General features: G+C 30.1%; 2 protein-coding genes and 1 pseudogene across 3 annotated transcripts; 2 read left to right on the top strand and 1 right to left on the bottom strand.

Moving 5' to 3' along the window:
- Nucleotides 1-31,567: 31,567 nt before the first annotated feature.
- LOC124922791 (9-cis-epoxycarotenoid dioxygenase NCED2, chloroplastic-like) lies at nucleotides 31,568-33,283 on the top strand. Its single transcript, XM_047463499.1, has one exon. The coding sequence runs from the start codon at nucleotides 31,568-31,570 to the stop codon at nucleotides 33,281-33,283; it is 1,716 nt and encodes a 571-aa protein (XP_047319455.1).
- Nucleotides 33,284-37,879: 4,596 nt separating this feature from the next.
- Nucleotides 37,880-39,576, top strand: LOC124922683 (annotated as a pseudogene).
- A 7,445-nt stretch (nucleotides 39,577-47,021) lies between these two features.
- Nucleotides 47,022-52,548, bottom strand: LOC124920659 (GBF-interacting protein 1-like). 2 transcript variants are annotated; one of them, XM_047461202.1, is made up of 11 exons: nucleotides 52,164-52,548; nucleotides 51,524-51,567; nucleotides 51,268-51,373; nucleotides 50,994-51,123; nucleotides 50,427-50,821; nucleotides 50,162-50,326; nucleotides 49,744-50,077; nucleotides 49,358-49,661; nucleotides 48,730-48,858; nucleotides 47,899-48,366; nucleotides 47,022-47,648 (listed from the first exon to the last, which is right to left on the bottom strand). In XM_047461202.1, the coding sequence occupies exons 1-11, from the start codon at nucleotides 52,324-52,326 to the stop codon at nucleotides 47,340-47,342; spliced, it is 2,547 nt and encodes an 848-aa protein (XP_047317158.1). In that variant the 5' UTR covers nucleotides 52,327-52,548; the 3' UTR covers nucleotides 47,022-47,339. The 2 variants fall into 2 exon arrangements, with proteins under 2 accessions (XP_047317158.1, XP_047317166.1); XM_047461210.1 differs by having other exon boundaries at nucleotides 49,358-49,658.
- Between the last annotated feature and the right edge of the window lie 10,378 nt (nucleotides 52,549-62,926).

Genomic DNA, 62,926 nt, shown 5'->3' with positions numbered 1-62,926 from the left:
TAATATTATAATACACTTGAGTTTCTAACATACTCTTTTAGAACTGGTAAGTTTCGAAAGCTTGAGCGATTTGATAGCAAAGATATCGGAAAAAGCTTGTTGAGAAGGTTCGGTCAAAGAGGTTCAGTTCAAGTTGAAAGATGCTTAAGCAGATGACTTCTGTCTTCTTAAGTAGGCACATATATCAACGAATATATTTGTGACTTCAACGACTATGTCTGCTTCAAGAAACCATTGTTCTTCTCTTTGATTGGTTGAAGTCCAGAATAGTACAGTATAGAAGACATTTTTTGATCTTGTTTGTACTTTGATAATAATAATCTAATAGATCATTAATTGGTTTAATGAATTCCGAGGAGCAATCAACATACATTTTTATCTTATAATAATTTGGGAGTCTGAATTAGGTTGGCAAACATCTACTCCCAAGAAGTCTTCATCAGACTTGCACTAAAATGGCAGCTAAATAGTCTGGAGATATAAAAGCTGCTTTATGCAATTGTCGGATATGCTTATTACAATGTTGTGAAACATACTACCATCTATGCTTCATTAAAAAACCGATTTGGATACTACTGGATACACATGAGATCCTACCGAAGTAGAGATACTACTGGTTACGCATGAGATACTACCGATCTTAAGATACTACTGGCTACGCATTGGATAAAGCCGATCTTAAAATACTACCGATCTTAAGATACTACCGGCTACACATTGACATAAAACCAAAGTGAAGATATTACCGGTTCTGAGATACTACCGGTTACGTCTTGACATGAAACCGAAGTGAAGATATTACAGATTCTGAGATACTACCAGTTACGTCTTGACATAAAACCGAAGTGGAGATATTACCGGTTCTGAGATACTACCGGTTACTTCTTGACATAGAACCGAAGTAAAGATATTACCGATTTTGAGATACGACCAGTTACGTCTTGATATAAAACCAAAGTAAAGATATTATCGGTTCTGAAATACTACCAGTTACGTCTTGACATCAAACCGAAGTGAAGATATTATTGGTTACGCATAGATAAAGCTGATTTGAGATAAAACCGTTCAGCTTAATTTCCGGTTTTCTTTAACCTACACAGAATTAACTTGATTAAGTTCTTTATTAATAGTTAATTAATACTAATAATTAATTACCTATTTATCTAACAATCTATGATTTGAAAAGGGATCAGTTTTAATGTGCTCTTGTTTTAGTGGAATATTTAGGGTGTGGATTTGATTGCTTGAATGGAGAAAATGGAAAGAAGATGTAGAAATTGAATCGGTTGATTTCCATATTTCTGGATTGATTGAAAAGGCAGCAACAACAATATCAACTCGATCGATTGATCTTCAGGTCTGTATTTTTTATTTTCAATAGATTCATTCATTCATCACTGTAAAATTATATTAATTGAGCAGTTCAAGAAAACTCTTATTTATTTGTTCAAACTAAGTTGAAAGATTCTCCAGCTACACATCTTAATCTTTTCATATGGGTAGTCGGATTTCTTTTTTAACGAATAGAAAAACTTAACCTAACCCTAAATAGATTAAAGTATTTAATTTAATGAATATATGGATGGTTGTCCTACGAATTATCTATTTGATAGAGACGTTTACATGTTAATGATGCTGAGTTTCAATCATTTGTCGTCTGTAACCTGAGTTCCTAATAACATATTAATAACGAAGAACTCTTCTAGTTCCAGAATTTGATGATGTGTGATTCTTGTGCCTTATTTTGTTTATTTAAAATTAATATATGAATTTAATTATAATTATTCTTACTTATTTAATGTAACTATTTCAGGAGAGATTAAAGAATAGAGTAAAACAAAAAAACATAAAAATATCTCAGCAAATGAGAAAACTACAAAAAGTAGAAATGTTCAAGATCCTTTACACATACCAAATGTTCAAGCTCCTTTACTTACACTAAATGTTCAATATGCCTTAACCCTACCAAATATTCAACCACCATCACAACCATCATGTGTAACACATAATCTTACTCAACCACCATCACAATTGATTTTAATTGATGATGTTGATGAAAAAGACGTTGAGAATACTGTTATGGAAATGCAAATTAAAAACCTAAAATTCTTATTGGGATTGAAGGGGCCAAGTGAGTATTATATTAACATGTTTATTTTTTTTAGTTTAAGTAATTATACTAGCATTATTTCATTATATATATATATATATATATATATATATATATATATATATATATATATATATATATATATATATATAGCTTTGATTCAACTATCACAAAGAAAATAATTAAAATTGTGATAGGATATTGGAGGGGAGCTTATGTAAATTGAAACTAAATCCTTCAAGATGTGAAAGACTTGTGGTGGGCTAATTTCGAGGTTAGATTAAATTTAACTTTTGAAAATATGTATAATTTCATAATAATGATCTAATAAAGTTAAATGAATTATCATAGGAAATATTTGAATGGGATCCGAAAATGCTTAACGATATTTATAAGATTTTTTTTAAAAAAAAGCAAGTGCAAAAATTCGAAGTTTTGTCACTAGGGCAAAAAAAGAATTGAGAAAGATACCACACATTACAAATGAAAATTGGATTTTAATGAAAAAACATTTGAAGATCCCAAGTACGTAAAGAGGTGCATAAAAGCTGTAGGTTGTCGAGATTTGTACAAAAAAAATGGAGGAGTTGTGTACTGCGGAGGTTCAATAAATTCAAAAAAAACATCGAATGGTGAGTACTAGTAATTAATTTTTAAATTGAATTTGTTAAACTTTACTTTGATTTATAAAATATAATTAACTACAACAAACACAACCTTTTAATTTGTAAAAGTAAATGTTAACAAGTTCAATTTTATAAATTAATTTACTATTACTCACCAATCTTCGTCGATGTTCTTCTTTATTGAACTATGCAGTACACAACTCCTCCATTTTTCGTGTACAAATCTCTACAACCAGCAGCTCTTAGAACCTCTTTATGTATTGGGGATCATCAAATATTTTTTCATTAAAATTCAATTTCATTTGTAATGTGTGGTGGTTTTCTTAATTTTTTTTGTCCTAGCGATAAAACTTTGAATTTTTGCACTTGCTTTTTTTTAAAGTTTATAAATATCGTCAAGCATTATCAGATCCCATTCAAATATTTTCTATGATAATTCATTTAACTTTAACTTTATTAGATCATTATTATGAAATTATACATATTTACGAAACTTAAATTTAATCTAACTTCGAAATTAGCCCACCACGTGTCTTTCACATTTTAAGGTATTTGATTCCAATTTACATAAGATCCCTTCCAATATTCTAGCACAATTTTGTTTATTTTCTTTGTGATAGTTGAATCAAAGCTACATAAATATAAAATGAAAACATTTTAGTATAATGACTTAAACAAAAAAATAACACATGTTAGTATAATACTCACTTGCCCCCTTCAATCCTAATAAGAATTTTAGGTTTTTTAACTTGCATTTCCGTAACATCTGTATTCTCAACATCTTTTTTTGTAGCACCATCAATTAAAATAAGTTGTGATGGTGGCTGAGCAAGATTAAGTGTTACACACGGTGATTGAATATTTGATAGGGTTAAGGCGTGTTGAACATTTGGTGTGGGTAAAGAAGCTTGAACATTTCTAGTTTTTGTAGCCTTCTCGTTTGTTGAGGTATTTTTATGTTTCTTTTATTGTACTCTCTTCCTTAATCTCCCCTGAAATAGTTACAAAAATAAGTAAGAATAATTAAAATTAAATTTATATATTGATTTCAAATAAACGCACAAGAATCATACATCATTAGATTCTGATTCTAATTTTGGAACTGGAATATCTCTTCATTTTCTTGAACTTATTTTAGGCATCTTTTATTAATTGAGAAAGACCTTTTATTAACTATTAACATGTTATTAGAAACTTAGCTTGTAAATAACAAATGATTGAAACTCAACATCATTAAAATATAAACTTCTCTATCAAATAGATAACAAACTCTAATTTACTGAATTCGTAGGATAATCATACATTTGAATAACATTGTAGGTTAATCAGCTGCGCAGGAGAAGAAAGCGCCCCGAAGAAATCTCCTTGACCTAATTTCTAATTAGTAAACGAAGGGAGAGAAATGAAAAAAAAAAACATCTGAGAAAAGTGTAAATGGTATTAGAGTGAGAAATGGGAGGATAGTAAAATTTCTAGCGGATGATGAAATATTTTAAAGATTTAGGGTTATTTAATTTTATAAATATATTTCAACATATTTTCAAAACTAAATATGGTAGATAACTCGCAATATATTTTGCATCACAAATATATATTACAAATCTACCATTGATTTTGTAACTTAATTAATAAAGATATGTTGCCAAATAAATTGTAATTTAATAAAAAGAATGAATTTTTTTTTTTAACTCTCGAGTGTAAAATTATTCTAAATAATTTGTAACACATTTTATTTATAAAATGTATATTACAATTTTTAACTCAATTTATAACTATGATATTAAACATTTGTTTCCAATTGAGTTGGTAATTGAGTGATATAAAAAAAGAGTAAATTTTGAGCTCTCGGGTGTAAAATCATTCTAAATAATTTACAATACATTTTGTAATTAAAATGCATATTACCAATTTTTAACTCAATTTACAATTATATATTAAACACTTGTTGCTAATTGAGTTGGTAATTGAATGAAATAAAAAAAATAAATTTTGAGCTCTCGAGTGCAAAATCATTCTAAATAATTTTTAACATGTTTTCTAACCATAATATATATTGAACATTTTCAACATAATTTTCAACTCTTATGGTCATGTGTTTCTATAAAGACTCGTTTCTATCGCATTTAGGATATTATTGCCAAAAGTTGTGTGTGGAACATTGAATGGTCTTAGTAATTTCATGCATGAACTAAGTTCCACGTCATTGAATAATTCTAAAATACAAAACTTGGAATCAGAAATTTCAGTCATACTTAAGAAAAAAAAATTTCTCTTCATTTTTTTGATTGGAACATCTGGGGCATCTATCATATGAAGCCAAAATAGGAGGCTCATTTCAATAAAGATGGATGTATCCCTTTGAAATGTATGTACTTCTACATATATTTTAGAAATTTTATTTGTAATAATTAAACTTTTCATTAATATATACATGTCAATGTTGAACTTTTCATAGGTTTTTTGCAAAATATAAAACAAAAGATAAAAAAAATAAAGCTAATGTGCAATGCAAACGGACACAACCTCAAAAAGAAGACTGAATGCCCCATCAACCATTTGAACCTCCGTGTTCTATTTTTAATTACCTCGGACGTTCAAGTGAGCCGGCAACTAAAAGATATTTAAATAGTCAAGAAGAGTTAGTTGCTCACATATATGTTCTTTTAAATTGTTCTGAAGTTGAACCATATTACATATAATTTCAAAATAGTATTGATTAGTTACAAAAAAAAATTGTAATTAATAAATTAATTGTTATCTTATAGGATGTTTTGTAGTTTGAAAGATGGATTGCCCGAAGATGAAATAAATCATCAATTCGCATCATGGTTTCGATTTAAGGTGAGAAAATTAACTAAATTATTATGTCATTCTATATGTATTTTCGTTTTTGAGGATATTTATTTGCCATTTTTTATACTTTAGATTCTTGAGGATCATATTCAAGTTGCTTCTAGATGATTGTTGTATTATCTGTCATACGGCCCAAAAACACCTGCAATAACATATCCAATGTACTTTTTAATGAGTTTTTGTGGCGCTCTAAGATTTTGAATCAAATAAATCAAATGGTGGTGTTTGTGTGAATGTTGATAATGTGGACTAATCTAGACTTCTAGAAGAGATAATTGAAATAGAGTATCCTAGTCCTTGTTTACGCGTTGTTATATTTAAATGTTTATGATTTGATCCATCACGATGTATAAAAGTTGATGTAATTTATAAGATAGTTGACATAAATATGAAACAAAAATATTCTAAATACGTCATATTCATCCTAGCATAACAAGGTATACAAATCTATTATGCTAATTTTCCTAGTAGGATAAATCAAAATAATTATTGGTTAGTTGTGTGTAAAACAAAAGCAAGGGGCAAAATAGAAGAATTGTAGACAAATGAATAGATATATCAATAGGAGGTGTCAATTATCGAACTATATATATATCGAACTCAATATTCCACTTTATGAAATCAACAATTGTGAGATCAGAATATTCAAATTGAATATGATGATTAAGCATCGACATAAAACGACGAGGAATTGGATAACTCCTCTAATTACATGTTTTAATTGCAATTTATGAATAGACGTTTAAATTTATATGTTATTTCAATTTGTAATTGAAAATTATGGTTGACATTTATTGCATTATAAACATGTTTTTTCCATAGTGAAATAATATTTGAATAACATTAAATTGCATTAGGTGAAGAGGATGATAGTTTTAGTTTGGACATTTTTAGGATTTAAGTTTGCAACATATTTTACAATATACTAAACCACCTTCCAACTTATTTTGTAAAATTTGTGTAATATTAGGTTGTTAAAGGAATTGTAAAATAATTTAAAAAACATGTGATGCATGTTGAGCTCAAAACTTTTTATCTTTTATGTTATGAATTTACATATAAGTTTACAATTTAATTTTTATTATTATGTTGGAGAATAAGTTACAAATTTTCTCTTTACATTTAAATTATAAAATGAGTTGCAAATAATTACATTTATAAATATATAATAGTACAATATGTTTTGCTAATATAATTTTGTTGTTAAATCAATTGTAAAATGATTTAAAAAAATTATATTTTATTTTTCCTTACATAGTTAAATATTTTTTTTACAATTTTTAATATTTTTTTAATGATTTTAAAACTAAAAAATAAAATGTGTATTAGTGTAACTTATTTGACCATCTATATTTATTTGTATGTAGTTAATAAATTAAAAATATTATAATAATATTTTAATTGTAAAAATTGTTAAAAAATATAATTAAGTTAATAATTTTTAAAATTTTAGGAACATAATTTGTAATTTGACTGTAAAAATGTATTATATTATCAATAAATTATAACTTTTTTTTTAAAAAAAAGTGATAAAATATTTTTTCAAGAAAAACAGTTACACTTTATTAACATATTTTTCGACCTATATTATATGTTATTTTGTTATTATTATCGCAAAATTTTGAGCCGGTAAAAACGTTAGAATAAAATAAAGTAAAAAATATATTTAAATGTTTAACGATATAGTTTAAACATTGATTCAAAATAGTGTTGTTTTTATAGTTGAAATGTTAAAATTCTTAAAAAACAATTCTCTTATCGAAAAATAATATGAATTTGAGATTTAAACGTTTCTTTCAATACTATTTGTTTTACAATATATTAATTTTTTGTCAGAATAATTTAAATTATAAAATGTGTGGTAAATTTTCACTATCTTGTTTTTTAGTTAACTTTTGAGTTGCAATTCAATTATTTTGCCAACATTTTATTTTATGTTACAAATATTAGTTGCTAAATGTTTTTTTTTTTTTTTTGTAGTAGAGGGAGTAATAGAATTTGTGTTTAATTTTTTATGTTAACTTATCTAATTAAAATTACTACATTAAATTATTTTCTAAACTCAGCTTAGAAATCAAAGTCAATATCTCTAAAAGTAGATTCTGAACCCAATCAATTGAGAAAAAAAAAAGGAGAAACGTTCAAAAGTTTAATTTTACTTTTGGTCAATAGGCTAGTTTATTTGAAATTCTCCTATATCTTAATCGTGAACGTTAATGATATTATATATATAATGTATTAATATTATATATCATGTTGAGATTAATTATTGGTGTAGTGCACCATTTGATTTAGGAGATTATTGTTTTTTGTTTAACTAAAAATATATATTATATATTATATTTTAACAGTTTAACTTAGGCCTTGTTTGATCTTTGAGTTATTGGGGTTTTATCCGGGTTTTATCCCAAATAACCTTGTTTGATGAAATTAGGAAAAAACCAATTTTTTAATTTTTATTGCCAAAAATACCCCTACCTCTCTTCTCCCCTCTATCAATACTTTAAAAATATATTAATTTAATTTATATTTAAATAAAATTTAAAATATAATTTAATAAAATAAATATTAAAAATTATAGATATATTAATATTAATTTTTATTAATACATCATTTAAAATTTAAATGAATACTAATTTTATAATTATAATTTAAATATTATATAAGATAATAATTTTATTTATATTGTGTATTTATTTTTATTTAATATAATAACATAAAATTTTAAATGAAATAAATTTTATAATATAATAACCAAAAATCAAACAAATCTATTATAGTATTTATTTAGAAAGATAATTTAAAGTTAGTTTATACCTAAAAGAAAAATAATAAATTTCTTTATAAATATTTAATTTAAATGAGATATATTTATAAATTAATTAATATTTTTTATTTAAATATATTTAACTTTATTTAGAATTTATTTTTATTTAATATAATTGTTTTAAATGAAATAATTTATTAATTTAAATTATATGAAAATAAATTTTATAATGTAATAAAATAAATATAATATAATATATATATATATTAATATTATTTTTTAATAATATAAAATAAAATATTTAATTAAAGGGTAATTTTGATATTTTAATTTATAAAATGATTGATTTGATTTGGGATGTGATAGTTGGGTTTTAGGATAAAACCTGGATTTTATCCCAATAACCCAAAGATCAAATGAGACCTTAATACCTTTGAGAATTAAAATATGTATGAGATTAATTAAAGTTACAAATGGTACGACTCCCTAACTCAGCCTAGCCTAACTCAGCCTAGCCTAAAGCGAGTAGTCTATTATTAAAAATAACAAAATATTTAATTAAATTTATTATAATGATATTGTACCTTATTAGTTAGAGATAAAAACTTAAAATTTTTATTTGGTTATGAGTTTAAGTTTGTCAAAAATTAATTTATTATTATTTTTTTTGGAAAAATAGTTTATAGCCAAAAGTGAGAAATGGTCAAAATCAAAGCTAGACAATCTATAATTTTGATGATGACAACAACGACCCTAGAATATCTAGTTGGAAACAAACAAACAAACAAAGATTACAGTAACAAATAACAAAAGCATACAAGACCTGCAATTTTAAAATTCTGATTCTCTTTGACTACTCTTACTATATTTTAGAATCTTAATTCGCAATCCTCAAAACTCAATCTGCATTACTCGAATTTCAACGATTATATTTGTTGGGAAAAACCCTGACAGAAACACAAAAGAAGAAAAAACCAAACGAAAGAACACTAACATAATTTGATAACGGAGTTCGGTCAAAATGTTGCCTACGTCTCCGAGCACTAAGGCTATCAATTAATAAGGATGAAGGGATACAAATATTGGGTGCAATAAACCAAAGAGGGGAGAGTTTCTTTTATACACTAAGAAACTTTCCCAACTCCCATCATCTTCCGATGTGGGATTTATGTTAATTGTGAATATAGTTTCTTTTATATACTAAAAAACTTCTTTCACTCCCATTATCTTTCGATGTGGGATTCTAATTGTGCCAAAAACAACAAATCTCCACCTTGACACAATATCCAAATGCTAATCTTCAATATTAAAAAATAAACCTTCAGTGCTTCCAATTGGCGCTCTTCAGCGCCGACTCAAACGCGGAATATGTTTACCAAATCTAAACAATTAGATTTGGTTTTCCCATGTCTTTCATCTCGAACTCTGTACCCAATTGAGCCTTCAATTTGTCAACTTCATATTGGCTCTTTGATGCTATCATCATATCATCAACGTACAAGAGTAGATAGATGTAAGACTCATCTTGCAATTTGCACAAATACACACATGAATTGAATCTGCTTCTTGTGTACTTGTGCTCAATCATAAACTTATCAAGTCGCTTGTACCATTGTCTAGACGATTGCTTCAACATGTACAATGATCTATTCAACTTGCAAACCCAATTTTCTTTATCAGCAACTTTGAATCCATCTTGTTGATAAATGTAGATTTCCTCGTTCAAATGACCGTGTATGTCTACGGTCTTCACATCTGGTTGAGCTAGTTCTAAATTCATATGCGTTACCAAGCCAACAAAATTCTAATGGAAGAGTGTTTAACAATAGAAGAAAGTACCTCATTATAATCACTTCCTTCCTTCTGAGCGTAGTCTTTAGCTACCAATTTTGTCTTGTAGCGAACATCAAACTTTTCAGGAAATCCTTCTTTCTTAGCAGAGATCCATTTACAACCAATAACTTTCTTCTCTTTTCGTAGATGCGTCAACTTGCATGTCTCAATCTTCTGAAGAGATTGCATCTCATCTTCCATAACACCTCTCCTTTTTCCATTTTCAGTACTTCGACTGACATCTGAAAAAGTGGATGGAACATCATCTACGACTAGAAGTGCATAAGCCGCCATGTCAACAAACCGACCTGGTTTTTGAGTAACTCGTCTTGGCCTGTTTACAGCAATTGATTCACGTTGTTATGAAGGTTCTTGGGTTAGAACCTCTTCCACATTTAACTCTTCATCTGTCGTCGACGAGTCACTTCTAGTTGGGCTTATCTTTATCTGCTCAAACTCCACCTGTTGCGGAGTATAATCAATCTTGTCTAGTGTTATCTTATTCAATATTGAATAATCATCAAAAGTAACATCTCTACTGATAATGGTTTTCTTTGCATCCAAACACCAGAGGCGATATTCTTTAACTCCTATAGTAAATCCCATAAAAGAGCCTTCTTTCCTCGTGGATCCAAATTTGATTCAACTCCATGATAATATATTGTAGAACCAAAAATATGCAAAGAATCATAATCAGTTGCAGGTTTTCCAGACCATACCTCTAATGGAGTCTTGTCACCAAGTGTAGATGATGGTAGACGATTTACCAACTATTGAGCGTATGACATAGCTTCTGCACAAAATTTTCTGTCTAACCCAGTATTAGACAACATACATCAAACTTTCTCCGCCAATATCATGTTCATACGTTTCGATACTCCATTCTGTTGTGGTGTTTTTCTAATTGTGAAGTGTCGAACTATGCCACACTCTTGACATAACTTCTGGAATGGATCATTCTTGTATTCTCCACCGTTATCAGTCCGGAGAATTTTGATCTTTCTTCCTGTCTCTTCTTCAACTTGAGTTTTCCATTTAAGAAAAATCCAAACACTTCACCTTTATTCTTCATAGTAAACACCCATACTCTTCTGAAAAAATCATCAATAAAAGTAACAAAATAATGTCTACCTCCAAGAGAAGGAGTCTTGGCAGGTCGCTAGACATCTGAGTGCACATAATCCAAAATACCCTCGGTGTTATGGATAGCAGTGCCAAATTTTACTTGCATTTGTTTTCCCAGAATACAATGTTCACAAAAATCTAACTTACAAATTTTTGTACCTTTCAATAATCCTTGCTTGACAAGAGTTTGCATAGATTTCTCACCAGCATGCCCCAATCGCATATGCCATAGCTTTGTTGCCTCTAACTCCTTACTGCTCCCGGAAGTTGATACACATGATGTCCCATTAACTGTACTACCTTGATAATAATACAAATTATTACTCTTCCTGATAGCTTTCAACATCACTAGCGCTCCAGATATTACCCTAAGAACTCCATTTTCCAATTTCACATGTAGGCCTTTCGACTCCAAGGCCCCCAAAGAAATGAGATTCTTTTTCATATTCGGTATGTACCGAACATCTCTAATAATTTGGGTGGATCCGTCATCATCCCTCAGCTTGATTGAACCTATCCCCCTTTATTTTACATGTATTAGCATCTCCCATGTAAACAACTCCACCATCTAGCTCCTTAAAGTCAAAGAACCACTTTCGAACTGGTGTCATATTATAAGTGCAGGCTGAGTCCAATATCCACGCATCAGGATGTGATGTTGTGTGTGACATCGATAAAGAGTATTCTGAATCTGCATCACCTTTGTTTTCTACAACATTCGCATCTTCAGAATCTTTCTCTTTTTTCTTCAACTTTGGGCAGTTAATTTTCCAATGTCCTTTCTCACGACAAAAAGCACATTCATCTTTGGCAACTCTACTTTCAGATCTTCTTCCTTTCCCTTTTGATTTGCTCTGCTGACGGCCCTTGACTATCAATGCTTCATCCTCTGTACCTACTTTGCTTTTCCTTTTATCCTGTTTTCTCAATTCATGACTATATAAAGCAGAACTTACAGCATCAAGAGAAACATTTCTCTTCCCATGAAGTAACGTTGTTTCTAAGTGTTCAAATTCATCAAGAAGGGACGATAGCAACATCAACGCAAGATCTTCATCCTCAAACCTAACGTCAAGGTTTAACAGATTTGCTACTAATTCATTAAACTTAGTTATATGCTCATTCATAATAGTACATGATTGGTAATCAAACCGGAACAGTCGCTTCTTCATAAGAAGCTTATTCTGACCACTCTTCTTCAGAAATTTATCTTTCAATGCTTGCCACAGTTTCTGTGCAAAAGTTTCATTCTTCACAACATACTTCTGCTCTCTGGACAGGCATGATCAAATTGTTCTGCACGCCAACCGATTCATGATACTACATTCTTTTTCTTCTATACCATATGGTTTTCCGACTTTAATAACAACATCTAGACCCTGCTGAAAAAAACAATCTAGAACCTCACCTTGCCACATGCTGAAATGTCCAGTTCCATCAAAGATTTCCATTGCAAACTTCAAATTCGACATCGGTGTCCTCGTCCAAGATGACGAAGGAGTTGACGCCCCTTTTGAAGACTCCACCATGTCAAGGACGAACCTTCGGCTCTGATACCACTTGTTGGGAAAAACCCTGACAGCAACACAAAAGAAGAAAAAACCAAACGAAAGAACACTAACAGAATTTGATAACGGAGTTCGGCCAAAATATTGCCTACGTCTCCGAGCACTAAGACTATCAATTAATAAGAAATAAGGGATACAAATATTGGGTGCAATAAACCAAATAAGGGAGAGTTTTTTTTATACACTAAGAAACTTCCCTAACTCCCTTCATCTTCCGATGTGGGATTTATGCTAATTGTGAATATAGTTTCTTTTATATACTAAGAAACTTTTTTCACTCCCATTATCTTTCGATGTAAGATTCTAATTGTGTCAAAAACAACAATATTCACGTCGCATCCTCATATTGTTTGACTTTAGGCTTTACTATTGGTGATTGAACTGTTGCAGATGATAATGTTTGTTTGTGAGCTGTGTTTACATCCTTCCCTTGGGTTAGATTGCTTTAGTTGAGCCAACACTTATCTGATAAAAGGAGTTTTGTTTCAGTATTTTAGAAACTTTACAATTTCCTGCGCATTTATTGACTTCAACTTCGCCTGAGTTGCTTCGATCTACTTTCATAGTCTCCTTTTCACTTTCTTCTATTATTTTTCTATCACTTCCATCTTCTAATTTTCCATTGTTTTCAACCCCTAATTCTTCACATTATTCTTTCTCTAATTTTTCTTTCATTTTCATCCTCTAATTCTTCATTTCACCTTCCTTTGATTTTCATCCTCTCAATCCTCTGAATCTTCAACATTTTTATCCTCTGTTTCTTCATCTTTAGTTTTCCTTAGATGCCTTCTAATTTCTGATTCTTTAGTTTCCTTTTTCTGGGCTTTTTCATTCTGCTCCTAAACTTTTAGTATTTCCTTCTACTCCTGAATTCTCAGGATTTTCCGTTGTTCTTCAATTGCTTTTGCACATTTATTACTAACATGTTCAAAGTATTGCAAAACACACATCTGTTTGACATCCATTCATATGAAATATCCATGACTTTGAATTTATCTCTTCTGTCAATCACTATCATTTTTGTTGGTAGAGTACTTTTAGGATGCACTTCAATGCTTATCCTAGCATATGTGATGTGTTCATTTTCTTTCGTGATTTGGTCCATATACAATGGTTTTCCCAGGAGACTAGCAAAATGACTAAGTGTTTCTGCATTGTACATATGAGCCGGGATGTTTCTTAGTTTAAACCAAATTTGAGCAATTTCTTTTGATTTGCTAAGTAGGTTCATTCCTTCATACCATCTTTCTAGCTTCATATAGTTTGACCCAACATAAGTATGTCCCAACTTTAGAATATTCTCCAGATTTGTTTCATACTTGAAATTTAGGAAATAAAGATCATTGATATTTGCAGATACCTTTTCCAGTCCAATGTGCTCTTATTGCTTTAGCAAGGCATCCTTAGTGATCGAGAAAGATACACGATTCTTTCATATGTAGTTACCAACAACTACATATTCCCACTCTTTAATGCACTTCTTTTCAACTTCAAGGGATAATTTAAACTCAAAAGGAGAATTGAGAATCTCAACATTTGGTTTAAAATCCACCAAGTAAATTTTGAACTATTTAAACTCTTGATTTTTAGGCACTTCATTAGCTCTCGCATTATTTCTACATAACAACTAACTATTTTATCATATTCTTCCTTTTTGAGTAAATTATATTCCTAAAGATAGTGAATATTAAGTTGGGTCATAGACTGTTGGGTTTTTTTCTTATAAAGAACAATCTCTTCTTTCTTAGTTTGAAAAAACAATTTCGTAATTTGATTCTTTAGTCCGTAGAGATTAGCCCTTTCATTATATCCAACACTCTATTTTCCATCATTGTTAACTTATGTTTGAACATTTTTTTTTTGTCTTTTTTGTTTTATTTTGAGAATTTTCTCCATTTTCTTTTTTCTCTATTTCAACATTTTCAGAACTCCATTTCTGCTCTATTTTAGATTTCTCAGAACACTGTTTCTGCTCTGTTTCAGCCATCGCTTTCTTACTTGTGTCAATTTCCCCGAAGTCTTTTACTTCTTTCACCTTATTTTTGTTCTTTTTCCCCATTGTTGAAGAGCAGAATACAGTAATAAAACATAGTAAATACAGAAATGGGGTAATTCAAAACCCCTGAAGATTTAGTGACAAAATCGCTTTGAATGACAATTTTCTGAGAACACCCAAGATTAGAGAACTAACCAACGCTCGCGACTAGGAAATAAGAGTCCAAAAGAGCTAACGACCCATTTTTGAGAGATTTAGGGTTAACGATACTTACTTCACGAATTGTTTCATTCGTGTCGATCGATCGTGTCTTTCGTGACGATCGTGCCGTTTGTGGCGATCGTGTCGTTCGTGCCGATCATGTCGTCGATTGTGAGGTGCTAATCGTGCCGATTCTATTTTCAATTGAAGAACGATATTTCTTATTTTTTGGATGATGCAATTGAATTTCTGTTTTGTTATTATTGCTGAGTAAATGATGTATACGTTTTTGGAGAAGAATTTTAAGGATCTCAACATTTGGTTTAAAATCCACCAAGTAAATTTTGAACTATTTAAACTCTTGATTTTTAGGCACTTCATTAGCTCTCGCATTATTTCTACATAACAACTAACTATTTTATCATATTCTTCCTTTTTGAGTAAATTATATTCCTAAAGATAGTGAATATTAAGTTGGGTCATAGACTGTTGGGTTTTTTTCTTGTAAAGAACAATCTCTTCTTTCTTAGTTTGAAAAAACAATTTCGTAATTTGATTCTTTAGTCCGTAGAGATTAGCCCTTTCATTATATCCAACACTCTATTTTCCATCATTGTTAACTTATGTTTGAACATTTTTTTTTGTCTTTTTTGTTTTATTTTGAGAATTTTCTCCATTTTCTTTTTTCTCTATTTCAACATTTTCAGAACTCCATTTCTGCTCTATTTTAGATTTCTCAGAACACTGTTTCTGCTCTGTTTCAGCCATCGCTTTCTTACTTGTGTCAATTTCCCCGAAGTCTTTTACTTCTTTCACCTTATTTTTGTTCTTTTTCCCCATTGTTGAAGAGCAGAATACAGTAATAAAACATAGTAAATACAGAAATGGGGTAATTCAAAACCCCTGAAGATTTAGTGACAAAATCGCTTTGAATGACAATTTTCTGAGAACACCCAAGATTAGAGAACTAACCAACGCTCGCGACTAGGAAATAAGAGTCCAAAAGAGCTAACGACCCATTTTTGAGAGATTTAGGGTTAGCGATACTTACTTCGCGAATTGTTTCATTCGTGTCGATCGATCGTGTCTTTCGTGACGATCGTGCCGTTTGTGGCGATCGTGTCGTTCGTGCCGATCATGTCGTCGATTGTGAGGTGCTAATCGTGCCGATTCTATTTTCAATTGAAGAACGATATTTCTTATTTTTTGGATGATGCAATTGAATTTCTGTTTTGTTATTATTGCTGAGTAAATGATGTATACGTTTTTGGAGAAGAATTTTAAGGATCCATCGCCGGATAATTTCGTCAGAATATCGCCGGAAAATTCTAATACGAAATCTCCAGAACTTTTATCTCTCTAGAACTATATTGGATGATGACAACATTAATGAACGAGTACAACCTTTTAACCAACTAAGTTAATAAGACTTTATTAAAATGTGGGCACAAGGGATTAAACATATAGCCTGTAAAAACACTTAACCATTTAACTAGGCGCATAATTTGCCACCTTACGGGCTTGAACCCAGGATCTCACAAGAAGACTGGGGATATCCACCTCTTATTGCCGCTAGGCTAAAAGAGAGAATAAAAAAATGTGGCCACAAGAGGGTTAAGCACATAGTTCGCAAACACACTTATCCATTTAACCAAGTGCAGAACTTGTCGATTGACGAGTTCGAACCAAGATCTCTCAATGTGGCTAGAAATATCTACCTTTTGTTGCTGCTAGGCTAGAAGAGGGGATGAAATAAGGTAACAAAAAAATAATATCGAACTTTTTTCTACTAGGGTTGGGGACGGCTCTGGGTATATCATAAATGTAATATATTGTTGAGGTATTCTTTGACATTGTGGTGGGTTTTAACTTCCGGGTAAATGGGTAAGGGTTTTCTATTATGAAAACGAGTTAGGGTATAAATACATTTTTTTGATATTTTCTCTTAAGACACAGTAAGGTTGAGAGAGAGTGAACAGATCTAAGGTTTTTCTAGTTTTTTTCTTATTCTTTGGTTGATCTAAAGAGATGTTGCGGGAGCTTTTGATTGTGGAGTATTCCAATCATTCCTAGAATAATCACTTCTTTCATTTGAGAGAAGTGTTTAATTTCTAAGAAAATCTATGGTTTTTTTTGTTGCAAAACCCAACAGTGGTATCAGAGCATCATTAATTGGTTACGTATTTTAATATTAGAGTAGAGTGCTCTACTGGATACCCGACAAAATTCATAGAGGAGATCAACTGGTTTCTTTGATAGGATTTTCGTTAGTTGTTAAGACAGTTTTAATGGGGAAATATAGACTTGATATGGTGAGTGTGAATTGTACAAACTATAGGCAATGGAAAATGATAATTAGTGATCTATTAGTTTTAGATGATTTTAATGAAGCAAAAAATGAGAGTGTTAGACTTGAGTGTACAAAAGAGGCTGATTGGAAAAAGGCAAATAGAAAGGCGTGTAACTTTATTCGTTCGTGAGTTGATGTAAATGTTGTGCACCATGTTGAGAACGAGACTATGACGTATGGTGTGTGGAGAAAACTTGAAGCTCTCTATGCTGGGAGATCACTAGGAAATAAAGCAGCACGGGTACAAATGTTGATGAACCTTAAGTACATTGATAATATCAATTGTTGAACACTTGAATGAATTTCAAAATAATTTGAATCAGCTGGGTAGTATGAAGTTAAACTTTGATGATGAGATACAAGCACTTTTAGTCTTTGGCTCTTTGCCTACAAGTTGGGAGACATTTGTCACCAGTTCCTTACTTAATGAGGAGAATCGAAAGGAGGATAAAGATATGTTGGACCAATAGAGGAAGATCAAAGAATAATAGAAGTGGTTCGAGTAGGGACAAGTCTAGAAGTAAGTCTAAAGCTCCGAAGAAGGATGGTTCTTGCCATTATTATGGAAAATGGGTCGTTGGAAAACGAGTGCTGAACATTTAAAAATGATAAAGAAAATGGTACAGTGAAGCCCAGAGAAAAGAAAGAACAAAGTGTAGATACATCTACTTATGCTTCAGATGGTGAATTGACATATACTTCTAAATATCAAGACTCATGTCTTAGCACATCTTCAAATAAAACAGTATGGATTGTTGACACATGTGCCTCAATTCATATTACTCCATATAAAGGTTACTTCCAGTCCTATAAAGTTGGTGATCATGGTGAGCTTCGCATGGGTAAAAGTGGTGTGTCCAAGATAGGATGTCTTGGTGATGCTATAATTGAGATAAACATGGGTTGTTTCCTTCCATTGAGAGATGTAAAACATGTTCCTAATTTGATAATGAATTTGATTTCCGTAGGTAAGCTCGATGATGGAGGCTACCATAATGTTTTTAGTGGTGGAGCATGGAAGCTAAGCAATAAGTCATTTCTTGTTGCACGAGATAAGAAATGTTGTTCCTTATACAAGACAAATTTGAAAATTGTCTATGATGTAGCATATTCTATTGTGATGGAGTCATCCTGTGATTTGTGGCACAAGAGCCTAGGTCACATTAGTGAAAAATGGATGAATGTTTTGATCAAGAGGAATGAGTTGCCGAATATCAAGGATGCTCATCTTGAAATTTGTGAGCATTTCTTGAAGGGTAAGCAGCACAGAGTCCCCTTTAGTAAGTCGAAAGTGGAATTGAAAAAAGAATGTCCTTTAGCTGATCCATACTAATGTATGTGTTCCTATGAAAATTAAATCCATAGGTGGTGCTTCTTATTTTGTAACCTTCATAGACGGTGCATCTAAGAAGGTTTGGGGGCTTATACTATAAAGTCCAATGATGAGATTACAGCAAGGTTCAATGTCTTTCAAAAGCTGGTTGAAAGAAAGACGAAAAAAAACTGATGAGGGTGCGGTCAAATAATGGGGAAGAGTATATATGCTCATTTGATGATTATTACAAAGAGTAGGGTATTCGACATGAATAGAGTGTGTCCAAGACTCCACAACAAAATGGAGTGGCAGAAAGGATGAACAAAATAATGTTAGAACGGATGAGGAGTATGATCTTCTATGCCAGGTTTGGCTACATTTTTGGACTGAAGCCATGAGCACTGTAGTGTATATGATCAATCGTCCTCTCTCCAAGCCATTGAATAATAAGTGTGCAGAAAGCGTCTGGTCAGGTAAAGATGTTAGTTATGACTATTTATGTGTTTTTGGTTGTGGAGTTTTTGTACATGTTCTAAAATATGAGAGGTCTAAGTTAAATGCAAAAACCAGGAAATGCATATTTTGAGTTATGGTGATGAAAAGTGGGAATACAAGTGTTATTACTTAGTGGACAAGAAAGTTTTGAGAAGTAGAGATGTGGTATTCCTTAAAGATCAGACTATTGAGAATTTTGAAGATGGTGACAAACTTGATGCACACATACGTGATCTTCCTAGGTCTTGAGTTGTCTCGTGATGTTGAGGAGATAAGGCCACATGTAACTTCAGACTCGGATAGTGATGATGATGTTCCTCAGGGTCAATATGTAGGACATGGAAATGATACAGAAGTTGATCTTGGTGATAATTGATGCTGACTTTGAAGTTCAGCAAGAAGATGGAAATCAACAAAATCAACAAACATAGGTACTAAGAGGTCTAGTAGGGAGAAAAGATTAAGTTTTAAGTACTCTGCTACAGAGTATGTCTTTCTAACTGATTTTGGAGAGCCTGTATGCTATAAAGAGGCTCTTGAGGATGCTTACAAGGAAGAATGGCTAGCTGTCATGGATGAAGATATGAAGTCATTGGAGAGACCAAAGAACAGAAAAGTATTACAAAATAAATGGGTGTTTAAGATAAAGCAAGAGGGTGATGATAACAAGCCAAGATACAAGGCTAAGTTAGTTGTCAAAGTTTTTGGCCAAAGACATGGAATCGATTATGATGAGATTTTCTCACCGGTAGAGCAAATGACTTCCATTCGAGTGGTGTTAGGTATAACTGCTTGTATGGATCTTGAGGTTGAACAACTTGATGTCAAGACTTCATTTCTCCACGGTGATTTGGATGAAGATGTTTATATGGAGAACCTAGGTTACAATAAGAAAGGTGAGGAAAGTAAGGTGTGCAAGCTTATCAAAAGTCTGTACAGTTTGAAGTAAGCACTAAGGTAGTGATATCTTAAGTTTGAGTCGTTCATAACTATCCATGGGTACATGAAGACGTTTATAGATCATTGAGTATGTGCAAAAGTTTGTTTCTAATGATTTTATTATACTTCTCCTATATGTTAATGACATGTCGATTGTAGGGAGAGACAAGCTCAAGATTATCAGGTTGTAAAAGGATTTGGCTAAGTCTTTTGAGATGAAAGACTTGGATCAAGCAAGAAAAATTCTTGGAATACAGGTCATTTATCTCCTAAGGATGAAGAGGAAGACAAGAAATGTGCAAGGTTCCATATGCTTCAATAATATGAAGTTTGATGTATGCAATGGTCTGCACAAGACCGAATATAGCTCATGTGGTTGGAGGTTTTGTGTTATGGTACTGGAAAACCACATGTTGAAGGTTTTTCTTATTCATATATGAGTGGTGATATTGACATAATGAGATCAACTTTAGGGTATCTATTTACCTTTGAAGGAGGAGTTGTATCATGGCAGTCTCGTCTACACAAATGTGTTGTTTTGTCTACTACAGAAACTGAATATATTACAATTATTGAATATTGTAAGGAAATGAAATGGATGAAGTAATTATTGAAGGAACGTGTATAGCACAAGACAAGTTTGTGGTGTTTAGTGACTTATAATGTGCTATACATGTGAGCAAGAATCCAAGTTTACATTCACGTTCAAAACACATCAAAAGAATGTATCATTGGATCTGTGAAGTGCTCAAGAAGAATGAGTTATACTTGGAGAAAGTACATACGGATGACAACAGGCCAGATATGATGACAAAGGGTTTGCTAAGAGGCAAACATGAGATATGTTGTGTCAAAGCCGAAATGGTTTTGGCAGGGATATCACGATGATGAATGTTTAAAAGCATTCTTCCATGGCTGGAAGGGGGAGAATTAGCCATTGTGGGTCAGAGTTTTCTATTATGAAAACGGGTTATAGTATAAATACATTTTTTGTATTTTTTTTGATACAATAAGATTGAGAGAGAGTGAATATATCTAGAGTTTTTCTGTAGTAGTATAAAAACACACTCTCTCAATTAGTAGAAGCCTTCTTGTTGTTGCCTTGATTGGAAATGATGATTGGTAGATGACCAATCACTATAGGCCTATAACGATTGGTCTAATAACCAATCGCTATTACCTAAATCATGTAGCGATTGGTTTAATCAATCACCACTTTCTAAACCCTATATCGATTGGTTAACATACCAATCGCTACTTCCCCATTAGTCTATAACGATTGGTTACTTAACCAATCGCTATAGATTAATGAGAAAATAATCGCTATAGAATGTTTGGATAGTAGAGATTGGTTAATAAATCAATTGTTACATGCTAATATAATTAAAAATATTTAATTTAATAATATTACCATACCAAATATAAAACTGAACATTAAAATATAACCATAATTAAACCATAAACACCAAATCCTCAATTTAACCAAAATCATAACCAATGTTATTAAACAAACACAGACATCCAAATTAACCACAGCATTCGACCTAACAATCCGAACACTTTGAAAATTAAGCATTATTATATATATAGTTTAGTGATGTCTTCTTCATTTAAAGTATTATTAATATATTTGTAAACTTCTTTTAATATTTTCATCGCATACCATAATAAAAGTAAATATATATTTTATTTTATTTTATTTTAAGAGAAGTTGAAATTTCAAATACAATTCTCATTATGATCACATTAATTGAAGTGGTCACTTGAAACATTGAAAGTGGTTACATTGTATTATTTCACTTTTGTTTGTTTAGATAATGCGTCTGTTTGTTTGTGTGAACAAGTGGGAAAAGAATTATTATTATTATTATTATTATTTGAAAAAGTAGCCAACATGTTGGGAAAGGGTCAAACGACATATGGGCCCAAGATATATCTCAAATTAAAAAAAGAAAAAAAAGAAGAAGAGAGATTTGTCGATTTTGGTCTCTACCAACAAATTCCTCTTAATTATTCCAAAGGAACATATATTTAATGAAGTAAAAAGCTATTTTAATAAGAACAAGAGAAATTAATTCAGAATAAGCTAACTTAATTTAAAAATATTAAAATTTTTCATGCCTGGCTGAAAGTGATAAATAGGATCATCCAAATTTAAGGTTAATATTTTAAAACCATTTTACAAATTAATTCAATTCACCAATTATTTCTTTTTTTTTTACACAAATAACTTAGTAGGTTGAGCTTGCCTAGAGCTTTTTGCAAAACTCTATTAGATAAATAGTATTTAAGGAATTGAGATAAATACTTAGCATATATAAGATGATGAAGTTTATAATTTTCTAGATATCCACGTATATAAAATGATGCACACAACCTATAAATACATATACATAATATTGTAACCAAATTAAATAAACCAAATAAAAGAGAGAGAGAGAGGATTGCCCATGTCATATCATTGTTCTTCTTTTTTCTTCTTAATTAGTTCAAAGTTTATTTTCTATTGTAGATTTAATTACACATAGATTTAATTACACATATCTATATATATATAATGATGCTTAATTTTTAAAGTGTTCGGATTGCCGGGTCGAGAGCTGTGGTTAATTTGGATACTTGGGTCGGATTGTGGGTTTACCCGTTTTTAAATTTAAAACGGTTAAAAATAAAATTAAAAATGCTAGAGGTATGTTTCGAACTTGCAACCTAACAAAACAAGTACAACTCTTTAACCAACTAGGCTACAAAGACTTTATATATTAAATTCAAACACCAAATTTGATAAATGCGGGACGTTTTAACATAAATATAAGTTCAACTTTTTAACTAACTAATCTATATATATATAATGATGCTTAATTTTTAAAGTGTCCGGATTGCCGGGTCGAGAGCTGTGGTTAATTTGGATACTTGGGTCGGATTGTGGGTTTACCCGTTTTTAAATTTAAAACAGTTAAAAATAAAATTAAAAATGCTAAAGGTATGTTTCGAACTTGCAACCTAACAAAACAAGTACAACTCTTTAACCAACTAGGCTACAAAGACTTTATATTTTAAATTGAACACCAAATTTGATAAACGCGGGACGTTTTAACATTAATATAAGTTCAACTTTTTAACTAACTAATCTATATATATATAATGATGCTTAATTTTTAAAGTGTTCGGATTGCCGGGTCGAGAGCTGTGGTTAATTTGGATACTTGGGTCGGATTGTGGGTTTACCCGTTTTTAAATTTAAAACGGTTAAAAATAAAATTAAAAATGCTAGAGGTATGTTTCGAACTTGCAACCTAACAAAACAAGTACAACTCTTTAACCAACTAGGCTACAAAGACTTTATATATTAAATTCAAACACCAAATTTGATAAATGCGGGACGTTTTAATATTAATATAAGTTCAACTTTTTAACTAACTAATATATAATAATGTTGAGTAAATAGATACTTGGGTCGGATTATGTGTTGACCCACCCATAAATTTAAAACGGTTAAAAATAAAATTAAAAATGTTATCCGTAATTTTTTTCACGGTTTTTTATATTATTACTCGTGCAAATGCACGGACTAAATGCTAGTTAATTAAAAGACTATTGTTTATTTAATTCTACGAATATTTAAAAATAAGTGTTTTTAAATAAGTCATAAATAGTGTCGGCCAATCCCCCAGTTGACTATTAACTATTTAATTAATTAATTAAGCAATTATCAGAAATTAATACACGTACTTACAACAACATATGTGAGTGGATTGATCATGATCATTAATTCATGGTGGATTAATTAGTTTGATTTTTTTTTTCTAAAAAAAACATAAAATAAAAAAGTTATTTGAATTTTAAATTGCAACTGTTAAATAATTTTTATTTTATTTTAAATTTAATAAGAATAAAATAAAAATATTTTAGTTAATAAAATGAATAATTGGATGATTAGAATACTTAAATATATGATAGTAGATTAATAAAAAAATGAGAGAAATGACTAGGGAGAGAATTTGAGAGATATTTGGTTGAAAAAATAATAAATTTTTTCTCTCCTCACATTTTATTCTTTTTTTCCAGTCAGTGTCATTTTTTCAGTCAGGGATGTGGTGACAGGTTATTTCCTTTCTCATTCCCCCTCTCAAATTTCTTCACCTATCACTCCTTATAAAAAAACACATAAAAATCATAAAAAAACACACACAAAAATCAGACGAGTTGAAAGTGCACGTACACCTAAGCTAACCAAGTTGGATGGATGATCCATGATCTGATATTGATTATAACTTGCAAAAAAAAGTTTTTGAGGACAAGATTCATATATAGTAGACGTCTCCCCGGCCAACTTACATTATATTATTGATGTGTAATGTGGGTGGGGCATAAAAAAACAAAAAAGAGACATAAATTAATTGTATGATGCTCACCTTGCCATTGCTCTAGGGTTCAAAGTACATTGAAAGCCCTATCCTCACCTCTTAGTTTGTTTATGGTCTACTTTTTTTTTCTTTTCTTCTTTTTCTTATCTGATCAGTCCCTCAGACGGGCAGGAACTATTTGTATGCCATCAAATCAATGTCTTTGGTCAAACAAAACACAGTCATCATGTCTTCCAACTTTTGCGTGTTGTGTTTGGGAGAGGACGGTTTGGCCCTCGACAGGCCTATCTATCTATCTATCAACATCCCACAACCAGCTTCATGGGGATATATATGTTATATCATTCATCAATGAGATTGAAAGTATCATTTCATGTTAAACAACACACGTTCGCGCGCCTACTTAACCGGCCTTAGTCTCTAACATTTTACTATATTTTAATTTCACATTTAAATCTAATTAAGAGAATAGGAGAATATATATATGCTTCACCTTAAATATTGAATAATTTAATTTCCTAGGTTTCACTCCCATGTATTATTGTCCCACTCTCAGTATATATAGTACATCCACTGCCACTGATTATTCATTTCTCTGACAAGTAACACATGCTATCTTATATTTTACCATTTATTTATTATATATACGTACGTAGATAAATTATTAACGTTGAAAAATCATCTCTTAACAAGGATGTCGTTCAATATTTTCTGACAAAGTATCACTTTTATATGATTTAATACTTAGTTTGTCATTCCTAGTATAATATAGTAGGCTCCTTCATCTCCTGATTCAACTTATAATTAATATGAACATATATAATAATCTCTCAATCATCATGTAAATATAGGGTTCGATATTTGCGTAGTAATATGTTTTAGTAATTTTGTATAATAGACTAACATAAAAATTATAATCAAACAAGTTTAAACCCAATTTTCTCTCAACCTCTTTCGTGAATAATTAAGTTGGAACAAATAATCTTTGTATAAGCTGAATCTTATCAAACGTACCTTACGTACCTTAAGCTGGAACGAATAAGCTAATAAGTATAAACTGAATCAAACTTACCAATATTTTGCACAATTTTCTTTCCTCCTCATCCCTCGAAGTTTAATCATAATTTCAGCATTTATTTTCTCTATAACACTTTATAATATATTTATTTATTTATTTTCTCTTATCTTTAATTTTTTTCATTTTTTAAATATATAATATTATATATATATATATATAATATTATTAAAAATAAAATAAAAAAAAAATGAATAAATTGAGTTTATAAGCTGAATTTAAACTTACGCAAAACGTAAATAAGATCAAGCTAGAGCCAAGAAACTGAGTATAAGATAAATCAAACTTTTCTAGTATAGTATTTCAGGTAATATATTTAGGCATGGTTGTGAAGTATCTTTAATCTCCATTGTCATATATATATTTTTAATTCGGAAAGGAATGAAATTGATTGATCAGGATTATAGAACATAATCTAAAAAATATGAGTAATTATTTAAAAAACATTTAATTAACGTCACTTATTTAATTAAAAAGGTGGCCATTGCAAAATAATAATTAAGTGACGAATGGCTAAAACAATCCTATGATAGAACATTAATCTTTATTAAATGCTGGTTTTATTCATGTTAATTATTTATATCAATTAAAATATTAAGATTTTATTATTATTATTTTATCAAATTTAAAATTAAAATATAAATAAATTAACATTATATTACGATATTACATTAAGGGTGTTCAATATTTGGTCGGAACCGAATATTCGACCGAATTCACCGAATTCGAATTTCATTTTCGATTTTCGAATCGAATTTCAAACTAATTCGAATTTAAATACGGTTTTCGAATTGATTTTCGAGTTTGAGTTTCAACTCGAAAACCAAACCGAAAACCGAATTCATTTTTTATTATTTATTGTTCTATTTTTTATTATTTATTTTTCCAAACTTAGCTTAAGAAAAAAGTTCAAAATAATCAAATTATAATAAAAGAGTTGAATTTATTTTGAGTTATGCTAGTTCTAAAAATTAAAAAAAAAAAAAAAAACGAATTCGATTTGAATTCGAATTATTCAAAATTCGAACCGAATATCAAATTCGAATTCGGTTCGGTTTAATTAAAATTTATTCGAATTCGGTTCGGTTTTCGAATTGGCTAAAAAAATAAAAATTCGAACAAACCGAACCGAGAAACTCGAATAACCCTAAAACCGAACCAATGAACACCCCTAATTACAATTGACTAGCACCATTAAAATAAAATAATAAAATAATGAGAAAAAAGTCCGTAACATTAACTAATAAACTACTGCAAATAAATAAAATTAAACATATATAAATATTTAACAAATAAATTAAATAATTGGTGCAAATAAAAAAAATAGGTCAATTAAGCATATTAAACACATACAACTTTAGCACAGCTTTAGCATTTTAAATAGACTAAATACTATTAACCCTATAACATTTAAGAATTCAATCAAATTAGTCTTAATAAGAACATGGTTTTTTTTTTTGCATAACTTATCATCAATATATTAATTAAAATATGAATTTATTAAAAATAATATATTTTTATTTATTTTTTAAAATAACATATTTTTATAAAAATATAACTTATTTTTTCAATTAATTATACAATATCTCAAATAACCCAAAACCGAACAAAGCCTAACCAATATAAAAACAAAGAATTGGTCCACAGATGAAACCGACCGACCGACCAGTGCCCACCACCATCAGTTGCATTTTGATAACCGCCAAAAAAAAAATAAAGTCCTATCTTGTTTTCATTAATCCCTTGCTGACCCTCCCACTGTCCGCCAACTTTATATATATTAATTATTAGCTCTTCTTAATTTTGTTCATTCTTTCCACTTCTTTTAGGTCGGATCTTGGGTAAGCCCAACTACGTGCTCCCTAAGTCTCTTCTAACACGGACATTCAAAATCAGAAAAATTTAAACAAAATATCACAATTTTTCGAACCGCTACTATATATAATTCAAAATAACTCATCGGTGCTAACTTTGTAAAAATAAAATTAAAATGAAAAAAAAAGTTGTTTAATTTTATTTTGTTTATTAAACACTAATTCCTTCCTTCAAATTAAATTGATGATCTTTCTAAGTTCCAACAATTCTGAATACTAAGAGTCTCTATGTTGTCATTTTTGTTTGTAGGTGATAATTTCGTGAAATCTTAGTTTGTAACATAATGAAAAATTAAAAGTCTCAATAAAAAATAGAATAATAGTCAAAAACACTTCATTTGTTCAATTATATTATTTTCTTCACACAATAGAATTCTATTGTGAAGTCCTTATCAGTCAAATGTGCTTGAGATGAGTTGAGTCAATAAGTAAACGTATTAATATATAATAAGACTATGACTTAAATTAATATTATATATAAATAGTTAATAATAAAATGAGATTATTGGAAAAGCTAATTAAGTAGCATAACAAATAGTTAGATATATATAGATCCAAGTAGCAATCTGTATTTGGAAGTGGTCAACGTCGACGTGAGAAATTGAATAGATGATGTATGCACTTACCCATGCAAAGGAAATTAATTGTGATTATGGATTAATTAAAATAAATAAAAGTTGGTTTTGGTACTACAAATTAAATTGGATTAGGCTGGAGGGGTTGACACGTAGGCACTATGGGAAATAAAAGTTTGATTTTGTAACTTCAATTTATATATATAAGAGGATATAACGCGGGATTTTGATCATCAAAAACGTGTTTAATGCACCATCATCTTTTCTTTTTCTCTCACTCTCTCCTTAAATATTTTAAATTTTATATTTACAAATATTTTATATTTATTTAAAATGAACTATATGTAATTGTATTAAAAGATAGAGTAATATGCAGTAAGAGATTAAAGATTTTAAAACCAAAATAAAAAGGGGAAAAAGTAAACCAAAACAAAATCTAATTTTTTTTATTAAAAAATCATTTCAATTTTTTATAATTTTTTAAAATAAATCAAAGAGAAAAAAAATATATATATTAAAGATTAGGAATGACAACGCACACTACCTAAGGATGATATTGTACATTTACCCGACCCTTACCTACTTGTCGTTGACAGGTGCCTTAATTTTAATTCTCATCCCTCGTAACCACCGAATGCCCAATCCCTGAAGGGTATTCAAAATACTCGATATTATGACATTTTCTCCCTAATTTTGTATTAATCAACCTGAAATAAGTCAAAATTAGAAGATTAAGGAAGGCTAAAGTTAGTACTTAGAGCGAAAAATTTAAAAGGGAAAGAAAGTACTAAAGAAAGTTCTAAATATATCATAGGAATAATTATAATATATATGAACTATTTTTATGTAGTTTCAATATCGATTATTACTACTTATTCCCGAATCCGAACACAACAACCCAACAGATATTTCATTTAACTCCCTATTTTGACCCGATCGATATCGATTTAAATTATCCATTCCCGACCCATTAAGAGAATATCGACCAAATGAAGACTAGTGGTCATTCATGTACAATTAATAAGCTCAAAAGTTATAAAAAAAATTTTTGAAACCATTAGTATTGAGTAGTATTTTTTTTAACAAAGTGAATATATATATATATATATATATATATATTATTTTAATTATTAGGTATCAAAATTACGTAGACAAAGATTATGAAAAAATAATTCTTCTAAAATCATAAGAAATTAACGTAATATTTTTTAATAGAATCAAACATAAAATTATTTTTCTTTTTCTTAATAAAGATTCTTTCCAATTTACCTAACATAATTTAAAACACTGAAAGAGTCTCAATTTTGAATTTTTTTTTATCATATTTGTGTAGACAATTAGTTGTGATTTTCCTGTTTTGCTGTCAACACTTCAATAGATTTTTGGGAGCTTCCTTTCCTCTTTTATTTCTTCAACATGAGTTCTTAATTTGTTGAGGCCATAATATTATAAACTTATCTGATCATACAAATATTATATTTTTGGCAAAAATAATGCATTTTTAACTTAGTATTTGGCTCGCCTAAAAATAATATAGATATTTATGATAAGTGATACATTAATTAACTTTTTAATTAAGTGCGACTTAATTAATGATATAAATGTTTAATAAATAATATATAAAAAAAGTGATACTGTTTTTCATTAAATAAATGGCCATTTAAGTTGTGTTGAGTGTTTTTATAAGCAGGTTTAAATTTTGAATTATGTTATATAAGTATCGAATTATCATAATTTTAGTTATTTGAGCATTTGTAATTAACAAAATTATATTTTATTATCTTGATGTGTTATTTTTCTAATTAATTTGTCACGTTTGTAAATGATAAAATAATTATAGATATTTTGAACTTGTTTAATTTTTAAAATTGAATACTTTGTTGATAACTATGTATTTTAAATTGTCTAATCTTATTTAGGTGGCATGACTCTCTTGCTTTCATTCAAAACATTTTTCAAAACATTTCTGGTGAGAAAATAAATTTATTTTTCATAAAATACTAAAAAAACATTATAACGCCTACAATTTTAGGTTCTAAACAAATTATTTAATTTATTTCAATCACGTGTAAATATTTTCATGAAATAATTAATTTGTTAGATCAAGATTATTTTAAAATTAAAATATGGTATAAAAATGAGTAACTTAAAACTTAACTTTGTATACGGTTTACTATTTTAGACATATTTATTTTTTAAATTAAGTATTTTTTTTTTAAATCTTTGAGAAGATTTAAAAATTTTGAAAAGATAAAAGAGAATTGATATTATTAATATAAATATGATAAATTAATTGAAAATATGTAAAATATTATTTTAAAGTAAAAAATATGATCATTCAAAATCTACATTATTAACGCTGCGATAATTAATATTCAAAGTTTTACAAAGAAATAAATTAAAATGGTCTATATTAAAAATGATAAAATTGTTTGAGTAGACTGACGAATCATGACGTGAAGATAAAAAATACAATAACGTTACCCGATAGGTTATCAAACTCATAGGTAACTCCCCGAACCGATTCCTTCGATTTTCCAGAACAAATCTTAAAAAACGTCATAATAATTGCATTATGAATTGTACGCATCATGCGACTAAGATTATTGAAGGTTTGACGATTTCTCTATAACCATATACTCTATCAGAAAATAATTGAGATGATAACCAAATATGTAAATCTATCATATTAATTGCATCAATCCAAACTTTCTAACCATCACTGAAGACTCGAATATATATCACTCAATGTATTATAGTAATACTTCACAAAAGAATTCAAATAATATTCACCCTCCACAATGTAAAAATATGTGAGTAACTTATTTAACATACTCACATACGAATTATAATAATAGAACATTTTTTAATTCACGTCTCATCATAAGAATTCCACGTATATAAATATTATCAAAGTCTTCCATTACTAAAATGGTGTAATTAGAGTTTTATACCAAACAATTTAAAGTTAGTAAAAACCATATAATTTTGAGCACTTATTTAATTAAGATTTATATTTGTGATAAGTCTCTTAAAAGTGATAATAGCCACGTACACTTTCTGATTAATGGCTAGATACAAAAAGACTAATTAAAGAGACTAGTCAAATAATAACAGTTGATGATAAAAAAGAGAATTAGCCAACCAACGGTCTTCACCTTTTCCTTTCCTTAGTATATGATCCATCATTATAATAATCATATGCTAAATTAATAAATTAATTAATTAATCGATTTGATTACGTATTAACAAAATCAAAACCGTCTCGTGCCACACTTAAAAAAAAATACCCATTTATTTATTCAACATTCTTCTACCCCATATTATTGGTCTTCCCCAAAATCAACACCTGGCTTGGACTTGTAATTCCTTCCTCTACATATATCCTTCCCATTCTCCTCAATTCTTCATTCTTTTCTCTCTGTCCGCCACCTTCTTTTATTCTACTAATTGAGTTCAAAACTATAAAAAAAAAAAATACTCAATCAGAATTCAGAAATGGCTTCTTTTTCTTCATCTTCCACCTCCATTCTTGATCCTAAAAGAATGATCACTTCCTCATGTAATTCTAATTCATCTTTCAAGATTATTCCTTCTATCCAAATCCAATTCCCCACCATTAATGCATGCCCTAAACAATTACACATTTCCAATGATACCCAATTTCGATTCAACATCTTCCAGAAGGCCGCCGCCAAAATACTCGACGCAGCAGAAAACGCACTTCTGTCACGTGAGAAGGAGAATCCTATGTCCAAAACAACCGACCCACGTGTTCAAATCCAGGGGAATTTTGCACCAGTACCGGAGCAGCCCGTGATACGAAACCTCTCTGTTACTGGTCAAATACCCAACTGTATTAAAGGTGTGTACGTTCGTAACGGTGCTAATCCTCTCTTCGAACCGATTGCCGGTCACCATTTATTCGATGGGGACGGTATGGTTCATGCTGTTACGTTTGAGAATGGGTCTGTTAGCTATGCTTGTAGGTTCACTGAAACTGAACGTTTCGTTCAAGAAAAGGCATTTGGACGACCCATTTTCCCTAAAGCGATTGGAGAATTGCACGGTCATTTTGGAATTGCACGTTTGATGTTGTTTTACTCAAGAGGGTTGTTTGGTTTATTGGATCATAGCCGTGGAGCTGGCGTTGCTAACGCTGGTTTGGTCTTTTTTAATGGGCGTTTACTTGCTATGTCAGAAGATGATTTACCTTATCATGTCAAGGTTACAGATTTCGGCGATTTGAAAACCGTTGGGAGGTATGATTTCTCAGGGCAAGTTAAAACCACTATGATCGCTCACCCGAAAGTCGACCCTGTTTCTGGGGAGTTATTTGCTTTAAGATATGATGTTATTAAGAAACCTTATCTTAGATATTTTAAAGTTTCACCGTCTGGTGAGAAATCCCCTGATGTAGAGATTTCATTACCGGAGCCGACCATGATACATGATTTCGCGATTACTGAGAATTTCGTGGTAATCCCAGATCAGAATGTGGTTTTCAGGTTACCTGAAATGATCCGTGGTGGATCTCCAGTGGTTTATAATGATAAAAAGATATCAAGATTTGGAATTTTGGATAAGAACGCGGACAATGGAGGAGAACAAGTTCGTTGGATCGAGGTTCCTGATTGTTTCTGTTTTCATATCTGGAATGCATGGGAGGAACCGGAGACAGAAGAGGTTATCGTGATTGGATCCTGCATGACACCGGCAGACTCTATTTTTAACGAATGTGATGAAAGCTTGAAAAGTGTGTTATCAGAAATCAGGCTTAATATGAAAACAGGAAAATCAATCCGGCGGGAAATCATGAATGAAACCGATTCTATAAACCTCGAAGCTGGAATGGTGAACAAGAAATTGTTAGGAAGAAAGAGTCAATTCGCATACTTAGCAATTGCAGAGCCATGGCCGAAAGTGAGTGGTTTTGCAAAAGTGGATCTTTTCTCTGGCGAGGTGAAGAAATACTATTATGGTGACGAGAGATTTGGTGGGGAACCAATGTTTGTTCATAGTGAAGATGGGTTATTTGAAGATGATGGATATATATTGACATTTGTTCATAATGAGAAGACATGGAAATCAGAGCTTGAGATTGTAAATGCAGTGACAATGGAGGTTGAAGCTACTGTGGAGCTTCCATCGAGAGTTCCATATGGTTTCCATGGCACTTTCATAAGTGAAAAGGATCTATCTGGTCAGGCATAATTAATAAGATTATTTTTCAATTTAGGTTATACATTATTGTGTATGTTGTGATTAGTCTTAGTAATTATATAGAAATTGACTGATAAGATCTCCCTAACCATGCATTATATGATTGAGAGACTTTGTACTTTGTATATATTGTTATATTATACACTTTGAGATTGTAATAATATTTTTTCTTTCATTTCATTTCATTTATTTTTAACCAAAATTTTTTCATTAAATAGACTCTCTAACTTAGTTATTAAGGTGGGTATATAATAATATTTTAGTTAATGTTATGATTAATAATTAAAATTTTAAAGAATACTAACTTAAATTTTACATTTTTGCTTAATAAATTGTTATTATATTGGTATTTTACTTTATTTTATTTATTTATTTGTTTTAAAATATAAAAAAAAAATTAATTTATTAGATATATAAAGTCGGATATTTAAATAATTATCAAACAAAATCAATATGAGGTTGGCTACCCAAAAACTTAACACGGTTAAAAGTGCATAAATTTAAAACGGTTAAAAATAAAATAAAAAATTATGTATGTATGTTTTAAACTTTTAACCTAACAAAAACAAATACAAAATATGTTTTAAACTTTTAACCTAACAAAAACAAATACAACTCTTTAATCAAGTGTAATTGAGATGTGGTTTACCGAGAAATAATAGGCCGGTAACAATTGAAAGTGGTTAAAAATATGAATCAAATATTTAATTGACCAAAGTGTGAGGTCACAATGCTAAATGTTAAAAATATGTATCAAATATTTGATTAATCAAAGTGAAAGTGTAATGTCACGAGATGAGAAGTTTATTAAGAAAAAATATGTGATAAAATATGTAAGAAAATGAGTTGTTTTACCGAAGTGAATAAAATTTAGAATGAGAGTGTTTTATTTTTTATTTTAATATAATCTTTTTATTAAATTTATTTTTTTTATATTTGTATCCATGTGTGCGATAGTAATCTTATTAGTTTAAATAATTATCAAACAAAATCAATATTTGAGATATCCAATTTCTCCAATTATATAGTTATAATCAAATTTAAATTAGAAAAAAAAAAGAATAAAAGAGCTTCATTGATTACCTTAAGTAGGACTCTAATAAATGACAAATCTATATATATATAATGATGCTTAATTTTTAAAGTGTCCGAATTGCCGGGTCGAGAGCTGTGGTTAATTTGGATACTTGGGTCGGATTGTGGGTTTACCCGTTTTTAAATTTAAAACGGTTAAAAATAAAATTAAAAATGCTAGAGGTATGTTTCGAACTTGCAACCTAACAAAACAAGTACAACTCTTTAACCAACTAGGGTACAAAGACTTTATATATTAAATTCAAACACCAAATTTGATAAATGCGGGACGTTTTAATATTGATATAAGTTCAACTTTTTAACTAACTAATATATAATAATGTTGAGTAAATGGATACTTGGGTCGGATTATGTGTTGACCCACCCATAAATTTAAAACGGTTAAAAATAAAATTAAAAATGTTATCCGTAATTTTTTTCACGGTTTTTTATATTATTACTCGTGCAAATGTACGGGCTAAATGCTAGTATATAAAAGTTGTACTAAGTTTAAGCCCAACAAAAAAATTACAAACCAAAACTTTATGTTTCAATGTTTTTGTTTAATAATTTATTACTTCAATTTTGTTTTGGTTTGAATATATGAATTTAGCATGGCATAACTTTCACTTCAACGTTTTAAATGTAGATCAAAATACGTGATATTTGTTCTCTTAAAAATGACTCTTACAATTTTAAAGTAAGCCCAACCAGCCCCATAAACTACATCATACAAATATTAGGGATAAGATAGCCCATCCAAAAAATAATTATTAAACCTAAAAGACAAAAACTAATTAATTAGGTCAAAACATAAGAAAACAATTAAGAAACCTAATAGACAAAAACTAATTAATTAGGTCAAACCATAAAAAAAAAAACAATTAGTAAACCTAATAGACAAAAACTAATAAATTAGGTCAAACCATCCAAAAAAAACAAAAACAATTAGTAAACTACAGACAAAACTAATTAATTAGGTCAAAAGCTATTTTTTCCTCTAATTAATTAGGTATAAAAATTCAGTCACTTACAAATATAAAAATAATTTATATCTACTAGTGAAAATAACTTATTGATATAAGATATTTGTTAAAATAAAAAATATATATATATTAACATTTCTAGGGAAGCTCAATAGTTAGGGTCACTAATATATTGCATTAATGTTAGAGTGGTTAGTAAACAAATTATAAAGTAAATATAAGTTCAAACTACCTAATTCTAATTAATTTTTCTTTTTTTACATTAAACTCAAACTTCTTAACTCTTTTTTTTTTTTTTAATGTTTTCGTGTCAAAAATAATATTTTATCCAAAGCTGACCTAGTATATATAATAATTTAGTAAAGATAACTTGTTGGTCTGAATATAACAATGATTTGGTTTCCCCTTAATTGATTTTATGATGGCTAATTATCAATCATTGATGACTTTTCAAAGGAATTGACACGTTTAATATTAGTTGACACCAGTAAGAAGAAGAATAAATATAATATTAATATAAATATCTTCATTCAAAATTCAATGCATGCAACTCCAAATTTCACTATAGCCATTTTTTGAGTTGTCGCTTTTTCCTGAATTGTCTTAATGTCGATCAACCACGATCGTTCTTTATTTATTTGAATACCATCAAAAGTAAAAAAACCAAGGCCTGCCCAGTGCCCACAGACTTGAGTTAAAAGAAAAGAATGCATGCACTTAATACTAATAATAATTAGGATAGAGAACAAATATGGAGTTAATTTGTCTTCATTTTCCTATTTCTTCACTTCAAATTAGTCAAAGAAATTACCTCTTTTTTATTCTCTAAACAACTTTGTAATCACTATGCACAATGCCGACCCCGATAATTGAGCTGCCCCATGTAGAAAAATGTAAGAATATTTTTTTATCCCTTAATTTTAGTTAAAACAAATTGTTAAAAAATTGTTTTTGATGATATTTGAACCCTTAATGATTTTTTTTCTTCATATTTAGGGAATTGACTGTCTTGGGGAGTGAGCTGCCCTAACTCGTGGGCTTGTCGGGCTTACCTTAAGGCCGATCTTGACTATGCAACGAATTTGACAATAACACTTGATTCACAATCAATGAGTTCAAAAGAACAACTCTCATTGAAAAGTTGGATAAATTGAGAGTAGAGAACTTGCTTAATTAAAAATACACGAAAGGAAGAATTTGAGAGAGATAATATTATCAAAATGAGTATGTGGTCTCTTGAATGGCTGAAAATTATTTTATATATAATAATACGATTGGTAGTGTTTGGTATGTAGTACTAGAATGTATAACACTACTAGTTTAATAAAAATTATTTAATAAAAATTATATAATAGTGTTTTATGTTGTAACGGAAATACGAGAGATGATGTAAGCAATAAAATATCACGGATTTTAATGTGGTTCATCAAGATAAAACTTCGCTATGTCCACCCAGAAGAGAGATTATTATTAAGGAGATTAGAACATATATTACATCATGATAGACTAGGGTTATGACACGAGTTTATATAACACTCGGTTCCCTGAAACCCTAATAGATACAAAACTGAGACTAAAAACGATGCACTCAAGACAAAGAGTTCACCTTTTTTAAAGTTCTTTTAGTTGCACCTTTAAATAAGTCTCAACTAAGTTAACATCAATATCTTGTCTTAGAGTCTCTAAAATATTGTCAAAATATTTTTATATTTGTATTACCATAACAAAAAATCATATTTTATTTTATGTTAATCTTATTTCCTTATACCAAGATTATACACCAAAAGATATAGTTTTCTTTTGTTCAATATTCTATTTCCTTGCACCAGTCAATTCAAGGCAACTCAACAAATCTCCACATTGATTTGAATTGTTCTAAATGCCCGAAATGCATTAGTTAATGCTCATGGTGTTCTATCTCATTTCTCTTTGATCCAAAGTTGTCCTAAGACAACTTAACAGATGCATGCGTCAATGTTGGATGGCTAATATGCATTCATTAATGTTGGATGACCCATATGCATTTGTCGATGTCGGATGGCTCATATGCATTCGTCGATGTCGGATGGCTCATATGCATTCGCCGATAGCGGATGACCTAGATGCACTCATCAATGTCGGATGGCCTAAATGCACTAATCGATGATGCATGACCCATATGCACTCATCTATTTTGGATGACCCATATGCACTCATCGATGTCGGATGACCCAAATGCACTCGTTATTTTCAGATGGCCTAGATGCACTCTTCGATGCCGAATGACTCAGATGCACTCCTCGTTGTCGGATGAACCGTATGCACCTATCGATGTTAGATGGCCTAAATGCATTTGTCAATGTCGGATGACCTAGATACATTATCCAATGTCGAATGACCCAGATTCATCCGACAATGCTATAGATGGTCTATATGCATTAGTTAATGCCAAAGGTGGTCCCGATTCTTGATCCTAAAAGAATGATCACTCTATTCAACTAATTGAGTTCAACACTATAAAAAAAAATACTCAAATCAGAATTCAGAAATGGCTTCTTTTTCTTCATCTCCCACCTCCATTCTTGATCCTAAAAGAATGATCACTTCCTCATGTAATTCTAATTCATCTTTCAAGATTATTCCCTCTATCCAAATCCAATTCCCCACCATTAATGCATGCCCTAAACAATTACACATTTCCATTGATACCCAATTTCGATTCAACATCTTCCAGAAGGCCGCCGCCAAAATACTCGACGCAGCAGAAAACTCGCTTCTGTCACGTGAGAAGGAGAATCCTATGTCAAAAACAACCGACCCACGTGTTCAAATCCAGGGGAATTTTGCACCAGTACCGGAGCAGCCCGTTAAACGAAACCTCTCTGTTACTGGTCAAATACCCAACTGTATTAAAGGTGTGTACGTTCGTAACGGTGCTAATCCTCTCTTCGAACCGATTGCCGGTCACCATTTATTCGACGGGGACGGTATGGTTCATGCTGTTACGTTTGAGAATGGGTCTGTTAGCTATGCTTGTAGGTTCACTGAAACTGAACGTTTCGTTCAAGAAAAGGCATTTGGACGACCCATTTTCCCTAAAACGATTGGAGAATTGCACGTTTGATGTTGTTTTACTCAAGAGGGTTGTTTGGTTTATTGGATCATAGACGTGGAGCTGGCGTTGCTAACGCTGGTTTGGTCTTTTTTAACGGGCGTTTACTCGCTATGTCAGAAGATGATTTACCGTACCATGTTCATGTTACAGATCGCGGCGATTTGAAAACCGTTGGGAGGTATGATTTCTCAGGGCAACTTAAAACCACTATGATCGCTCACCCGAAAGTCGACCCTGTTTCTGGGGAGTTATTTGCTTTAAGCTATGATGTTATTAAGAAACCTTATCTTAGATATTTTAAAGTTTCACCGTCTGGTGAGAAATCCCCTGATGTAGAGATTTCATTACCGGAGCCGACCACGATACATGATTTCGCGATTACTGAGAATTTCGTGGTAATCCCAGATCAGAATGTGGTTTTCAGGTTACCTGAAATGATCCGTGGTGGATCTCCGGTGGTTTATAATGATAAAAAGATATCAAGATTTGGAATTTTGGATAAGAACGCGGACAATGGAGGAGAACAAGTTCGTTGGATCGAGGTTCCTGATTGTTTCTGTTTTCATATCTGGAATGCATGGGAGGAACCGGAGACAGAAGAGGTTATAGTGATTGGATCCTGCATGACACCGGCAGACTCTATCTTTAACGAATGTGATGAAAGCTTGAAAAGTGTGTTATCAGAAATCAGGCTTAATATGAAAACAGGAAAATCAACCCGGCGGGAAATCATGAATGAAACCGATTCTATAAACCTTGAAGCTGGAATGGTGAACAAGAAATTGTTAGGAAGAAAGAGTCAATTCGCATACTTAGCAATTGCAGAGCCATGGCCGAAAGTGAGTGGTTTTGCAAAAGTTGATCTTTTCTCCGGCGAGGTGAAGAAATACTATTATGGTGATAAGAGATTTGGTGGGGAGCCAATGTTTGTTCATAGTGAAGATGGGTTATTTGAAGATGATGGATACATATTGACATTTGTTCATAATGAAAAGACATGGAAATCAGAGCTTGAGATTGTAAATGCAGTGACAATGGAGGTTGAAGCTACTGTGGAGCTTCCATCGAGAGTTCCATATGGTTTCCATGGCACTTTCATAAGTGAAAAGGATTTATCTGGTCAGGCATAATTAATAAGATTATTTTTCAATTTAGGTTATACATTATTGTGTATGTTTTAATTAGTCTTGGTAATTATATAGAAATTGACTGATAAGATCTCCCTAACCATGCATTATAGTATTGAGAGACTTTGTACTTTGTATATATTGTTATATTATACACTTGAGATTGTAATAATATTTTTTCTTTCATTTCATTTAACTTATTTATTTTTAACCATTTTTTTCCATTAAATAGACTCTAACTTAGTTATTAAGGTGGGTATATAATATTTTAGTTAATGTTATGATTAATTATTAAATTTTAAAGAATACCAACTTAAATTTTACATTTTTGTTTAATAAATTGTTATTATATTGGTATTTTACTTAATTTTATTTATTTGTTTGTTTTAAAATATAAAAAATAATAATTTATTAGATATATAAGGTCGGATATTTAAATAATTATCAAACAAAATCAATATGAGGTTGAAACCGCCCAAAACTTAACACGGTTAAAAGTGCATAAACTTAAAACGGTTAAAAATAAAATAAAAAATGATATAGGTATGTTTTAAACTTTTAACCTAACAAAACAAGTATAACCCTTTAACCAAGTGTGATTGAGATGTGATTTATCGAGGAATAATAGGCCGGTAACAATTGAAAGTGTTTAAAAAATATGAATTAAATATTTGATTGATCAAAGTGTGAGGTCACGATGCTAAATGTTAAAAATATGTATCAAATATTTGATTTATTAAAGTGAGAGTGTAATGTCACAAGATGAGAAGTTCATTAAGAAAAAATATGTGATAAAATATGTGAAAAAATGAGTTGTTTTACGGAAGTGAATAAAATGTAGGATGAAAGTGTTTTATTTTTTATTTTAATATATTATTCGTGGAATTTTAAACATTTAATATATATTATTATAATTTTTTTATTAAATTTATTTTGTTTAAATTTGTATCCATGTGTGCGATAGGAATCTTATTAGTTTAAATAATTATTCAACAAAATCAATATTTGAGATATCCAATTTCTCCAATTATATAGTTATAATCAAATTTAAATTAAAAAATAAAAGAGCTTCATCAATGATTACCTTAAGTAGGACTCTAATAAATGACAAATATATAAAAGTTGTACTAAGTTTAAGCCCAACAAAAAAAATACAAACCAAAACTTTATGTATCAATGTTTTGTTTAATAATTTATTACTTCAATTTTATTTTAGTTTGAATGGAGGATTTTAACATGATATGATCACTTCAACTTAAGACGTTTCAAATGTAGATCAAATACATGATATTTGTTCCCTTAAAAATCAATCTTACAATTCTAGAGTAAGCCCAACAAGCCTATAAACTAAAGCATACAAATATTAGGGAAAAGATAGCCCATCCAAAAAAACAATTATTAAACCTAATAGACAAAAACTAATTAATTAGGTCAAAACACAAGAAAACAATTAATAAACCTAATAGACAAAAAAAACTAATTAATTAGGTCAAACCATACAAAAAAAAAAAAAATTAGTAAACCTAATAGACAAAAACTAATAAATTAGGTCAAACCATCCAAAAAACAAAAACAATTAGTAAACTACAGACAAAACTAATTAATTAGGTCAAAAGCTATTTTTTCCTCTAATTAATTAGGTATAAAAATTCAGTCACTCACAAATATAAAAATAATTTATATCTACTAGTGAAAATAACTTATTGATATAAGATATTTGTTAAAATAAAAAAAATATATATATTAACATTTCTGGGGAAGCTCATTAGTTAGGGTCACTAATATATTGCATTAATGTTATAATGGTTAGTAAACAAATTGTAAAGTAAATATAAGTTCAATCTACCTAGTTCTAATTAATTTTTCTTTTTTTACATTAAACTCAAAATTCTTTAACTCTTTTTTTTGTTTTGTTTTCGTGTCAAAGATAATATTTTATCTAAAGCTGACCGAGTATAATAATTTAGTAAAGATAACTTGTTGGTCTGAATATAACAATGATTTGGTTTCCCCTTAATTGATTTTATGATGGCTAATTATCAATCATTGATGACTTTTCAAAGGAATTGACACGTTTAATATTAGTTGACACCAGTAAGAAGAAGAATAAATATAATATTAATATAAATATCTTCATTCAAAATTCAATGCATGCAACTCCAAATTTCACTATAGCCATTTTTTGAGTTGTCACTTTTTCCTGAATTGTCTTAATGTCGATCAACCACAATCGTTCTTTATTTGAATACCATCAAAAGTAAAAAAAAAAAAATGAAAGGCCTGCCCAGTGCCCACAGACTTGAGTTAAAAGAAAAGAATGCATGCACTTATTATTAATAATAATTAGGATAGAGAACAAATATGGAATTAATTTGTCATCGTTTTCCTATTTCTTCACATCAAATTAGTCAAAGAAATTACCTCTTTTTTATTCTCTAAACATTTTAGTTATCTTGTGTTCAAACTAATATATATATTTATATATATATATATATATAAATCGATGAAGTACAATATAAGTAAAATAAGATCACCAAAATAAAATGTAGACATTTATTGTACAACGAACGAAATTAGTAGTGATTCAACTCTGTAATCACTACGCACAATGCCGACCCCGATAATTGAGCTGCCCCCATGTAAAAAAATGTAGAGTTATTTTTTATCCTTTAATTTTAGTTAAAACAAATTGTTACAAAAGTGTTTTTATGATATTTAAACCCTTAATGATTTTTTTTTCTTTATATTTAACCACTAGGCTACACAATATTATGTTAAATATTTAATAAATTTAAATTAAAATCCTATTTTTTATTAAATGAGCTGCTCTAGGGAGTTGACTATCCTGGGGAGTGGACTGCCCTAGAGAGTTGACTATCCTAGGGAGTAAGTTGCCCTAACCTGTGGGCTTGTCGGGCTTACCCTAGGGCCGATCTTGACTATGCAACGAATTTGACAATAACACTTGATTCACAATCAATGAGTTCAAAAGAACAACTCTCATTGAAAAGTTGGATAAATTGATAGTAGAGAACTTAGCTTAATTAAAAATACACGAAAGAGAGAATTTGAGAGAGATAATATTATCAAAAAATGAGTATGTGGTCTCTTGAATGGCCGAAAATTATTTTATATATAATAATACGATTGGTAGGTAGTACTTGAATGTATAACACTGTTAGTTTAATAAAAATTATATAATATATAGTGTTTTATGTTGTAACGGAAATACGAGAGATGATGTAAGCAATAAAATAACATGGATTTTAATGTGGTTCATCGAGGTAAAACTTTGCTACGTCCACCCAGAAAAGAGATTATTATTAAGGAGATTAGAACATATATTACATCATGATAGACTAGGGTTATGACACAAGTTTATATAACACTCGGTTCCCTGAAACCCTAATAGATACAAAACTGAGACTAAAAACGATGCACTATGGCAAAGACTTTATCTTTTTTAAAGTTCTTTTAGTTGCACCTTTAAATAAGTCTCAACTAAGTTAACATCAATATCTTGTTTTGGAGTCTCTAAAATATCTCCACCTTGATTTGAATTGTTCTAAATGCCCGAAATGCATTAGTCAATGCCCGTGATGTTCTATCTCATATCTCTCTGATCCAAAGTTGTCTTAAGACAACTTAACAGATGGATTCGTCAATGTTGAATGGCTAATATGCATTCAATAATGTTGGATGACCCATATGCATTTGTCGATGTCGGATGGCTCATATGCATTCGTCGATGTCGGATGGCTCAGATGCATTCATCGATAGCGGATGATCTAGATGCACTCATCGATGTCGGATGGCCTAAATGCACTCATCGATGATGCATGGCCCATAAGAACTCATCGATTTTGGATGACCCATATGCACTCATCGATGTCGGATGACCCAAATGCACTCCTTATTTTCAGATGGCCTAGATGCACTCGTCGATGCCGAATGACTCAGATGCACTCCTCATTGTCGGATGAACCATATGCACCTATCAATGTTAGATGGCGTAAATGCATTTGTCAATGTCGGATGACCTAGATGCATTATCCAATGTCGAATGACTCAGATTCATTCGACAATGCTATAGATGGCCTATATGCATTAGTCAATGCCAAATGTGGTCCCGATGTATTAGTCAATGCAAGATGGCCCAGATGCATTACTCAATGCTAGAGATGGTCCATATGTATTAGTCAATACCAGATGACCAATATGCATTAGTTAATGCCCAGATGTATTACTCAATGCTAATATAGCCCAAATGCATTACTTAATGCTAGAGATTGCCTAAATGCATTAGTAATGTAGATTGACCAGATGCATTCGTCAATTTCAGAGATGGCCCAAATGCATTAGTCAATAATTAAGATGACCCGGATGCATTGATCAATGCTTGAGATCGCCTAGAGGCATTAGTCAATGCTAAATGACTCAGATGCATTACTTTTTGTCAAAGATGACATAATTGCATTAGTCAATGTCCAATTGCATTACTCAATACTAGATGACCCAAATACATTAGTTAATGCCTATCTGCATTACTCAATGTTAAATATTGCCCAAATACGTTACCTAATGTTAGAGATGACCCATATATATTAATCAATGTAGAAACAACTATATTAATCAATGTAGAAACAACCCAAATGTATTAATTAATGTTAAATAGACTAAATGCTATCCTTCTCTTTTAGATTTAAAGTTGTCTTCAACAATAACTTCATAATATATTTTTTTGTTAATCTAAATATTCAAGTTTACTCAACATTTTAATATAGTGTTTATTAGATTTTATTATTGGTATAAGATTATATCCCTATACCATTTTTATTTCATATTTGCTATATAAAATTGTAATTAATCACCTATATACACAATTTCGTTATACCACTTTAGTTTAATTTGCATTCTAGTCTTTATTAATATCATTATTATATACAACTTATTATTAAATATATTTTATTTAATATTATATATATATATATATATTTAAATAGTTCAATATTATAATTTTATAATTAAAAAATATATTTATTATTATCATGATAATTCTATTAATTATTATTATTATATTATAATTAGATTATAAATAATATTGTTTATTATATATATTATATTTATTTTATTATAATTATTAAATAATATTTAAATTAAATAAATATAATTTACAGTTTATATTATAATTAATTAATTATATAAAAATAATTATAAATTAATATTTTTACTTTAATTATTTAAAATGATAAAATTATCTTTTTATTATTATACTATATTTAATATATACTAAACGGACATTATAAATCATATAAAACCATTTTTTATAATAATAAAAAAACAATAATTTATACAACTTATATTATTATATATTATTTATAAATAAATCTATTTAATTAGAGTATATATTATATACTAACTCATATATCTCTCTTTTATATCCTATTAATTATTTAAATTTAATTTAATATTTATTAAAATTATTAATAATATATTTATATATTTTTATTTAAAATCTAATCAAAGTTTTATTATACATAAAAAAAAACATTTAGAAGAAGAGTAGATAATTCATTATAATTCAATTAAAAAAAACTTCATCTTAATATATATATAATTAATTAAGTGATTTTAATTCATAAATAAAATTCATACAATTAAATATAAAATAAACTTCTAACTTATAGTTCATTGCAATTCAATTACATTGATGGTTGGTTCTATTCAATTAATCAAATGTATTTGGCATTTTAACTAAAATGGTTTTTAAAGGTTATTATTGTGTTATTTAAATTCAGTTCAAAACATTCAACAAAAACACTTTATTTTGTTTTGTTTTTTTAGTGTGGAATAAATTCACTATTCTAATTTTATTTTGGACATACTTATTATTTTGTATTCATCTACATTAATATAATGAAAGTTATCTATAATTCAATAGAGTAGTCTATTGAAATGAGTGATTCTTAAATGATCAAAGTTACAAGTTCAACTATTACTTAAAACATATTAAATGGAAGTAAAAGTGTCAACTACGTATTTTCGGCCTTTGTCATCACTAAATGTCTGATTTGTATATGTAGGGTCACAGTTGCCGCTCCAAAATTTGGAATGTCCTCGTCAAGAAAAAAATTATTCCAACTTAGATTGTTGTCAACTAAGTATTTGCTCGACTTTGTCATTACTGAACTGTCTTATTTGTATATGTAGGTCTTAATTGTCACCCCAAAATTTGTAGTGTCCTATTCAAGAAAAAATTTATTCTTATTTATTTTATTTTTTTAACTTGTATGTTATAAAAACATATAATAATATATAATAATTTTGTATTTAAATTGACAAAAAAAAAATCTAATATAGTCCTTAAATGATTTAGCTCAATTTTTTTCCTTTTTAAGGATCCCTGTGTCTGGGTTGAGTTTATGTTAAAAAAAAAATATTATTGTCTAAAAAAAGCCTTATATATCTTAATTTTTAAAAATAATAATAATCTAATTGTCTAATAATTTTTTTTTAAATAAATGAAAAATGAAATCAAACCAATGAACATCCTAAATAGATGGGTTATTAATTTTATTTAAAAAAAAACGGCTAGAATGGGATTTGATATTACAAGTTAATTTTTTATATATTCATAATTTATAAATTAAAAAAAAAAATGTGTTTTTAACAATTATTTTGTTCAAACTCTAGCTAACTCTCTAATAAATCTTTTTGCATGCAGACTTTCCCTTTTTGTCATGGTTAACCTCCATTATTATTGAAGAAGATGAGTCTGATCCACTATCAATGCCAATGAAACTAACCCTCTTCCTCCTAATCCCACTCTTGGACTTCGATCCCTCCACACCATCATCATCATCTTCTAAATGTGGCTCCGACGTCTTTTTACTTGTTTGCCGCATGATCTTTCGCCTGAGCTTCTTCACTGTGCTACGCGGCACAACCAGAATCTTCTGCCCCGGAACTAACACCTCCTCAGGCCTAACCACTGCTTCCCACGGCCGTTTGAACACGTCCGGCCTTGCAAGCACAAAAGATGGGTACTTTTCCATGATCCTGGCCGCCGGCACAGCCATGTAGTAACATTCCGCCCTCCCCCCGACATGGACGATTTTCAGAGCCAAAGATTGTTGTTCCTCCTCCACTGCCCGGGACTGGGTCGGGATTGGTTTCGGATCCAATAGATTATTACTTCGCCGCCGGTGGAGACTAAATAACTTGTTTATCATGCTCTGCTCTGATCTGGGTTGTTTCTGTGTTCATGAACTGGACCAACTAATATATAAGAGTGTACTTCCATAATCAGGCGATTATTACAAAGGGTTTCAAACATATCTGTTTGTCTTTGGAATTTGTCACCTAAATTTATAGTTAGAAGAATCGAACATGACAAAAAGACTAAGAATCAATTACAACATTAACCTTCATATTTTCTATAATCACACACCATCAGATCCACACGAGTTCGTATAATTATTGAATGATGATTCAGTTGGAATCAATTACAACAGTCTTAATAATTACATTCATTGCTTATCGGCTAGCAAAAATTCACTTCTTTACAGGGGTAAGTAAGGAGACACCCATGAAAACCCTAACCAACCTTAAATATACCTAAACTGGGACACGCCAAAAGGAGGAAATCACAAGCAACTATTACCAATTCTCCACTACCTTTTATGAGGTTTATATACCATCCAAAATCTTCAACAATAGTAGTCAGCCACTTAACATTGTCTGTCCATTGTAATCAAATCTCATCTTCAGTAGTTATTTGGCAAATTTGTTTGTGAATGCTGAGGCTGCTGATGATCGGGGGCAGTGGGAGCCACCATATCAACAGAAGCAGCAGCAGCCATGGACAGAGAAGAATGTGGCACAAGAGGAAGAACAATTGGTGCTGCTGCTGTTACTGCTTGAGGATGATAAATTCCAGCAAATGTGCCATGTCCAGCCTGATTTGGCGCTAAATTCATTTGAGCATGTGGAGGAGGGATGTTATAGAATGAACTTGGGTGCAACCCTGAAATATCTTGCCCAGGTGCAGCAATCCACAATGTTGAACCTTCCGTCTGTCAATTAGCCAAAATCAGCTTCCTATATTCTTAACATATTACTCCAAATAAACAAACATTTAAACAAGAAACCTAGCCCACATCAGAATTCAACAGCCTCATTTGAAATAATTTGGTTTATGATCGGGATCTCGTAGAGAGAAACTGTGAATGATTTTTTTTAATATGTGTTACACCAAGTTACTGTTTAACGAATGTTTACAAAAAAAATGGCAAAATATGATGAGCTAAAGCTTAAAGAACGAACCTGCTGTCCAGAGATGTATACATTGTTTTCCTTATACTGTTGTCCAGTAAGATCTCCATCAACAGTAGAGTTTGCAGATGTGGAAGCAGCAGAACTGTGGTTAATAAAACTAACCGGTGAGGACCCATATGATCCAAAACTTATAGGAACTCCACCATGATTGGAATTCCCTGAATTAATTCCGGGCTTGTATTGTGAAAATGGATATTTGCTAGCTGTCCCAAGAGGAGGCACCTGATATATGCTTCCAAGTTGAGGTTGTTGAGGGAAGAACTGATGCAAAGATGTATGAGGAACGTAAAATGGAGGATAGTAAGGGCCATAAGAAATGTAGTTTGGTGGGTAATGGGTTAAGTGCATCCCAGTCGGTTGTCGAAACACGGGTAATGAACTTTGCATGATGCCAGTAGCTTCAGCCACTACAGAAGATGGGCCTGATGTGATGGATAAAACAACCGAGTTCCCTCCCTGCAACCTATAAATGATAAAGCTTTTGACTAGAAACAATTGCAGATCTAACATGCACATGTATTATTGGTCGAATCAAGCAGATTAAACATTTGGTCACATTTGTTATCACATTTTACTATTTGTCACAAATAATTTGTATACCAAATGAAGTCAATAATCAAGAAAAACAATCTACTACCAAACAAAAAAATATCTCTTTCGATTTTAGCTTGAACAATTTTCCAATTAGATCGCGATTGTGAGAAAATATCAGTTTCCAAATAGGTTTACAATAAACTTCAAAATTTTCACCTTGTTATTTTGAACAAAATTGATGGCAATATGATAGGCTTAAAAACACATCTCTTTGGGGGGACATACCTCAGCAGAAGATTGAGAAGTCAAAACTGCAGGCCCAGTTGAATGAAAAGGGGAAATGCGACCATCAGTGTCCACACCAGCCCGAAAAAACTGACCATAATAGCTGCTTGGATCAAATGGTTGTGGTGCCTATTATCACAAACTCAAACTTAGAAATGAAAGAAGTATTTTTTTTTTTCATTATTCTTTTCTGTAACCCCTGTATAATGAAGGCTCCTCACATTCATAAAATTATAATATTCTAATACAGTTTTACCTTTTCAAAAAACTAACAAGAAATCAAATTAGTGAAAGTATCAAGCTAAAAAATGTTGCAATAATTCATTGAAATTGATTCCAAGAAATCAACATATCATGTCCTGAATGCAACCAAGGCCTTGTTGATTCTGTCATCAATCATTTCATTGTTCAAATCATTAACTAAAATACCAAATTACACTTTATTTTTTTTATAATATTTTAAATATTAATACAAAGGTATTATTTTAGCCATTTACCAGAACAATCCACTTTTTGAAACAAAGTTTTCTCAAAAATAAGAAAAGGTTTATTTAAATAAAATAAAAAACTACACAAAAGCTCCAAAAGAATCAGAATAGTGAAAAATAATGTGAGATAAGAAACTTACTACAAAGCTTGGTATGTGAGGAACATCACGTGCTTGAGATTCAGAACTGTCAAATGGAGGAAGCTGACCACCAACCACTGTTGGCATGTAACCAAAATTGTAGCCAGATGATGTATGAATTAAAGGATATGGATGACTTGTTGGATGTAGAGAGACTTCTTGGTCAGACTCTTTATACTCCGGGGCTTCATTTGATGAGGTGTTAATCTCGCCAGGTGACGAGCTTTCTTGCACCTGTTCAGGTGATTCTGGTTGATCTGCATAATCTCTTTCCTGAGAAGCCTCTATTGCATTCTGGATACTGCTGAATCAATAAAACCACAAAATAGATAAGGGCCAAAATATTGAACAGATTAGTGTAAACAAAAAAAAACTTTTCTACAAACCTGGAAGATTGTTCTATTGTCTCTTCAACCGCCTTTGGCACATCATCACAGCCAGTTTTGGATCCATAATTCACATCAAAACTCCCGAACACAAAACCAACTTTCAGGTCTTCTGGAACATGAAGATGATTGGGGATGATAACATGCAAACCCTGTGGAAATTGCAAATCCTCTAGCTTCCTCTGCACGTCAGAAGCTGCTGCTGGTTCACTTGAATCAAGGTCATGACATACAACCTGAGCTTGGACATCATTTTCTACAGTAGAATGAACATCTGGCATAGTAGTGGCTCCAGATTTTGCATGCTTAGGCTTCCACTCTTTAGCAGGAAGCGCTGTTTCAAGAAGAGAAGATTCGAGTCAGTCAAAAACCTCAATAAGTTGATATATTTATAAATTAAACCATGAATGAAGTATACCCTTAGCAAGACCAGTTGATTGATGTGACCTACTGTTATAGTTAGAGAAAGGTCTGTTAACAGCAGTACTTGTACGAGACTGTGGAAGTTGAGCAGACTCTTGTTTCTTTACAGACTTAGCTGGCATCTTTTCAGGCATGGAGGAGTTCCTTACTTCAGAAGCTTCTGTTCAGTGTAAATAAGAAAAATATACAAAATATATAAATGTAAACATATCTGAAAGATTGAATTAAACTATTATTGGAAAGATCTAGGAAATCCTAACCAGTATTTGGTTTGTTCTCTTGAGAGACAACTGAAATGTGTTCTACAGGAGCTCGCTGGCTTCCCACCTCACGCTTAATTGCACCAATGGAGCCAGGAAGTCTTGTGTCTTGAGATGGCACCAGAACAGGGTCAGAGGCAGAGAAATAGACTCCAGAAGAAGATGCTTGATTTCTAGGAGTCAAGTTGTTGCTCAATCCCAATCCCAGCAGTTCATGGCTTGCCACAGTAGTGCTGGACTTTTGCTTTGTGTCAATTGGAGGAATTACTATAGGTGGACTAACCAGATTATTCATTTCAACAGCTGATCGACCTTCCAATTCATTGACTGAACCACCTGAAGGCAAGTGGATAGCATCTTCAACAGTAGGGCTGTTACTTACAGCTGTTACAGAGCTGCAGCATGTAACAGAATTGTTAGCATTTGCCAATATTTCTAAGAAACAAATCTAGAAATACAAGAATACATAGAAGAAAAGGGAAAGATGTGAAAAACAGTTTTTTTAAATATAAGTTGAGAGATAAACTAACATTTAATAGAAATGGAACATTCTGCCAAGCTTAGCACCTTGTTACAGTGACTGTATCTTTATTTTTCAATTGAGAGATAGGCAAAATTGAGAGTCCCCCGCTCTTTTCTCCCAACTGATCAGTTCCATTTTCCTTTCCCAAAGGAGCATTCCTTCCACCAACATCATCTGCCAGGAGGCAATTAAGCCATTCAATTGAGTATAGAATCAGGCAGTAAACAAAGATCATAGAACATGATAAAGATACAATTTCTTCAAAAGCATTTTCTCTACAGTATTGTACAAAAAGATTCATATTTCAAGCATAATTACCAGAAGCTGTATAACGAGGTGAATAGCTTCCCCTCCCTCCCCTATTCCCCCGTCCTTGTATGCCAGGTCTCCACTTCGATTCTCCGGATTCTTTGTTGTTCACATTCTGCAAGACAAGATAATAGTAGTGCACTAGACCATACTGATCTAACAATAAACATCAAGCTTAAGATGAGGAAAATATCAACAGTCTTTTCATCTGCCTGGAATGTTTTTAATAAACAAATTCTATTGTCACTACAAAAATATATTTTACCTCCTTTCTCCTATCACGCCTCCTCTTGACTTCGTGGAAAGTATCTGTAGATCATATAATCTGTTATCAATTGCCTCAAAAAGAGCCAAAAACAATACCATTTTCCAAAATTTTCATATAACTTCTAACAAACTCAGAGTTATTATGGCTTTTCTACAAACCATAAACTTAAAGTTATCAAGAATGGAAGATGACCATGATAAAAGATAAATAACAATGACATGAGCACTTTATTAAACTAGCTTGCCTAGGTATACATGTGAACCGACCTAAAAGTATTAAACTATACACCACAGAAACTCATCTGTGATAAATCCCACCTAAATGCAGATTGCTTTCAGTGCATGATTATAGGATTACCACAAACATAAGATTTCAATCCATGGAGTTCTAAATGTACATTATGTCAAAAATATCAAATCCCAGCTAGATTCAGTGCATCCAACAGAACAGTAACGAAAATACAACAGAGAATAGGAGGGTTCACAAATCACACTGAAGGACAATAAAATAGATAATGCATGAGGAACCAGTTGACTTGACAATTCAGATCACAACCCATCATTCGTGATTGTGAAATCATACGGACAACATAAATCAATTTAAAGGGAAAAAAGAATAAGCAGAGGAAAGGAGAAACCTTGGAAAAGTAGCTTCTGAGTGGTTTCGTTAGGATCCATAGAACACTCCTTCAGCATTGCGTATATGTCATCTTCACTGTGATTTCCTGTGATCTCCTTGATGTGCTGGATCGTCTTGCGAACACTGTTCGGAATCGAAACCCTAGAACCGCGAGTGCTCATTTTCTTTGGCAATACCGGAGTGTATCAATACAGACGTGAAATTGTATGCAAGGAAGAGGATAGATGGAATGCAACTCGAGGGTAATGCAGCGATGGAAATGATCAGATGTGATTGTTTTGAAAAATCTATTGACGAGATTTCAAGGGTTTTGGATTTTGATCAAAATAAAATTGAACAATGGAAGGAAGGAAGGAAAGAGAGAGAGAGAGAGAAAATCAAAGTCTTGAACAAGAGAGCTTCTGTGTTCTTTTCTTTTCAGTTTTCTAGTTTACTTTATTCTGGAATTTGTTTTCACATTTTGGAGTTCGTGTTTTTTTTTTTTAATATTTTAATAATTTTTTAAATAATTTTTTATTTATTTACAGAATCTCATTAAAAAAGAAACCAGAAAACCAGGATGTTTGGGAATGAGATTCAAGTTTTATTTGTTGTATAAAAATTATTTTGTAGATTTTGTTCACATTTTAAATAAATATAATATTATAATAATTTTATTTCATTGATTCTCACGTGAAAAAAGGTCCTTTTTACATTTAAATAACTGCCATTTGTTTATAAAAGAAAAATAAATATTTTTTAAATTAATAGTATCTTATAATAGTATCATAAATATATTTTAAAATATTAATATTTTTCAAAACTGGTTCATTTATATTACAAATAATAATAATCATTTAAGCACAATAAAAATAAAAATGACATAAAAAAAAATATTACTAAATATATTATAAGATAATAAGGACTAACTCTCTGACCGACTCTATCGGCTTTTCAAAACGTCATAAGAGCATCCCATCGGTAGGTACAAATCTGATGTGGACAGAATTTTGTATCTGGGTAAACTAATGGGGAGATGGGTACAAATCTGGAGAGAGAAAGATGAGTAGCAAAGTTTTGCTACCGGGTACAAATGAGAAAAAGTCAAAAAAAAAAATGTGATCCCACCCTACTTTTTTATAAAAAAAATAAACATTTAAAAATTTAAAAAAATAAACATTTAAAAATAAATATGATTGTTTTTTCTAAAAAGTTAACATGTGCTTTTTTTTTTAATTTTTAATTTAAAAAAATGACCGTTTTTTAAAATATGACTGTTTTTTCAAAATATGAAAGTTATATTATTTTTTTATACATATGATTATTTTTTTATTATTTAAATAAAATCTATAAATAGATGATGTGGATGGTGGGACCACAATTGTACTTGAGATTGTTGGGAATAGAGGTATAAATTGAGAGGTATAATTTATTTGTGATGTGGCTGCTGATGTGGCACATATTTGTACCTATGTATGAGTACAAGGATGGGGATGCTCTAATAATAACATTATGAATTATATATAATAGACTACTATGATCAGCGAAGGTTCAACGATTTTTCTCTAACCAAATAGTACGCTAAAAAATAATTGAGATGGTGATCCAAATATGTAGACATGTCATAATAGAACATCAATACAAATTTTCTAGCAACTACCTAAAGACTCGGTCATCACCTAATAAATCTCAATAAAAATACTTCACAAAAGACTCAAGATACTAGTAATCCATCGACAATGCAAAAGTAAGTGAACTGTGATTTAACTTCTCTTGACACATATGACAACGATTACGATAATATAACAATTTTCATACACATATTACTCTTAAAATTCTACCGTGAATAGCGTTCAATCCAAATAAGGAGATATTTAATAGAAACTTTGACATCTAAAACTTTTCCCAACAAAAATCACATTAAATCATCTTAACAAACAAATTGTAACTATGTCACACATGAAAACTATCCATCTTTTGTCAACACATAACGTCTTGTTTAAATAAAGACACTTGTTTGCGTCCTACCAAAAGTAAATTCTTTTACGAGATTAACTCTCTCTAATGTTTACTCTTTTTATATATCTATTTCGGCTAGTAAAATCATTATACTCAAGATCAAACATATTATTAATTGTGACATTTCTACATATAACAATGAAAATAAGCTTATGATACGTCGCAACAAAACTTTTGAATTTACACTAATTTTTTTTTCAAAACTGATCGAAAATCTTTTCTATGATGAAACCAATCTTGTATTGTAAATCTTAATAGTAAGATAATGTTGTTATGGGATATTTCCTAGCTTCCCTGCTCTGACTATTAAAATTATCTACGTAATTGTTTGTCATTTTATTGTATCGCGAACCGGGGAAAAAGGCACGACTCCATTTCTCCACTCCAATTTGTTCCAAATATTCAGTAATATGAGGGTCTTTAGTTCTGATCCTGTCAAACTGCAGATGAAACATGGACTCGGTGTATGCGTGAGAAGCCAAATCAAACTCAACGTGGCAGTTATTAGTTTTAAATTTAGCCATAATATTCATTTTGATGTGGTATGTGCATGCACCGTGATGTGCTTCTAGAAAAATCGCGAACAAGGAGTTGGCAATACTTGGGTGTCTATCGGATACGGAGAGGAGATCCGGAACTAATCCAATTGTCAACCTTAGTTGTTGCATGAAATATGTCCAGAAGTTATTATTCTTCGAATCAACGACGCCAAAAACAACGAGATATAGTTGCTCATCCGCATCCAATGATATCGCAACCAGTAATTGACCTCTAACATTGTGCTTAAGAAAGCTGACATCGATGCACAATATAGGACGACAACAGCTTATGAAACCCCTAATTGAGACCCTTAAGTGTTGGAATTATTTCCAATATTTGGGTACATATATTATTTAATAATTGTATATTAGTTGTTATCATAATAAAGATTAAAGCCCAATTAAAGTGATCTATTAAAGTATAAAGATTATGGGGCTTATTTAGACATCTATAATAAATGTGGGGATATATTTGTGTAGAAGCAGAAATACCATTTTTTATTTCGTTGATTGATGGGCCGAATAATAAATGGGTATATTAGGGCTAGGTCTCAACCCATATAAATAGCCTACCGATTTGTTTCTCTCATCGAACAATAAGGTTTATGTTCATCTCTCAAGAACACTAAAGAAGAAGGCTATCGATATAGGGTTGGAAGACTTAAACCCCACCCACATCTGACATTCCGATCCAAGTCCAGATCCAGAACGAGAAGATCCACATTCAGATCCAGATTCAAGATCAAGAGAAGATCAAGAAGAAGAGAATAACGAAGAACGACTTAATGAACCGTTCTGCATTCAAGATCCAGGTACGTTTCCGCAATTACAGTTTATCTCGATTTATCGACATAGAGTATACAGATTATAGACTTGAGGATTAAAGATTTAGACTAAAGAAACTAACAAGTGGTATCAGAGCCTCTCTATGTCGATTTATTGAGATTTAATAAGGATAAAGATAGATTGTTGAATTTGGTTAACAAGATTATGAATAACAATTAAATTTTCTGTATATTCACATTGAATAAACAGATTCAGAATAAGGAAATTGAATAAATTGAATTAAATGTTCATTTTAAGGATAAGGAAGTTCAACAGGTTTAATTTATCACTTCCATTTAGGGTCAAATAAGACTAAATATTATGTATAAAAACGAAATGTGAGATAATTAAGAATAAGTTAATTCTATTATATAGAATAAGTTAATTCTATTATATATATATATATATATATATATTTGATTTGAGGTTATATAATTGTTATTAATTAAAGAATATGAATAGAGATTTATAAATTTTCTTGATCTAATATGTTTTTTATTTACTGAATTATAAACAATAAATTATTTTGATGTATATGTTATAGTAAAGAATTAAAGACGCTAGACATCTAAACGATTTTTCAGAAATCATAAAGAATAAACGGTTTTAGAATCATAAAGAATAAAGAAGATGGAAAAGTTTTATTTCAAGAATTGGATTTAATTATTAATTTGAAAATAATAATTCAAATTAATAACCAGAATTTAAGTGGAGAGAAATATATATAGTAAAGAAGTTAGAATTTTTTTTAAAGAATTGGTCAAATTAATATCTATTTATTATTAATTAGATAATTAAAGAGATATTAATAAATATATTATATATATTTTGGTTATATATATATTTTTTGAGTACAAATTAATTAAGGAAATTTGAATTTTAGAATAATAATTTATTATCATTCTAATTATATAATAATTATATAATTACGTAAGGAATTAAGAAATTTAGTTTTGGAATAATAATTAATTATTATAATTAATTTAAGGAATTAAAATAATAATAATAATATATAAGGAATTAAGTAATTCAGTTTTAGAATAATAATTAATTATTATAATTAATTTAAGGAATTAAAATAATAATAATAATATTTTAATTAGTTAAAGATTGAAGTAATATTTATTACTGAAATAATTGTTATTGTATTAATATATTTATATAATTAAGAATAAATAAAATATAGAATGAAATTTTGGAATTTTAATATATACCTATAATATAGGTTATGATTTGAGAATTAAGTAAAGAAAAATAGTTATTATGTTTATAATATTTTATTAATATATTTAATGAATTAGTATAAAAACGGATGAATACATCTATTTAATTTATGACTTAATTAATGTATGGAATATATTCAGAAATTAAGAAAAAGTCAATTTATATAAATATATTCAGAAATTAAGAAAAGAGAAGAATAAAGAGATTATTATTTTATTAATAATAATAATTCATAATTAAAGAATAAATAAATATCAATAACTTATTTATCAAGAATTAAGTTATTTATCAAGAATTAAGGAAATCAATTAACCTAATAATTGATAAATTTAGAATTTTGGGTAATCTGTGTAATTGATTATTTAATTGTTTATTATTATTATATTTGGATGAATAATCAATCATGTTATATTACACATTTGAATATATATACATATTTTGGTCTTTATGTATATATTGTGTTGATTGATATTAAGAAATAATTGAGTGATTAGTAAAATCACAATTATTTGTTTTGTGTAACACATATGGAATTTATGCAATTTTGATACATAAAACAACATTCAGATTTTCGGTATTAATAACACATTCAAAATTTGGTATAATTTTAGGCCCACTTAAATTTGTAATTATGCGGTTGTTAATCGGCCCAAAGGAAGATTAATAATTGGTCGGATTGCAAATTTAAATAATGTACAAATTATTAATTTATAGAACATATTTGTTTTATAAGATTAAGACGGTTGTGTTTGTAACTATGCGATTATTAATCGGACAAAAGGAAGTTTAATAATTGGTCGAGTTACACACTTAAAGTATGTACATAATTTATTAATTTATTAAATCAATTAATTGAAGCAACATCCTACCAAAGTAGGCTTCTTGTGAAGGTTAATATGCTTTATAAATTAAGAAGGTAGTGCGTATGTATTTCATGCAGTTATTTAATCGGCCCAAAGGAAGATAAATAATTGGTCAGAATAACATTATGCACATGTGGTAATAAATATGTAACAATTATTCGGTGGGCCATGTGAATAATTGGAATATCCAAAGATAACCAATTATTTGACAGGACTTATTGTTAATATTTGATTACTACAAAAGAGTACCGTTTGCAAGTTAATATTTAATGTCCAAAGACTAAATATTAATGTTGCGTTTGGTATCTTATGATGAGACGTACCATTATTTTGAATTTATGTGATTATTAAAATTTTGTGAGTATGGTTGTTCATTTGTTTTGTTATCTAATCAAGTTAACACTTCTGTTTATACGGATTATTTTTTTGTCAACATCTTAAGTTCATTTTATATGATATAATTTTTAAGACATATTTAGAATTTGTTGTATTTTTAAGAATTATATCTAAAATGGTTAAAATTGCTAAGGGTATTATTAGAATAAAGATTTCATAAATAATATATGTTTTATTTAGTTTCAAAAGTAATGCATTAAAGTCAGAGTTACAATAATGTATTCTCATGCATCTAATTTGGATTTTCTTATTTACACTTAAGTTAATTGATGTGAATTGTAGTTGTCTAAAGGGAGACATAGTCTCTATATGAACTCACATCAATTGTGTGTAAGAAAAATAAAAGATTGAAACAAAAATAACATAAATAGTGTTCACTTAGCAAATACCTTAATACATAATAAAGAAATGAAGTTGTAAGAATTGCAGATATTGCACTTATAAGAAAATTACTAAAGAAAGTGGTGCATAAAAGAATACATATTATAGTTTTTTTTGTTTGTTCTAAGAGTAATTTAACTTCAGTACTCATACACATTTGATGGTAACTTCAGTATTACTAAAGTAAATGTGTTGATGTACGGTTGAGTTAATTGTCAAAAGTCAATTGATGGTGAAAGAAACATCGGCGTAGGCATTGACAATTCATATTAAAGATGAAGAATTAAAGAACTAGTTTAGATACTTTTTTTATTTGGAAACAAACATTTATGGAATATCTTCATGTAATTGATAAATTTGGAAGGAAGAGTTAAGAATTACAACTTATATATGGAATAAAGATTCAACTAAAACAACTAGTAAATTCTTTTGGGGTTGTCCAGTTAAGGTCAGGCCTTATAGGTCTAAAGAAAATAAACTAGACTAAAGAATTTATCAGATGTTAATTATTGGATATTCTAAAAGATCTAGAGACAAATTTAGTCTCATAAGTACTTCAAGATTTTCCTTGAAAATAAATACATACATAAGACTCCTTAAACAAGAGTCTAATGTATTCTCTAGATTATATGAATCAAGAAATTAAGAATATTTATGATGTTGGACAAATATTTGAAGGATCCTGGTTTGGATCATTAAGAAAACAACCAAACAACTAATGTGATATTTTAAGAACAAAACATTACATACTCATATAGTGAAATGGAATCGGATAGAGATCATTTGGTATATTGATTCGAATTTTGTTGGATACTAAAACAGTCGAAAATTCGTGCCACATCATTTTAGTTTAAAGAATTAATTTTTGGAAGAGTGTTAAGTAGACACTCGAATTATTTCAAGTTGATGGCAGAATTTATTAGGTGTTTTGTGGCATCCAATTAAAGAATCCGACTGCAAAATTTTGTCACGGGGTTGCAAATTATGAATGATATAGAAAGACCACTAAAGATATTACGTGACAATAATTTGCAGTTCTTTTACTTTAAGAGTAATATGAGTTCGACTAAGTCGAACTATTTGGAAAATAAAGAATTCATAATGTTTACTTATCTATTGAGCATATTTGGACAAACTCTAAAATTACAGACCAGTTCTCTAAATATTTGCTATCTGAGGTCTTTCATGAACATATTATTCATATGGATATTGCATATTTAAATGATATACAGTTTTAGTGGGAGTTTGTATTGTGATGCTTGCATAGATAAAATTTGGAATTTATGTGCACATTAAAGAATCAGTTTCTAAAGAAATTAAAGATTTAGTTTTTAAAGAAATCAAGATTATAAAGTTATTCAGATTGATCTCTATAAGGAATAAAGGAGGACCAGTTGGTATTAGACATGTTAAAGATCACACTACATGTTAATCCACACTACACACCCATGTTTAATCTATGTTATTTGATTGTATTGACATATGTGACTATTGAGGGTTTAGTTACGAACTAATGTAACAAAAATCGCTTTAATCCTATGTTGATATAATTAATGGACGAGATTGATATAGATGTATTTGGAAATGATAACAATATTTTAAGCTCTTAAGGTTATAATATACAATTGAAGGAAATATTATATGACCCAAGTGGGAGATTGTTGGAATTATTTCCATTATTTGGGTACATATATTATTTAATAATTGTATATTAGTTGTTATCATAATAAAGATTAAAGCTCAATTAAAGTGATCTATTAAAGTATAAAGATTATGGGGCTTATTTAGACCTCTATAATAAATGTGGGGAATTATTTCCAATATTTGGGTACATATATTATTTAATAATTGTATATTAGTTGTTATCATAATAAAGATTAAAGCCAATTAAAGTGATCTATTAAAGTATAAAGATTATGGGGCTTATTTGGACCTCTATAATAAATGTGGGGATATATTTGTGTAGAAGCAGAAATACCATTTTTTATTTCGTTGATGGGCCGAATAATAAATGGGTATATTAGGGCTAGGTCTCCAACCCATATAAATAGCCTACCGATTTGTTTCTCTCATCGAGCAATAAGGTTTATGTTCATCTCTCAAGAACACTAAAGAAGAAGGCTATCGATATAGGGTTGGAAGACTTAAACCCCACCCACATCTGACATTCCGATCCAAGTCCAGATCCAGAACGAGAAGATCCACATTCAGATCCAGATTCAAGATCAAGAGAAGATCAAGAAGAAGAGAATAACGAAGAACAGCTTAATGAACCGTTCTGCATTCAAGATCCATGTACGTTTCCGCAATTACAGTTTATCTCGATTTATCGACATAGAGTATACAGATTATAGACTTGAGGATTAAAGATTTAGACTAAAGAAACTAACATTAAGGACATGAACATATACCTGAAGTGGCATTGCTCATCCGTTTGGATGTCAGTTATGGTACATGGGTTCTTCTTCTGCAACATGAACAGGTATGATGACAATTTACCATAGGAATCCTCCACAGTTCCTCGCACCGCCATTAAGGTCTTTTCCCTGGACCTTCAAGCCTTATTATATGTCAAAGTTAACTCATAGCTTGTATGCATGTCTTCCATTATTTTCTTAGGCATGTGGTCATGATGATGGTCCATGTACTTACGTTTGATGCACTCTCCAATTACCCATGATGGTGCTTGACTCACATTCTCTTGCCTTATTAAAACTGAGCATGTGGGTTTTCTTACAAATTTTCGAATCTCAAACATCTCTGAGAATTTTCCTTTCTTAGCACGCAATTTCCACTTACAATTCTCAGCCAAACATTTTACAAACCAAAAATATTTTGTTGACTTCTCCACTTTGAGGATAAAATGATTATACATCGCATGTCTATGCAACCTCAATTGTATTTCTTTTTTGTTATCAAAAAACGTACCCACTTCCAATCCGCTTTCGATGGTTAATTTAGCAGGTGTTTCAATCTCGAGTGGTTCATATGAGAAGTGATTGGTTCCCTTAGTATGGTTTTCGGGGTGAATGACTTATTCTTGTACTAGCACACTGTCTCGAACGCAACCATTGGGCTTGTACTTCTTCTGCATGAATTTGACTTGAGAATACATTTTGCTGCTCAAATACATCTCGCTGCTCAGATACATCTTGTTGCCTTAGGAAGACATCTTGCTGCTCAAAAACATATCGCTGCTCATATACATTTTGCTGCCTTGGGAAGACATCTTGCTACTCAAATATATCTCGCTGCTCAAATACATATTGCTGCCTTGGGAAGACATCTTGTTGCTCAGATACATCTTGCTGCTTAAAGAGATCTTGCTGCTCAAATATGTCATTTTCTGGTATTTTGATTTTTTGAGTTAAAGGTATTGACTTCTCTACGAAAGAGACACACAGTGGAGTACGATGATGGGGTAGTGAAGTCGAAAGTTCTTGTAAATAGAACGCCACATCGTTATCTCGAATGATAAACTCTAAGGTTTTCATTATTGTTGAATATAAATATCTCGAATTGAAAAATTATTGTTGAATATAAATATCATATCAACAATAATATGGAAATATATGTGGTGATATTAAAAAGTAAAATAATTTTTCTAGATTTTGACGAAGCAGACCAAATGGTTGATGGAGACTACTGAAGGGGAGAATTACATGTATCCGGTATAAATTACTGATCTCAATGACAAATGAAATTATTTCCAATGAAAAATGTGATCTTACTGTTTACTTTCGTCTCCGAGCCATTTTTTTAATAAGATCATAAACATATTATACTTCACTTTGAACACTAAATCAATGTGTTCACCTGAAATGATGAAGGCTTCCTTCGTTTTGTTGGTTCGCCTAAAATGTGAAGGATCAATGTGTTGGTTCGCTGCGCTGCGATCATGAAAGTGAATACCAAATGGGAGAAAAGGGGAAACTGAAATGAGGAGAGGGAGGGAAAAGGGGTTGGGAAATAACGAAACCATTTTTTTTTAATTAAGGATAAAAGTGTCTTTTGCCTATGACAAAAGTCATATTTGCAAAATTTATCCAATCTATGCTAAATTTAAAAATAACTCTATTATCAGGGTAAAACCGCCTATTATTAGTGTCTAGGGGCGGAGTCAGGATGAAAAATTACCTGGGACTGACTCCAATTATTTTCGCAAATCAAATCCTCAGCACCTCAGGTTTAACTTTCTATGCTTCGTTTTTTTTTCCTGTAATTGATACAATAAATTAATTAATTCAAACATATAAAATAAAAGATGTATGAACATTTACTTTATGAAATTATGAAATAAAACAATACATTCAAAACATTTAGTATTGTGCATTTCTATTTTTCTTAATAAAAATAAATTAAAAAAAGTGAAACACTAAAAAATATTTAAATAAAAAAATAAAAAATATATTTAATTAATTATTTTAACTTTTAAATTAGACTTATCATTCATCAAAATTAGATAATATATACCTTAAAAATAATTTATGAATTTACATAAAATTTAAAGAGAAAACATACCAATTATTTATTGA

This window comes from Impatiens glandulifera, chromosome 1, assembly GCF_907164915.1.
Source record: "Impatiens glandulifera chromosome 1, dImpGla2.1, whole genome shotgun sequence".
In the NCBI taxonomy this organism is placed as follows: Eukaryota; Viridiplantae; Streptophyta; class Magnoliopsida; order Ericales; family Balsaminaceae; genus Impatiens; species Impatiens glandulifera.
The sequence above is the reverse complement of the archived record's forward strand: the minus strand, read 5'-3'. Positions and strand labels throughout refer to the sequence as shown.

Excerpts from the sequence above, each read along its gene's own strand:
- LOC124922791 (XM_047463499.1), top strand. The coding sequence starts at position 31,568 with ATGGCTTCTTTTTCTTCATCTTCCACCTCCATTCTTGATCCTAAAAGA.
- LOC124920659 (XM_047461202.1), bottom strand. The coding sequence starts at position 52,326 with ATGAGCACTCGCGGTTCTAGGGTTTCGATTCCGAACAGTGTTCGCAAG. Across the intron at positions 51,568-52,163 it reads TCAGAAGCTACTTTTCCAAG|ATACTTTCCACGAAGTCAAG; the intron begins GTTTCTCCTTTC and ends TATGATCTACAG. Across the intron at positions 50,822-50,993 it reads GATACAGTCACTGTAACAAG|CTCTGTAACAGCTGTAAGTA; the intron begins GTGCTAAGCTTG and ends TACATGCTGCAG.